The sequence below is a fragment of the Homalodisca vitripennis genome, unplaced genomic scaffold (genome assembly GCF_021130785.1).
Source record: "Homalodisca vitripennis isolate AUS2020 unplaced genomic scaffold, UT_GWSS_2.1 ScUCBcl_46;HRSCAF=776, whole genome shotgun sequence".
In the NCBI taxonomy this organism is placed as follows: domain Eukaryota; kingdom Metazoa; phylum Arthropoda; class Insecta; order Hemiptera; family Cicadellidae; genus Homalodisca; species Homalodisca vitripennis.
In genome coordinates, this window is record NW_025776199.1 from 408,310 (window position 1) to 480,398 (window position 72,089).

A 72,089-nucleotide genomic window follows, 5' to 3' on the forward strand; every position below is an offset into this window, starting at 1 on the left:
TGGATTGCTGTCTACCCAGACGTTCCCCATCGAATGTGAAGACATTTTGACAGACATTTCAAAGGAGCGGCCCAAAACGGGTGAGTAGAAGTCATATTCCAAGTTAAGTTCTTGTAGATAAAAACATAATTTGTGACATACTCTCTGTCCCTGTCCTTGGTATTTAAGGGAAGTAAGATCAAGACATTTTACACATCTTCAAAATTATTATTATCTAAAAAATTATACAAGACATAAACTGTTGTCAAACACAGAGTACAATCATAATACAATCAATCGTCTTATTTTAAATGCAATAGCTAATGATTTTGAATTATTATGCAAATTAACACATAGCATTTTAACTCAGATAAGTAGGTACTAAAACGTTTCAGAATAAGATTAAATACTATTATAAATTAATGGTTCAATATTATGCATAATTTAATTAGCGATTATATTCTATTTTATAACACGTTATGTCTGAGAAGATGTCCAATAACAAGAAATGGGCACTGAAGAGGGAAATTAATTATTTTTTTCTTGCGACTCTCCACATTCTTAGCAGAGTCTTCCTTGCCCCAGACAAACTGTTTATTGTTTTACCAATCCAGGATCACTGTAATAGTTCCACTTCTATCACGTTTCCTTAAGCTTTCTGAACCTGTCTAAACGCTTTTCCATATTTTACTGATTAACCTCGACTGAGTAAAACAATTGCTTTGCATTTATTACAAAAAACTGTTTTATCGGTGGACCTATTTTGTTCCTGTCCCTGGTAATTTAGATTCATAACACGATATTTGTTCGTATCATATGAATTTGTAATTCATATTTTTATGTATCTATATTCCCCAATTATTCCTTATTCTAACTTTAAACTTTACACACACACACGCACACACACACACACACACACACACACACACACACACACACACACACACACACACACACACACACACACACACACACACACACACACACACACACACACACACACACAATGTATATATTATATAGATATATAAAACATAAAAATTAGTAACACAAACGTGCGCGGATGATTTAGTTAAAATTTAAATTTTGCTTCCTTATAATACTCATAATAATCTTGTGTGTTGTTTGTTATCATGTTGGCAACACGTGTTGAAATGTATAATTACTTCCGTCTGTAGGTGGAATTATTTTCGTCAACTAACTGATATCGGTTTTATCTTTCATTTGGGTTCTGTTTTTGATTTTTTTGCTGTGATATACTTATGATTGTAATTTATGTGAATCTAGAACTTATATTTACTGAACATAACTATTTAGATAACTATTCTATAACAGGTCAAATGAGAAAATAGGTACTATGAAAAAAATGTGCTTGTCTTAAATCTATTTTTAAAAGTTTCCACGGCATTGGACAGTTCAGCAATAAAAATTGTTCCGCAAGGTAGAAAATGTGGCCATCGCTGTCCATTCGTGGTTTGCTTTTTACCTCTAAGGTGAACTATGCAGGTCACGAACATTTGTTAAATAATAATTTAAACTACTCATGAAGTCCATCAGGGATCATACCTTGGGCCTTGGGTCTTGGTATACGTCAACAGATTGAATAATGTTACTAAATAGAAAGGCTTTATTGAATTTTCTGACAATACAATATTTTTGTTACAAAAATAGCACAAGAGTTCGAAAGAAAATAATTCTTTCTTTTAGTATTGTACTGATATTACTTTTAAAAGTAACTATTAGAAATTCGATACTATCACTTATAGATGAAGGAAAGTAAAAGTTTCAGTAGCTGTTATAGTTGATGATGTCCCCCCCCCGACATCTCTCTCTCTCTCACTCTCTCTCTCTCTCTCTCTCTCTCTCTCTCTCTCTCTCTCTCTCTCTCTCTCTCTCTCTCTCTCTCTCTCGCCATTTCTTTTTTGTTGTATATTTAGGCCTTGTAATAATCTACTCACTCTCGTAAAAAATCAATTTAACTTTCCGTCAAATATTCTGTTATTAATTGATACAACACTATACGATTTTGTTTGTCTGATAACGTTTCTTTGTTTACATTTATCGAAATACGAACGCAGATAGATTTTGTATTATCAAAAATATTTATAATAATAGGCATATTTTCTATATGATGCAAAAATAATTAGTTTAAATGTTGTACAAGATGTAAATATATAAATACATTTATGATCGTGCGTTTTACATAATATGTACGCAAATTTTACGTACATATATCATTATTAATCAAAATAAATTTACTATTAAAAACCCCAAATTATTAATCTATTTCTACTTTAAAAATTAACCGTGTTACCATGACAAAAACTATGTATAAATCAAAATACTTAAAAATGCTATAAAAATGTTGCAACATGACGGCCACACGAATCATTGCACCTAAATATCTATGAATGAAATATCTTCGTATATGTGACCCTGAGACAACGGTTGAGCCTCTTATTTTGACTGTAAAATGTTTCAAAAGGGTAAGTCAATATATCACATTGTTTATTGAAATTAACTAACGTTCATGTTGTCTGAATGTTTATGTTTAACAGCAGCAATTCCTAAAGTTTAGACTGTATCAACTCATAGGTTAGTCGTATTACCTGTATGAGAGCAGATAAATACTATAACAATTATTGTATCGTATATTTATGTACATGTAATTACTGTATGGACTCCGGCCACTATTTGTAATACTGTATTTCAATTTTTATTTAATCTCAGACTCTTTTGAATAGGAAGTTCTAAAAATCACATTACACCGATTCGGATTCAAGTTCCAAGTAACGTGATTATAAAGTTCTTATTTTCAAATATTTTCAATTTGTTCATGTGAAATCCATAGGACAGATGTTTGCTTCCAACAAAAAACAAAACCGCGTCATACAGACAATTCAACCAAAGAAAACTTGTGACATCATTGGAATGTCAGTGTAGTTATCGAGTTTTGTTGTAGGAAATTATTGACACCACTCATTCGATTATTTAATTTCCTATTAGAATCAAGAATTTTTCCAGCTCACTTCTTGAAATATCGGGTTAGTTTTTTAAAAGAGCATGTGTGGTTAACCGGAAACTATCGTTCCACTTTAATTCTACTTGTGTTTTCAGCAAAATGTTGAAAAGGTATATACGAAATACCATAGGCCTGCTTGAAAACCTTACATTCTTTAAACCACAACAGTGTTTATTTAAGTTACATCTAATTGATACAATTAATAACCTTGTTGATAAAATAATTTGTAATAATGTAAACCTGTTTCAATTATTTATCTAGAAATTTTTAAGGCATTTGACTGTGTGGAGCAATAAAAACTTTTGCACAAGTTGTAAAAAATAAGCTATAGCGTTTAATCACGTGGCTTGATTTTACAACAAAAATGAAGCATGTTTACTAAATAAAACTGTCTAGTTTACAAACTCTCGTTAAATATAAATTAAAAGTACATTAAGAGTCCCTCAGGAATCAATTCTTAGGCCTTTACCATTCAAGGTAAACGACAACTGATTGAATGATGTTGTTTAAACTGAACACTTTATTTAGTATGCCGATAATGCTATACTTTTCTTTTAGTATTAAACTCAAACTCAAATTAACTATTGAAAATCCAATAATATCATATATTGCTTTAAGAGAATTAGAAATTTAAAGCACCTGCTTTATTTTAAGGTGTTCCTCTGCTCATTTATAGGGATGTACCTTGATTGAAGGCTGAGCTGAGACAGGTCATATTGATGATGTTTCCTTAGTGATATAATAGACATGAGTAAACTACATAATCTCTGAAAATTTTCCTCAAAATTAAACTTTAAAATGTCATATTAAGGCGTTAACCATCCAAACATAGCACTCAGATACTAGGAACCTTTGCAAAACACAAAATGGTAAGAGCCAATTTAACCTTAGAGCGTCATAAAAAGATCTTTCAGGGAGATTAGAATGCTGATATTGCGCTGCCATTTTATTCCACACGTATCCTTCGTATTGTGGTGAAACTGACATATTATGATATCGTAGGCACAATTGACCGTTTTATTTATATCTTTTAAATTAATAATACAACATCCGTGTCTCTTTCCTGCCTTTATTCACGAGCTCCTTTTTTCTTAATGGCTTAAATTTGTCCCTTTGACCCCTTCTAATGACCAATTCTTTGTTTTTGTAAATAAGGTCTTCCAATAATCTGCTCTCTCTTTTAACATAGCAAATATGCTATGCATAACTAATATTTTTAACACTAATTGTTACTCCAATATATTCTCATGTATATATGATATAGTTTATTTACTTATTGGAGGAAATAAGACGTTGGTTCGACACATACTTACAAAATCAACACAAAAAGCCAAATTGATTATCTGTCGTGGAAAAGCTCTGCATTAACAGGCATAATTGCTATATCACGAAATAAGAACATTTGTAAATTTTGTACATGATGTAAATATTTTCAGGCATATGTCATAATGTTTTAAAATATGGGTTGAATCCACAATAACAACCCACTACTTACTTCCGCAAGAATTTCACCCGTAATTAAATCGAATCCATGACGTTTTTCAAACTATCATTTTCTTGTTTTGACTAGATGATCCAACAGAAATTTTAAACCACAACAATATTATCTATACTAAGTATTATTTTAATAATTGACTTATTACTTTTTGATTTCTAATTTGAAAATATGTTGCAGCATACTATATTACGTATCCTCAATTCGAGATGACACAGTAACGTAAGTATTTGGGACATTAAAGGTGTAAATTTAATGCTATTCTGAAACTACAGTTTTAGTCGAATATAAAAACTATTACTACCCTCTTTTATAAGGTATTATAAATAAATCAGCCTACTAATTTATGTCATATTTGTGATTCGAGAGTTTTGTTCTAATTATTTTCAGGTGGCTTCGGTCCTGCGTTGGCTTGACGTCCCCTCTTTGACATTATCACGTAACACTACTCCACGTGTGTTGCAAAATACACAAAGTTTGAATGATGATTGAATGGAAAAGAGTGAAAGTATGCGTGCGTGTAGAACTACATTTAACTAGAACAATAATTCCCCACCACATAACATATTAAGGTAACTAAATTTAACTGCTAATATTAGACTCATGTTTACATATTCCATGAATATACCCAATATTACAAATATTTATTTAATTAAGGTATATTTCTGTAATTACATTGGTTTTGGATACTCTATGATTTATTATGACACACTATTACAAGCTGTCTTTTCTGATTGGTACAGGGTGATGCGGCCAATGCGGCAGGAGGTCGCCTCACTCACACTAATACACACACGACACATACACTAGGTAATGTATTGTTCTACTTAAAATATTTAAATCAATTTGCTTAAAACTCTTGTTTCAGAATGGCACACATGTATTAATTTGTTTAGTATATTCATATAATTAAGATTATACTCATGTCGGTAGTAATAAATTGGGTAATTAGATTGTAATATAAATGTGAATCACTACCAAATATGAATCACATTGTCTTCCATACTTCACTTATAAACAAATAACCTGGTTGGTATATACTATTCCCTAATAATTTATTAAAGATGAAGGTATTGTAAAACTGCATTGATTAAATTTGAAGGTTTATCTAATTTCTATCTTACAGTAAAGATATTTACGTAATTTACTTTTCAAGAATTTGAACGGTCGCTATCTTTAAATTTGAAGGGATCACAAAAAATAAATGGGTATATGTTGGAAAATATTGTTATTAGAAATATTGGCAAAAATGAGAATTTCCGCCATTTTAAAATGTTTAATTATTAACTCACTAACACTATGTGATACTGTGTTTTAAACATATTCAATCTGGATCTAATTACAAATACGGTACTTATTAGCTCTCGTTATATTGCATATTCTCATTTAAATTCCATCCAGATGTGGATTTTAATAAATATGTGTATATGGAATCTACATAACTGGTAACACAATTCAAACGTAATAATATTTAAAGCTAAGAAATAGTTTGCCCTGTTTATAAGAGTTCTTCCTGAATATCGAACTTATGGTTGTGACATTTTATTAAAATTAAACATAATAGGACTAAATTAAATTACACGAAAAACATAAAACCAGTATTTAAGACTTTTATTGTATTATGAGGCCTTTCCATAGTGAGGCTATCTTCTTCAGACACATCACAAAAATAATAGGACTAGATACATTAACATTTCTTAGTCACAAAATCGTCCTCCTTACGTATCCTTGAGAAAGTATTTAGGGTCTCAAGTTACCCTTCAAAGTTAGGATGTTAATATGGCATTCTCTCTTAGGCTACATCAAAGTACAGTATGTGGATATAAGATATGCTCAGAGTACATAAAAATACTCGAATAGCAAAATTAGTACATATTAACTTCCAAGGTCTGGACGAGTGGTTAAGGACAATGACGATGTTTATACATGGTGTGTATCTGTAATTATTACATAATATAATAACATTGGTTTTTAAGCGTCATTATTAAGGAAGATAACAAGGTATAACAGATATTTATGATGTAAAAATTGTTGTCTTTAATAGTATTTTGAAATGGCGTACATTTTAGTAGGTTTTTCGCATATTTTTATTTACTAAATTTGTTATGATTTTCATAAATTGCTAGTTTTATTTTCATACAATGTTTGTTCTAATTATTTTATTGTGCTCATAATATTATATTAATTCATAAAAATACGAAGTATTTTATTATTCAGTTGAATCTCATATATTTCATCAAAATATAAAACAAATTAAAGTTCAATGATATAATTCACGATAAAATTAATGCTACAAACAGTTATTATGTGATAAACTTTCATTCTATTTTACATAAAGTTAAAGTTAATTATACCTATTAATTTTTCAAATTTGTTTTTATCGATATATTTCATACCGTACGGTTGACGGTGAGTTTTAAATGGGAAGGCACTCTCACGATTTGTTTATTTTTACAACTAATTTTAAAAACTAGAAATAAAAATTAAATTATAAAATTTTAAATTAGTGAATCATAGGTAAAGCCTTAACCATGTAATTTGTAACCACGAAGTTATTCAGAACACTGTTGGAAACGTTAAATTCTCTAAAATAAATGCATTTTTACTTAAATATTTAAGAACTTATTGATTTTGAGATCATAAGGTCAAGGACGTACGTCTGTCTGTGTTTGTCCGCCCGTAAGCCTGTCTGTAACAAGTATTGTAGATTCCTAGTGCGTAGATTTTTCGTGATCCAAGTAAGGACCTTACTGGTTATTAACATTTAGGTCAAAAGATCAAATAGTCCGTCTATCCGTTTATCTGTCGGTTTACCCGTCTGAATAACGACACAGAAAGTTCATAGAGACTCTAAAATAAAGACACGGGTTACTCTTGTCTTCAGAGAATCAAAAGGGAAAGGGCAGTGCGCGCGCACGAGTGTTAGTTCTGAACACACCGTTATTTGATTTAGTTCGGTTTCATTCTAATTACTTCTAAACTAATACAAATTCACTAAGTATCAGTAACACTTATAAAATACTATTGAAATGATAAATACTTTTAAGACTGAAAATGTTTATATCAGTTGTCATTAGTCATACATAGCTACTGTCCTGAACAAAAATTGTATAAATATATTTACGATAATAAAGACCACAAACCGCCTGTTTGTGTATCCCTGCGTGCCTTAGAGTGACGTCATTCAAGGAACGTTTCTGCCCTACCTAGCAGGAGAGTAACGTTGCGTTGTATCTTGTGGGGTTCTAAACCCTTTCTTGCCCTTGCTGTTGAATATTAACTGTTGGACATTCCACTAAGACCATATAAAGATTGGGGTTATTTTTCACAAAACCCTGGAAAAAATTCAAGGATGAAATTGTAATCAACTATCCAAATCGGTATAAAATATTTTTGATTAGTTATGCCTGATCTATGCTTAACCAGTGAACTGTATTAAAAACTAAAACCAATGTGGCCCAAAACGCTACAGGCGAAACTACCTTCGCCAGAGCACTAGTTTATCGTGTTAATCGTTACTTTCAACTAGAGTAATTTCAACGATTGGCGTCCATATCAGTTCAAAATATCGTGAAAGCTCAACTTTACGAACATAAAAACCTGTTCAAGTTCCCTAACCGGATGGATTAAAAATAGGGATTCCACTATATTATATTTTTAAACTGAAATTAAAACTAACAATCTGTTTAACAGGTAAAAAGTTTAAAACTCCTACAATTGAGTAAAATTGGTTTTATCTGGCTTAAAAGGCGTTTCAAGCTTTGACACATGTAATATCTTCCAATAGATCATTATAAAGGGTAGTCCCAAAGTAGGAGAAAACTTTTCGGCTAGTCTCTAGCCTAACTGTAGGAAAATTCAGTATTCCACGCTGACTAACGCATCGATCAGCAACCTATTCCTGGGAACGAAGTCTCTCACTAAGGTACTGCGGCTCCTTTAGAGACAAGACTTATTATACCATGCAGCACGTCAACATCCTGCAGAAGACTTCCATAGGAAGCAGGACAGCAGCCTCGCGATAGGTGGAACACTCGGTCAAAACGTGAGTAGATGTACCTTACTTCGGTGTTCTGCAACTTTAGAATCCTTCCCGTGGCTACTCTCAAATAGTGCATAGCGGTAATAAAATGACAGACTGCATATGGTGTACTTTGGCGGCTTTCAGTAACAGTTTTCTAAACCTATAGAGTCCCTTAAACCTTCAATAGGATTGATGAATGACGTAGGCAACGTAATCAGAAAATATGAGCTCTTATTTAAACTCTATGCCTAGCGTTTTGACCTTGTCACAAACCACCAAAGCCTTAGCCTTCAGTCATCACCTGCACCTTATGCTGACTGACGCAATGCTTATCTTGTTGTGGAGCTATATGCAATACTAACATTTGCGGATGTACAATTTGAGGTCGTAGCCGACAGACTATGCCATAATCATGTCTAGATCAGAGTTCATATCATCAACCAACAGGAACAATTTTATATCAAATATGAAACTGACAACCGTCTGCATTTAGATGGACTGTGCAATGTTTTACACATATTTATAGATTATATGGGTACCTATTTAAGAGAATATGCCCCAAACAACTGCCCTGAGGCACACCACGCCGCTTACGAAGGGCCATTCATTATGACCTGCTGCACTTCACTCAGCTATGAGTTCAGCAACCTGACAATGTTATATCCAAATCCATAATAACTCATTTTAGCTGTCATAAATTTGTAACTGATCGAGTCAAAATCCTGGGAATTATCAAGCATGGTCAGTGAGCTATATCTTTCCGTTTTTCTTGCGTCATAAAGGTCAGTGCATAAATTTAAAAGTGCAGTGCATGTGTCATAGTTACTCCGAAATCCAGATAGCAACTTCAGCATAGTGTATGTATAATTAAGATAACTTAGAATATAAAAATCTATCTTTTCAACAATCACTATCGTTTTCCTTGGACAAAGATGACATGTGAACCAAGTTACAAACCGTTATAACCTTCCCTTATCGTACAAACGGACGGACGAATGGATAGACGTACTGACAGGCCTACAACTACATGGATGTTATAAAGCTCAATTGGTTTCTTATTAATGTTTATATTTCTGTAGGAAATCTACTATTTTTATTCAAATGTCTTCACTTAAAATCAAGAACATAATATTGCGACAACAAATGATATATTCTCGTAATGCCTTTAAAATAAAAATTATTATTGGAGTCTTCCAATTTGAGCTGTATGGAGCTGAAATACTCTGGGAAAACAAAACGTTGTGAGTGTGCAAATTTAATGAAACCCTTTGTTATGAACTAATGCGGCAAATTACAGCCAGTTTTGTTTGTTCCTGGAACCGGCTCCAGACTTTCCCACGTGTGGCCAGTTACATTTTAATTACTTCTGTACAGGTTTACTGTTCTTACGTGATGTATTTTTATATTTGTCCATTTAGTAAGTTTATGTTTGAGGCTATGTATCCTTTCATTTTAGTACTAGCATTTGTTTTTTTTTTCTTGTTTTTGAAATCTTCAACAAAAGGTATTACCAATTTCAAGCTATTGTATTGAGTTAACTCGGAGTACATAGAGGTGAACGGCCAAACAAACCAAATAACAGTGCTACCATTACTCAAGAATCCCTACGATTACTCTGTGGTTAAACCGTATGTTACCTAACAATACTTATCATCATCTCCATGAAAACCGTGTACAAGATTTTAATATTTAATTGCAGTGGCTTAGTGTAACGTAAATTTGTAATTTGAATAATATCAAAGAGGAGTTAGAGCTTATACAAGTTAAAACAGCCGTTAACCTCAATCTGGATTTCTCAACGCTTCTTTAAATCCGGGACTCACAACTAAGGAACTACAGTTTCAGTCTAAACTATTCAAACTGGGAAATAAAAACTATATACTTATTTCCATGGTCTTAGCGTTTGTTATGTATAGTAGAAATACTGTATAACGTTGAGCTGCAAAGTAGTGAGCGTATTGTTCTGTCTACATTGCAAATGACTTTATCAATCCATATAAAACAAGTACTGTAAATAGTCCACAAGTAAGTACAAATATTAAGTGCTAACAGGTGAATTATGCTGTGATCATCTTATAATTACTTTTTACTTATTTAAATTAATGACTTTCGAATAAAAAAATACGAATTTTAATAATTAACATTTAACATTTTATCTTTCTAGAGTGCGTTAAAAAGCATAGCAAGATAGGTTCATCAGTGTTGGAAATAGTAAAATTCGGTGTATACTATATTAGAAAGTTAGGAAGTCTAAAAGTGTTGACACATGGAATTGATGAATATAACTATTATATAATATTCCCATTAAAGAAAATTACAAATTAAATTTTAAATTAGTCAAGGTACAAGTAGATAGTAATATGGCGGTTCTAGACCACTTTCGGAGCCAACAGAAAATCAAGGGAAAATACTGTTTAAAGGACAATAAACGAATCTGTAACTCACGAATGAAAAATTAACCGAATCTATAGCTGTTTTGCTTCTACTTTCTCAAATCAATCTATCGGAAATGTCTGCTACGACGAAAAATCTTCTACTCTACAAAATTGATAGTAACACAGTCTTTATCTTTAATAGTCTTCTTTCCAGTAACAACCAAGTGTAATTTATCATGTTTATTCAATTCTTTAATCTTTTTTTCATCCAAAACAGTCAAAAATCTGTTCGGTAAGTGTACTTTATAATCTTCCAACTCGGCAATTATTGTAAACCCGAATTTATCTTTCATTTTCTCCAGATTCAAAATTTTGTATTTCTTATTTTCTTCTAATTCCATTAATTTCTTATATTCTTTGATCTTTAAATCACCAACCTCATTTAATTCTTTTAGTAGCTCCATTTATATAAGAAAAAATTTCTTAACTAAGGTTTGTAGGAGGGCAATTTAAAATTCTCTATACTACTTTTTTCAATAATTTTAAGTCTTAGTTTACACATTTTTTAAATAATAAATAGAAGAATCTATCACTGTTTCACCAGAAATTGTGCTGATTTCTGTCAAATTCAAGTAAAAATCATTAATTTTTTTAAATTCTAAAAATTATTGAAAAAATAGTATAGAGAATTTAAATTGCCTCCTACAAACCTGAGTTAAGAAATTTTTCTTATATAAATGGAGGGTGAAAAAGTAACATGTCCGTTTTGCAAAAAAAGAAAATTTTAAGAAAAAACTATGATCGACATTATGGCTCCAAAATCCATGCCAAAAACAAAGAAATTTACGAGAAAGAACTGAATTTTTTAAGACAATGGGCTAAAGAAAATCAAATTGTCGATCATGAAAAGATGTACAATATAGAAAAATTGCGTGAATTAAAGAAAGACTTTAAGGAAGATAAAAAAGATCTCAATCTATTTAATGATGAAAAAAATTCAATCAATCGCTGAAAAATTGTCCATTGAAACAAACGATAAAACTAAGTCTGAAATGATCGAAGAAATTGACAAAACTCTTAACGAAAAACCTTGAAAATATCATAGATGTAGAAGTTTTATCCTCAATACACGGTTCTTTTCAAGCAATACATTTTAACAAATTTAAACGACAATTCCATGTCAATTTACAAATATCTTTCAATTATGCGGTTAGAAATTAAAAGTTTAATCGAGAAATTTCAAGAAAATGTTAAAAATATGAAGGGTTAATCTCTCTTTGGAATGCGAATACGAACGAACTTTAGTAAAACGGTGAACGACAAACTTGCCAATGTACTTTACTATAAAAGCAGACGAAATCTTCGACGTAAACGACTTTATTACTAAGCAATTTAATAAATTAACACATCGAGAACAGACAAATCATCCAAATAGAGGTTCTGGATGGACATTTAAACGCTGCATTACAACTAGTTTTGAGCCTTAACAAACACGAAATGATGAATGCTGGATCCATATATCGATTTACCACAAGAGATAAAGGTAAATAAAGCTTGTATAAATATAAAAAATAAAGATGATTATTGCTTTATTTATTCTATTCGATGTGCTATTGAAAAAACCCGAGACACATGTTGACAGAGCAAAGCAATATGAAAAAATTTGTAAATGACGAGATATTTTCAGGTTTCGAGTATCCAATTTCCTTAAAAGATATACGATCATTTGAAAAACGAAGTTACAATTCTAAGTATAAGTATCCTAAAATGTCTATCAATGTCTACAGTTATGATGAGAAACTCAATATTGTTCCATTACAAATTTCTGAAAATACGACGCTGAGTTAAACATTGACTTATTGTATGTTAAACAAGAAGACAAATCTCATTATGTGTTGATAACAGATTTAAATAGATTAGTGAGTTCTCAGTTATCTAAACACGAACATAAAAAAATTGCTATGTAGAAGATGTTTAAGCCATTTCTACAAATATGGAGATTTAACAGATCATTTAGAAATTTGCAAACAACATTGAAGTTTGTAAGCCAATTATGCCGTTTCCAGGTCAAACAACAACATTTACTAATTATCAAAAGAAATTTTCTCATCCTTACGTTATTTATATGGATTTTGAAAGCATATTAGAGAAAGATTCCCACATGCAAAAACAATCCGCAAAAATCGACTACAACCAAGATTCAAAAGCATATCCTTACGGTTTTACTCTATATTTAGTATCGAATGTAACCAATCGTATGTACAAAGCCGATATGATATCGAGCAAAAAATGAAGAAGATTTGCCAAATGTTCCTGCAAATTTGTTTGAAGAACTCAATAAAATATCAAAATACATAGCTACAAAATATAATTCTAAGAACAAAAAACCTATGAAATTGACTGAAGAAGAAGAAATTTCATACCAAAATGCAAACGTTTGTCATATTTGCGAATGGTCTGCTTATGATGTTGAGTCAATTCAGTATGGTTTTACTCCTGATAGTTGGAAAAGATAAGAGTTATAATAAAGTAAGAGATCATTGTCATTTGACTGGAAAGTTTCGAGGAGCAGCTCATAGAATTTGTAATCTAAATTTGAAATTTCCTCAGAATATTCCCGTTTTCTGCCACAATATGTCAAATTACGATTACTCATTTGTACATAAAAGAATTGGCTAAACAATATGGAAATGTTGATTTGATCGCAAACACCGATGAAAAATATATAAATTATTCTGTAAATTCTGGATATGGCTATGAGTTTGAAGATGATAAACCAAGAAAGTTCATCAAGTTTTTCATTCGTAGACACGTTCAGATTCATGGCATCGTCTATTGAAAAGTTAGCTAAAAACCTCAAAAAAGATGATTTCAAGCATACAAATCATTTTATACAAGATGGAAGAATATTGAATGAAATTATAGAACGACAGCCAAATGATGAAGACGAGATTTTTAAAATTCTATCTGGAAAAGGCATATTTCCTTACGAATTTATCGATAGTATTGAAAAACTTGATTACACAGAAGACCTGAAAATTCAAGATGTTCTATTCACTTTTGACAGACGAGAGCATATCTGAGAAAGATTATCAACACTACTTGAGCGTTTTGGAACAAATTAAAAGAGAAAAATCTTGGAAATTACTCTGATTTGTACAATATCCAAGATGTTTTATTGCTTGCTGATATATTTGAAAATTTCAGAAATATTTGCTTGAATTGTTACAAACTCGATCCAGCACATTATCTAACAGCTCCAAGTCTCGCATGGGACGCTATGTTAAAATTAACGAAAATAGAATTACATTGATTAGTGATCATAATATGTATTTGATGATTGAAAAAGGTATTCGTGGAGGTATTTCTCAATGTATTAAGCGATATGTTAAAGCAAATAACAAATATTTGAAAGATTTTGATAAGACAAAGCCCGAAAACTATCTGTTGTACGTCGATGCAAACAACCTTTATGGTTTACGGGCTTATGCAAAATTTACCATATAACCGAAATCAAGTGGATGAATCCTAAAACATATACAACAGCAGAATGGCAAGAAACAATTTTAGAACTCACTGGCGACGAAGATTTATGGCTATATTCTCGAAGTGATCTAGGATATCCAACAAATTTACATGAACATCACAAGGATTTACCTCTTGCTCCCGAACATTATAAAAACAAACTTTGCACAACTTTACTGGATAAAACTGAATACGTTGTTCATTCAAGAAATTTGAAATTCTATTCTGGAACAAGGTATGATTTTGAAACATGTGAATAGAGTTATTGCATTTGATCAGAAGCCTTTTATGAAAAAGTACATTGATTTTAACACAAACATGAGAACCAAAGCTACAAGTGACTTCGAAAAGGACTTTTATAAGCTGATGAACAACTCAGTTTTTGGAAAAAGTAATGGAAAATGTGCGAAATAGATGTGATATCAAACTAGGAAATGAAGAATTTTCAATTAAACAGGCCAAGAAAACAAACTTCAAATGCTTTAATATCTTTGACGACAACTGTATAGCGAGTCACATGTACAAACAGAAAGTAAAATTTAACAAGCCGATCTACATAGGATTTTCAGTTCTCGACCTCTCAAAACTGCTAATGTACGAGTTTTATTACAACAAATTAAAGAACTATGATCCAGATTTGAATCTGTGTTACATGGATACAGACAGTTATTTCGTAGAATTGAAACGAGATCCTTTTAAAATTATTAAAGAAAATATAGATGACTTTGATACGAGCGATTATCCAAAAGATCACGAATGTTTCACTACTAAAAATAAGAAGGTAATAGGGAAATTCAAAGATGAGTTAAATAGCGAAGTTTTAGAAGAATTTTGTGGATTGAGATCGAAAATGTACTCGTACAAATATCTAGACAAAAATCCAGTAAGATGCAAAGGGATTAAGAGAAGCGTTGTAAATAAAACAATAAATATCCAAAACTTGAAGAAATGTTTGTTCGAAGATAAAGAAGAATTTAGGGAGATGACAGTAATCAAAAAGCTACAAACATGAGTTGTACACCGTCACTATAAACAAGTTAGCACTGAACGCTAAAGATGATAAGAGAATTGTCCTAGAAAATAAGATCGATACAGTACCGTATGGCTATAAAAATGAAGCAAAATCTGATATATTAGATGAGTTAATAAACTTGGAAACTTTGACATGTAAATGGAAGATGATTTGATTCACTGCCACAAATGCAAGAAAAAAACGAAAAATATAGATTCTAAAATCGTTCAAACTCAAAACGGATTGTATAGAATTGCAGCAAAATGTTCAAAATGTAAGACAAATAAGAGTAAATTTATTAAAGAATCCTTATGAAAAACAAGTAAAGAAAGAATCTAAGAATAAGGAAGAAATCGAGATTGAAGCTAGAGAAATTCATGCACCAGTACGAAAAAAGTTTAAAAGAGAAAAAATTATAACTTTAGGAATTGACGATTTATGGGCAGCAGATTTAGTTATAATGTCTAATTATTCAGATCAAAATGATGGATTTAAGTATAATGTTAAATGTTATTGATACTTTCTCAAATATGCTTGGTCAAGAGCTATCAAAAGAAAAAACGGCAAGGATGTTTCAAAAGCTTTCGAAGATATAGTAAAAGATGCCATAAAGGATCAATCACAAACCTCCAAACCTACTTCATACAGATAAGGGTTTAGAGTTTAAAAATAAAGAATTTAATGATGTTTTGAGAAAATACGACATCAAGATTTATCATACTGAAAACGAAGAGAAATCAAGTATTGTAGAGAGATATAACAGAACTCAAAATGAGAGAATGAAAGTTATTTTTGAGATTAATAAAAACTTTAAATGGATCGATATTCTTCAAAAAATAGTCACAAATTACAATGATACGGTTCACAGCACAATCAAAATGAAGCCCAAAGGACGTAGATAAGGATGCAGAAAAGGAGTTTTTAGAGACCGTTTTCAAGTATGTTTCCACCTGAAATTCACACGAAAACTAAAATTTAAAGTCGATGATCATGTAAGAATTGTTAGTATAAAAAACAAACATTTTCGAACAAATATAAGAAACAATTGGGTCAAGAGAAATCTTTGTGATTTAATCAAAATTAATAACACAGATCCTGTAACTTATAGTATAAAAGATTTAAATAATGAAGAAATAACCGGAAAGTTTTATGAATATGAATTGAGAAAGTCAAAGCTTTAATTTTTTCTATATAAATGGAGGCTGAAAAGAAATGTACAAAGTGTCAAGAATTTAAAGATTTATCAAAGTTTTATCCATGATAAGACTAGAAAAGACGGATTATACTGTTATTGTAAGGATTGTAATAAAAAAATATGAAAGAGAATTATACGATAAAATGGAAAAATTAACTTTAGAAGAGAAGAATGTTGTATTTGTAAAGAATATTAAGGATATTTCCAAATTTTGTGATTGGCATTATAGTAAAGATAAAAAGAAGGCTTTTTGTAGAGATTGTGCTAGAAGAATTTTCCGAGAAAGTCAAAATAAACCGACTCATTGCGAATGTGGAAGAAACTCTTCAATGGTTACCTAGTCTTCAAAGACATTTACAAACAAATATCATAATTCAAGAGTTTAACATTTTCATCGTGTAATAATTTTTTCAATAAAAATGGAGTCTCAAAAGAAATGTACACAAAGTGTCAAGAATTTTATAAGGAAGAGAATAGAAAAGACTGTTATTGTAAGGTTCATGATAAAATGGGACAAATTAACTTTAAAAAAGAAAAAAAGTGTTACTTTTGTAAAGAAATTAAAAATATTTCTGAATTTAATAACTGGCAGTATAGTAAAGATAGAAAAGATGCTTTTTTGCAAAGATTGTGCTAAAAAAATTTTCAGCGAAAGTTATAAAAAACGAAAAGCCTTGTGAATATGAAAAAAAATTCTATATTGGTTACCTAGTTATGCTAAACATTTACAAACAAAATATAAATAAGTCAAGAGTTTTTAGTAAAATTTAGTAACATTTTTCATCGTGTAATTTAGATATTCTATAAATCAGTCGAGATTCAGTCATATTTGTAGTAAAATGATTTCCGTTGTATAAAATATTCAAAGATTCTTTTCATTTGGTTATACAGATTGATAGAATTTGGTTCGTCATCAATGAACAAAATCTCTAATTCAGGATAATTTTATTTTTAGATGTTTTAATCGGTTTGGTATTTCTCGTTTTCTGAGCTCTGATAACGTAATAAGGCCATTCCCACATGTGATTCTTCTTAATTAAACACAAAAACATGGTGTTTTTTCTTATCAAAATCTTTACATACCATATCTCTCTTCATTAATTCCATTCGCAATTCTTGATTCTCTATTTTCAATGATTTCATTTCATCTTTAATTTGTAACTGTTTTATTTTATCTTTTAACTGCTTATTTTTCGTTTTCAAGTTTGTACTCGCCATATTTTCTAATACTCGGTAAAACTTCTTTTGTAACCCAAGTTTTGAAGATTTTTGCCTCTTTTTATGTGATCTCAAAATTAAAGAATAAAGTCCAGATTTCATTGATAAAAACAGTGTCAGATATGAAGATTGTTAAGGGGGCCATTCGAATAGCCCCTTGTTTTTTTAAGTAAAAATATTGAATTTTGTCATCATCATCAACATTTAATTTAATTGCGTTTTTTGTTTTTTTTCATAACCTAATATTTCACAAACATCTTTAGCCTTAAACCAGATTACATTGTTTTCGTCTACAATCGTTACAATGTCTTTATTATTGAATGTAAGTTGATTATTGAGTAGGTCTACAAGTGACTCCATTTAGATAGAAACATTTTTAACTAGTAATTTTTATTTCAGTATAAAGTCCAGATTCATTGATGAAAATAGTGTCTGGATGTAATTTTTGTAAGAGTCGCGATTCGATACCCTATTGTCAGAATATCTATGTTTTCAAAGCTTTTTTTTGTATTTTTCTTTAACATGATCTATGATTAGCTTGTCTCGTATTTTTAAATTCCAATATTTCTGCACATCTTTAGCCTTAAACCAAATTTCATTATTTTCGTCAACAATCGTGCAAATGTCTTTATTATTGAAGTAGGTCTACAACTTGACTCCATTTAAACTAGTAATTTTTATTTTGAGTGTAAAGTCCAGATTCATTGATAAAAACGGTGTTTTTTTGAAAGTTTGAAGGTAAGCTATTCAATAGCTCCCCTTGATTCATTATTCTTTCGACAATCTTAAATATATTGTTGTTTTACTCTCATTATTTAATAAATTTCCCTCAGAGTCTTGTATAGTTAGAACGATTTTTTGAATTCTTTTAATATTTTTTCTAATTGGAATATAATCGATTTCATTCGGTTTTTCACTGATTTTTGATCCATAAGCAACATTGGAAAAAAAGTGTACAAAATTTCAGATTCTTTGTGTAAATGTTCGGTATGATTTTCAAAACTAGGTTCAACCGAGATTACAATGTACTTCAATTACAATCAAACGGTCTAAATTTTGGCGTTTTATTTCCTAAATATACCTGATTTGGCTCAATAGTTTTCTTGAAACAAACCCTAATAAATCTACAATAATTGCTGAAAACATTATTGTTACTGGTTGATTTTATTTGAATTTATTAGAGAGATAATTTTTTGCATTTCAACTTGTTTTCGTCAAAGTTTAAAGATTTATCTGATTGTTTTGAATGTTTTCAGATAATTTTTAAGGGAATTTTTTATTTGATCGAAGGTATAATATCCTTTTGGTTTAAAACCATAATATTTTGTTATGTTCTTCTCACTAAATCCTATACAATAAGGAGAACTTTCACTAATATTTATTACAAAATTGTCAGAATAAAAACCGCTTAAACCGATAAAATAATTTGATTCTTCCTCTAAACGAATAGGATGTTCCAAGTTTAAAACTAATTTAGAGCTTTCTGAAGTCAACTTGAACAGCTTACATTTTCGCTATTTAAATGGAGAAATTTTTAAAGCAAAAAGATCAGATAAAACTTCAAACGTTTGAAGAAAATAAGAAAGATCAACCAATCAGATTGTTAATTGTTGGTTCAAGTGGATGTGGAAAAACAACTTTATTATTGAATTTTATCTACAATAGGTTGATGTCCTTATGTTTCCAATTTGTATGTTTTTAGTAAATCTTTAGAACAAGACGCCTATAAAAAATTACAAGAAAGATTTGAAAATATTGAGAAAAACTTAAACAAAAAAAATATCACATTTTTATAATGCTTCTGAGGACATAGTCCCGTTAAGCAAATGTAGTAAACCCAATTCGTTAATCGTTTTTGATGATTGTATTTTGGAAAATCAGGACGTTATTAAGGAATATTTCGTAATGTCTCGTCACAAAAAACATATCTTGTATCTATCTTTCCCAATGCTTTTCAAAGGTTGATAAACAAGTTATTAGAAACAATTTGAATATGTTGTGTGTTTTTAAGCAAGACGATCACTATTCGAGAAAGATTTACAACAATTATGTGGGATCTGATATGAGTTTTAACCACTTTAATGAATTGTGTGATAAAATTTGGAAAGAAGACTATGGATTTTTAACTATTAATCTAACTTTGAAGCCTAAAAATGGTAAATATTTGAATAAATTTTCTAAATATAAATGGCTGCTCAGTGGTCAGGCAAATCTACTTGATAAAATATTTGTTACAATTATTTTTACATTATCTTTACTTTTTATTTACATTATGAAAATAACAGAAAAACGGTAAATCTGTTCACGTTCCACGTTCACGTTCATGTTTCACGTTCGTGTTTACGTTTCACGTTCATGTTTTTACGTTCGTGTTTACGTTTCACGTTCGTGTTTCACGTTCATGTTTTTACGTTTCGTGTTCACGTTTTTACGTTCCACGTTCACGTTTCAAAATTTTTCTAATTAAATGGTGAACGTAACTTCTGAAGAAGCGAAAAAACTTGATCAAATCGAAAAGAAATTAATCAAAGAATTTAAAGAACAGATTCGAATTGATGAAAAAGAACAAGAATTTATTCAAAAAATCAATCAACCTGTAACTTCTGCAATAAAAAACGTTGAGGGCAAAATTGAAAATGTTTTAAGTGATAATCAAAAATTTTGATGAATTTGGTTCCATTGTACGACAATTTGCCAATATTTCAATTCCAGAATCTGAAGAGTTTGAATTGCCAAAATTACCATCTTCAACACCATTTAGAACCTCGAATCATTGAAGACTCTACCATAGTTGAACCAATAAGTCCTAGAACAACGGATATAATAATTTGGTGAAATTGTAAAAAATTTCCTTCCTAGAGCAAAGGATGATAAATTTGGTTTGTATTGGGACAGAAAAAAGAGAAGTTTTTATGATTGAAATTTACCCGTTAATTTTGAACAAAATGATATTCATTATTAATGAAAAAACATATGAAGGAACTCAAGGTTTATGGAGATTATTAACAGACTATGACGCTCCAAAAGATAATTTTATATTCTGAAGAAGATTTGAAAAAGTATACAGAAATTTTATGGGAATCTGACTCAATTTACAAAAATAATGATCCATCTACTAAGAAGCCTAAGTCAAGTAGAGGTAAAAAATATATTAACTTAATTAAACCAATTTGGGAAAAAAAGAATCGAAGGATCAGGTGTGAGAAAATACAGTGATAATAAGATTGAATACAGATATATCGACGATTTGAGAAAACTCGATGGAATTATTAATTATATTTATGCTCAAGAGAAGGCTTGGAAATAACAATTTTTTGAATGAAAAGAAAGCAATTAAAGATTTTATTTCGAACAAACTTGACGAAATGATTGAAAAACCTGATAGAATTTAAATATTTAAAACGAATTTTGCCGGCAATAAGTTCATCTATGATTGAGGGTAGTGGACTTTTGAATGATTTTATCAACAATTTACCTTTTGAATTACACGTACCAACTTAATCAGTATCTGGGGCCTGGCACAAAACTCGAAAAAAAGACTAAAAAGAGGAGATCCCTGGTATAAATAAATTAGATCAAGCTGCTATGGAACACGATATTTTTTATGCAAAACATAGAGACACAAATTCCGACATATAGCAGATAAAGTTTTGCAAGATAAAGCAATGGATAGATTTTTATCAAAAGATGCTAGTTTAGGTGAAAGATTTGTTGCGCTTCCAACAGCTGGAGCAATGTTTTTGAAGAGAAAACTAGGAATGGGAAATCGAAGAGAACTTGAAATTTTAACTATAAAAATGGAGGTGAATGTAAATTTCAGCAAAAATCAGAAAGAAAAAATAAAATCCGCTTTTAAGAAGAAAATACCCGTTAGTATTCAATTTAAAATATATCAACTAAAAAATGGCGACGATAAGATATTTTTAACAAATAGACAATACAATAAACTCGAAAAACATAAGAAAAACAATAAAGGAACCAGAATAGAATTTTCTTATAATCAGTTGAAAGAACTTAAAAAATGGTGGACTTTTGAAAGATTTATTAGATTTTGGAGAAAATATTCCAGTTGTTAAAAAATGTTGTTCCTTATGTTCGTAAAGCTGCTCCAATCGTTAAAAAGGATGTGATTCCTATTGTTCGAAAACATTTTTTAAATTGGTTAGATAAAGAGTTTGGAAGATGTTACAGGATCTGGATTAGATGAAAAAACTTTGAATTACGTGAAATCAAACATTAAAAAAAATTTGAAATCAAACCTTTAACATTCGGGAATTGGAAGAAATCTGAAAAAATATTAAACATTTTTAGAGGAATCTTCATGAGAGATACATTACCTGAAAAAGTTAAGAAATTTGAATGTGGAATTGTGAATTTAGACTCGATTATGGGAAGTGGAACGCATTGGATTTGTTATTATAAAAAATGATAAGAATGCATGTTATTTTGATTCGTATGGAAGAATTGAGGACAAACCACCTATAGAATTGATTAAATATTTGAAAAAATCAAGCCTTCTACTACAATGATTCTCAGATTCAAGACTATAAAGATCCCCAATTTGTGGTCATTTATGTGTTTTTTTGTGTTGAATGAACTGAGTGATGGTAAAGATTTTAAAGAAGTTGTTAACAAATTATTACTTAATAAATATGGATTCACAAAATATTTTTGACGTATTTGGAACACAAATTATTCAAAATGTAGATAATAGTTTGAATTTTGATAGTTTGAGAAATGAGTTTTGATAACAAGTTAGAAAATTTATTACAAAACCTTCCAGATTCAGATATGTTTGCTGTCGAGATTGAAGATTTTAAAGCAGAATATGATAACAAACTTGCAAAATTTCATGAGTTCAAGTGAAGTTGCTGATAAAATAAAAACATTGAAAAAAAGAATTTGAAGATGGTGCAAAAAAAATATTTACCAATTTAATGTCTCATATCGAAAAAGCTGATAAAATTACTGAAGCGATCAAAGTTAAATGAATTATGTTAGTTTTGGCTAATAAAAAAAGAATTGTCGGTGTTCGACCCTGGTATTGACAAACATGATGTTGTTGTTAAAGAACAAATTTAAAACCTCTAAAATTATCAGAAAACACGATATTGTTTGATTTACATGATCCGAATGTTAAAAATGCCTTAGATTTTAAAGGAAAAAGAATTAGCAGTTGTTAGTAAAGGAATTAATCCATTTGATGTTGTTGTAATGATTCAATTAGAAGATCCTATTAAAATGTTTAATGAACTAAAACAAAAATTATGAGAATCATAAACAGCATGTTAAAGATTTTACAACAGAAGTCTATGAAAAACTTATGAAAGAAGTAAAAGATCAGTAGACGATGTTGGTGAAATTAATGAAAAACTTACTAGATTTAAAGAGTCTTTTGATAAGTTTAGTTTAGGTGCTACGAAAACTTTTGAGAATATTGGTCATAAATTTGTTGAAATACAATGATTCTTATGCTGTCAAAATTTCAAAAATTAGAAGAAAAAATTAATAAGTTCGAGGAAGATCTTACTGAAAATAGGTATTCTCGCAGGGTTTTATGCATGATAAAATTTCCTTATATAAATTGCGCTCATATACTGTGTGAGATGTAAAGAAAAAACTGCAACAAATGATATAAAATACTATGCAAACATCAATGGAGTTAAGAGAATATCTGGAAAATGTGCTGAATGTAACGCTAAAAAGAGCCAATTTATAAAAAACTTGAAATTTTTTCTTAATAAATAGAGATGGCGGGACATTACAGTGCTTTCGATCTTTTTATAATGCAACACGAAAGAGATTTGAAAAAAGAACATTGGGATGATATTTCTCAAAAATATGAATTATCCGAAGATATGATGAGATTATACGTAAACAAATTGAATTGGTATACATTGCTAAATATCAAAATCTGTCCCCAGAGTTCATTTCAAGAAAATATACATTATCAATTAAAAGATCATATGTCTGTTCTTTGTCTCTATCAACACTTGAGTATAAAATTTTTTGGATGAAAATAAAGATACAGTTGATTTGGAACAATATTATAGATAGCGGTTTACTATCCTGTGCAAATTTTATTGAAATATGTGACCGAGATCGCAAAATTTAAGGAAGAGAATCCCGAATATGACGAAGTAGATCATTAAAAATGACTGAAATCTGTTTAATTAATTTTACTAAAATTTATATCTTTTCTTATAAAAAACGTACATTAGATCGATGAAAAAAGTGATATCTTTCTTATACATGATGTTTAAAATTTCTAAATTTTCTCTTATTAAATGGCGGACTACAGAAAAATATGCTAGTGATATTGAAAGGGCGGAGTTTAAAAATTTCTATCCAATTAGTAAAACAACATTTGAATGAACGAATAAAAGAACTGAGTTTAATATTGATTTTGGAGATAACTTTTGCTCGTCTAACTTCCAGTTTTATATTTCTGGAACTTTAACAAAACAAGATGGTCAAGCATATCTTGGAACTGATAATGTTAGATTAATCGATAATTTTATACCGTTTTTATTTTCTAAGATTGAAGTAAGAAAACACAATAAATTGATAGAAGAATCGAAAACTGTGGCCAATTAAGCACGATTAAAGGAACTATTTCGTATTCAAAAAGTGATGTTATTTCTCAAACTTCTAATGGCTTTGAATCAGATTTTAAATTTGGTGTTTTTGAAGCAGCTGAAAAATTTATCTCATTTTGGATTAGGATTTTTTGAAAATGTTACTATTCCGATCTATAAAGGAGGATTTTATCTAAGTTTTATAAGAGCAGAAGACGACGATGATGTGATTCTGAAGACTGCAACTGGAAATGTTATGCCTGTTGATGGAAAAATAACAATTACAGATTTTTTTATTAGAGTTCCAATGATTGATTATAAAACCACGAGTAAAATTAGGTTGATTGATGAAATTACAAAAAGTCAAAACATTTAGTTTAATTTTCTAGATTGGCAATGTATTGAACAAAAAGGTATTTCCGAACAACTTATTCGTTCGATATTACAAATATTTATAGAAATATCTTCAATCCCAAGTTCGTTATCATAGGTTTTCAAACAGATAGACAGAATAATCAAGAAAAAAATCCTTCAAAGTTTGATAGTTTGGATGTAAAAAATATCAGAGTAAAATTGAACGGTTCTTATTATCCAGATGAATTACAAAATTTAAACATTTCAGGAGGTCTTTTCAGAATCATGTATCAGATGTATCAAGAATTTAAGAAAGTTTACTGTAATAATAAGGAAATGTATTACAATCCTAAAGAATTTTTAGCGAATAGACCTGTTTATGTCATTGATACAACAAAGAGTTTGACAATATTTTTGGTTCAAAGAACGATATAATTATCAATATGGATTTTCAAAATGCTATTACTAACTCGACATGTTATGTGGTTGTGGGTTTCTGAGAAATTTTTAGCCTATGATGTGATTAAGAACGATATTAGAGAAATTCAGTAAAATTTTTGAAAAAATCGTCTTATTGTCTATATTATTTATTGGATAATTCTACAAACTTTACAGAATTGTTAAAGACATTGATATAAGTATTCATTTTTAATTTCAAAAGAATATCTTAAAAAATGGGGATGATAATTACAAAAAACTATTCCAAGGTCATCTTAAGGGTTGGACCGGAAGTTATGATTTTAAAAAATACTTTAATATTTTACTGAACCTATATACCAAATTTCAGCAAAAAAGCTCGAATAGTTCTCGAGATATAGAGTATTAAAGATAAGGATGATTGGGGTAGATTTTGAAAATTTTGTTATTTTCATGAAATTTTAAAGTTAAACTCGCTTGTTTTTGAAGTTCAGATTTTTCTGATTATTTTTTTATTTTTTTATGAATATTAAGAAATAGGGGATGATTTCACCTTATGGATAAGTTAAGTCGAAAGAGTTAAGTATTTACTATGTGTACCAAATTTCATTAAAATGGGTTGAGTGGTTTTTGAAATATAAAATTATTAATAAATTTGTAAACTAGCACTCCTAATTGAACAACTTATATAGCAGAGATATAGCTTATAACTTTCGAGACTCTCCGTAGCTCAGTTGGTAAGACGCTTGCCTTCAAAGCCTGAGGTTCTGGGTTCAAATCCCAGAGCTTCAGGCGCGCTTTTTATTGAGGAAGACATGGTTGTCGTTCAGTGGTTGGGGACAAGTCTTTACACGAGTGGCCATAGTGTAATGACTATAGAACAAGCCGAGTAATGACAACTGTGGTTGGCGCGCCATTTGCTTCCTCACCTTTCCACTTCATTCCTTAATTCCTTCTCTTCCTTAATTTCGTTCATTACATTCATCATTCACATCGTTTCATTAATACAAACATTACACTTACAAAACACCCGACACAAATTCCCTAATTGTATCTCTCCATCAACTTCTACACAGTAGTTACCAAAGAAAAATTGAGACTTGGGAACAAAAAAATTCCAGAGTCTAAGACCCGAATTACAGCTCCTAGCCATTAACTTGGTTGGACAGTACAGTGCAGGGCCAAGTCTCTAAACAATAGACAACCGTAGAAGTTGAAATGTGATGTGATTCCCTATAGCGCAAACACGCCACACTAACAACACTACACCAAAGACACAATCATTCATTTTGTCTTTTACAATAATTGATGATGTTCATATTTATTCTCTTTCATTCCTTCTAAAACTTCAAAAATATACTCTTTCGTTGATGAAAAATCTCGATTTCTTCCGGAATAATCTTTGTAATCATAGACAAAATATCCTAAATAGTTGTACAATAGAATGAAATTATTTCTATTTATCTCTGTTGTAGAAATGTAAACACAAACATTTGCGCTGAAAAATTTATATCTCGGCAGAGTTAGTTCCATAATCTCCATTTATAAAAAAATCTTTTTGTTTAAATGGAAGAGTATAATGCCAACTGTTACAAGTGTTGTAATAGAGGAGAAATTATTGATAAAAGATATTTAGTTTTTGTAGAGATTGTAATTTAATTTTGTACGAAAGACCTAAACCTAAGAAAATTTCGAAATAAACTAACACATTTGAATAATCTGCATTACAAAATTGCAATATGGAGGTAAAAAACAAACAAAATTTGTTACAGAATTTAGAAAACAGAATAACATTTTTACTTATCTCTTATAACCGTTGAAAAAAATTATTTTCCTTTTCAAAGAATACATTAGGTTTGTAGGTATCGTACACATGTTTATTATGAGAAGATTTTACCTATAATCTTTCACTATTTGGATGTTGAATTTGATTACGATTTTAAGCCTGAAATCTTTGATGATTTTATAGTACATTTGGAGAAATTAAATGAAGAACCTCGTCAAAAGAATGTGGTTTTACTCACATTCTCCCAGACTTCTCGAGTGATTGTTAGCAAATTCCATCATTTCCGTTTATAAGTTTTTGTTTTATTCGTAGCAGACATTTCCGATAGATTGATTTGGACCAGCTCAAGAAAAGTAGGAAGCAAAACAGCTATAGATTCGGTTAATTTTTCATTCGTGAGTTACAGATTCGTTTATTGTCCTCTTTAAACAGTATTTTTCCCTTGATTTTCTGTTGGCTCCGAAAGTGGTCTAGAAACCGCCATATTACTATCTACTGGTACATCTTTACCACAAAATTGTAAATTACGATGACAGGTGATCAACATTCGACAATAATACATCTCATTCTGGATTAACCCAGAACGAGGCTCTTATCCAGCTGTGGGAGGATCTGAACGTATTGTTACTTCAACTCACCCCCATCCATGAGATTTATTTCTTTCATGTGCGACCAAACGTTGACTCGGAAACCACGAAAATTAATGGATGGTATGAACTTAAATACAAAATGTACTAAAAGTACCCATATCAGTTTGATTAAAGGATTAATATACACTAAAACGTAGAATGAGCAGGTGTCTGTGAGCTAAAAAATCTGCACTAATTGTAAATCCTCATTGTTATGATTAAAATCATATGAAATTTTAGATTTTCATGTCGTATTTATGTATTTTTACAGGGTCGTTCATTTGAAAGTCGCCCCACTCACACTAATACACACACGGCACATACACTATATAGTATATGTTTACATGAGTATAGTATATAATCTTAATGTAATTACAATTACTCATGGCAATTATTGGTTCATGAATTGTATTAATTGTATCTTTTCATCTTAATAGTTCATCGCCTTAGATAGATATTACGTTTAATATTTTACTTCTATAACGTAATCTGGTGACTTTGCCACAATACAATATGACGACATGTAACAGAATAATAAAATTACAGTGTACCCAGTTGCAAAGATATGTTATTAAATATACTAAGAAGTGTAGATCTGTAAAACAAACATATAATCTATAACCTTATTTGGACTATTGTCATATATACGTAAAATAAAGGGTCGCTAAACTCATAACTGCGTGAAAGAATACTATATATTTTAAAATTCTGACGCTGACTTGTTGCTTTTGATCAGCACCGTAAAATAATCTATCAAGGTCAGTATTATTTACGGAGATACCTACTAAAGGTCTGACAAAATATATATTGTACTTAAAGATACTAATAATTCGGAGATACTAACTTACTAAAGCTCTGATCAAATATATAATGTGAGTAATTATATTGTTTCACAATTATTTCTTAAAATTGCAGTGTTATAAGCACTGTCTATGGTACTTACAAATCTCTCTCATGATATAGACCAAATAGATGCATATAGAATTGAGGTGCATATCAACCAGAAGAATTTTGCTGAGCGTTATCGTAACTTAAGTTAATGTTATGGGTAACTTAAAAGGTACCCTAATGGCAACGAGAAGTTGAAGAGTAAATAAACATTCCTTAGTTTGGCCACCCAATTTAAATGGTTATAAACGCAGCGTTTCGCCCACTTTCCTGAATCATAGTTCTAAAATGAAACATGGGTTTTTATCGATGTTTGGAGATGCCTAAAAGAAATTTTAAAGATGATTATAAGAAATAAATAGTAATTATATCATAATTTACTCATTTATTATCACTAAATCATAAATTCATAAAATGAGGTTTAATCTGATAAACTATTGTACCGCAAATGTAATATACATCTAATATATAAATGTCTATCACGGTTTTACCATTAGAAGAAACAAACGTCAATGTGACTGTTAAGTAATAATAGTTAAACTTCCAACATGATTTGGTAGCAGTTCAAATATGCATTACAGGGAACCAATCCGAAAGTAATGAATTAATCAACATTTAAGTAGCGGCGTGGCATGGTCAGTAACAAAACTACATAAAAACCCATCTAAATAGTTCCAAAATAATAAATGTTTTGCCCCATTCTAACCTAAAACCTTGCAACGTCCTCTCTTAATAGGTAAATAAATACCTTAACAACAAGTCTATTATACACGCAAGGTTATCACTACAAATGATTTACCAAATATTTAATATTTATGAACGCCTGTATTGAGTTTGCTAATGAACGGAACTAAGAACTCGTAATATAGGATTTGTAAAATTTTTAAATAAGCTAAAGGTTAATTTGTTTTTTTATTTGTCATTTCATGATACTTTTTTAACTCATGCTATTATAATTGCAATAAACAAAATTAAATACACATAACAAGGACTACTTTCGAGGAAGAAAACAATACATTTTGATTTACCATTCGAAGTGGTGCCAAGGACCTTTAGGTTCTTATTTTTTGGAGACTCAGATTTTAACGTTTATTCAGTATTCCAGATTTCTCTTGACGAGTTGGTTGACTTGCAATAACTGTAGTAACCTCTCACTGGGAGACAGCAATGCACACATAAGTCCACATTGTATCAAGCCACTAAGACCACAGGTAGAAAAAATTAAAAATTGGATTTCATGAAGACGACTGTATGACGACGTATGCTTTGTTGAATAAAACAGTGTTTCACTCTAGATAAATCAGACCGATTTATGTCCCCGAAATAGTTTACTGCAAAATATTTATAAATTATTACTTTTTTTAATGGGAATAATAAATTAATACATTAGAAACCAGTTAGCCAGCTAGTGTAAAATGTTTCTATTAAATCTATCTGGCACAGCTGACAAAATATGTAAATAGTATTGAGGAAAGCTTTTATATCCAGCAACGCTTTGTAATTATTACCAACGTCTCCTTAAATACGTTATAATCATACGTTATTAACATAATTGAGCTAGCTTCTTGTTTTCTTAAAATTATAATTTTCTGCAGTTTCATCAGGGTAGAACTTGCTGGTTTATCGATCCATTTTAACGTAAAACTAGTTCACTTTTGTCACCATTTTCATTCCCATTGGTTGTCTTTTTTTGTTGGAAAATGTGAAAAAAATATGCCCTGTCCTTTCAATTTTAAAATAATTAAACATTTAGTACATATTATATTAATCGGAAAAAAACTTACACTTAATTTATATGTATATATATATATATATATATATATATATATATATATATTATATCAGTAGCTTTACAATCGATGTAGACAATTACGGTTACTTGTGATAAGCCCAGAATTGTTGCTTGTGAATTTTCCTAAAATTTCGCAAACTTACGTGTTCCACTTTTGTGTTTTTTTTCATGGACCACATCCATCTCTTCTTATGTTTATACATGCAAGGTACGAGTACGCTGCACCACGTGTTGTGTAATAGACTTCGATGAAGTTGCATGCTAAATATTAATCATATAGCTCATTTCATTATCATCATGCTGTCATACAGATAAATCATACAGAATAGAAAACTTAACACCCTCTCAGTAGGTATAAACGTAATTGTTTCAGCCCACTAAGTGCTTAAATAACGCTGAACCAAATTCTACAGTTAAACATTCACCATCATAGAACTTAATGTTATCTATGTAGAAATGAATTATCCTGAACATTTTAATGGCTGAAGATGATATTTATTGAGATATCATGCTAAATGATACATTCACATTTTTGTTCCTTGAGTTAGGTTGAAAACCTGTGTTTTAATAATTAGTTCTGGCGAGGGTGAGGTAGGCAGTGAACAACAACGAATGATTTCGCTAAAATGATGCGTTGTTAATTTTTATAACACTATTTTTTTCTTTTTACTGCGGGAATCATCTACATATTCTTGTATAATTGTACTCAAATTTCTTACTACTTTAGATATATTTCGTTAAATCAATAAGCTTAGTCATGGAAATTTCGCTTATTAATGTATGGGAGATTGTAATAAAGAATGTTTTTCATATTTGAAGCAATAACGAAGCAGTCAATAAATAACGATAATATACATTTAGTTATGTGCGAAGAAAATTGATGCAGCAAAACGTTTAAATTTTAAAACAAAGTATCTATGTTATAAAAATATTTTGATAAAACTAAGGTCTTCATAAATGATATATTTAGAGAAGTTTCATAAGATATAATGTGACAGAATATTATATTATAAAAATTGGATGATTAATACACAGTAAAAACATTTACCTTATGTTTTATATAAATAATTACAAAAATTGAAACGTCATGTGTTATATTAAAGAACAATATATTAAATTTTTGGTTACACTACATTAAAACAACTCTAAACAATTTATTGTACATGTTAGACATTTTAAATTACAAATTTATTATTATTATTAGAAAAAAAAACAACGGTGTCTTATTGAGGGATAGTGCAGCTCCTGTCTGACTTTTCTTAGTACTCTCTATTTGTCCAGAACAAACCATTTTATTTGATCTGTTTAGTAAAGTTCAAATATCTTTATGGGTCTAGAGTTAGCATAAAAATACGAGGGGTAGAATAAAAATGAAAAGGAAAATTAGTCTGTCTCTACAAAAACGTGATACACAATGCACATTCACTGGCATAGTAGGTTACTTGTACCTGCAGTGTTGCCACTAAAATTATGTCATATCATGTTGACAGATACTTGATCATGAGATGGATGATGTGACATGCTAGCTATGATTGACATCACTAGCTTAATTTTGGTAGTCATCTTATTCTCTAACACTTGTTTTGTTGTAGCTATGATGTATTTGTTTTTTTATAATTATATTACGAGTGTATATAATACATTTTATATTTTACATTTTATGTTTTCAATAATTTGTGTTTTCCATAAGAAACTTTTACACTACTTGTATTTTTAATTAGGCTACGCCCATGTAGAGAGCATTTTCTGTTTTTGTGTAAATGTGTGATCTTTATTTCCATGAGGAAATAAATATTCATTCATTTATTAACTGTCTTAGTGTACAGATCTAGATGTACTCTCTTCCTGAGAATTTGTATAACTGTAACTTAAGCCTTACGATTTGTATATTTCTTAAAACAATTAATAATTGTTACCATGAAAACACAATTTTAAAATCTAATACGTTTGAAAATTTTTTTGTACCGTAGCATCGTGAGTAATTTTGCTTCAAGTTGATGTGGAAAATGTTAGCAGAGTTCGTAATAATTTGACTGGAATATTTCAAATGGATAAGTCAAAATAACACAATTTTCATTGAATACAATTCACGTAGATGTTGTCTTGTATGTATGACTGTATTTTTATTCTGAATATTAGTGTTAAACAGTTAATCCTGGAGATTAGATTGTAGCAACTTATGACTTTGACTTATTTACATGTAGAAAAGTTGAAGTACTACAACCTACTTACTTGACTGTATATTTAGCTATATGTAATTACTGAAAAAACATCAGCCACTACGCCCCATACATGACATGTTTAGTCCTATATTCAACACTGGTATTATCATTGTATATCTGGACACGTGGAATTTTTATAATACCAGATACTAATAGTAATTCAAACGTATCTATAATATAACGGTTCTGTTGATACATCTCTCAAGTCAGCCCATTTTGCATTTGAAAGATTGGGTGGAATTGGACAAGACATTCTCAGTCAAATTTAAGAACATGGACTAAGCTCTATATTTATATTACTGTACTTAACTTTCAAGCGAGAATAGGATACATCTCCTTTTAATATCAACGGTTTTGTTATGTAAAATACTCGTTTTTTGTCTAAATCTGTTCGGACTTCAATAACAATTATTAAAAACTATACAATCCGAAACCATTAAAAACTTTTATCTAGTAATTATACTGTAAGGTGCAAAAACGTCTTAGTGATAATTTACGGAAGTACATTTTTCTCCTGATGAGGAAGTGTATATTGTCTGCGGTAGATTGCAGCACACGTGACGTAACCTACATAATATTATCTCTATTAACCAACTTAATAAGGGAGGGCAGTATTACATGTTAGACGGGCGACGACCTGTCCAAGGACTGGCCCTAGTACCATGTAATGCTCTAACCTGGGTGCGCATAACAGTTTCACTGCAACCATTGCTGTTTGTTCAGTAACAGTGGTGAATGCACAGAAATTGTTTTAAGCACAGTTGGTCCTAATCCCTGCCAAGGTTGGTCATTAGAAATTTTTAAATAACACTGTTATAGATCTATTCTTTTCCTTCGTGACATTTTTCCGTCTGTATATTATTCCATGACTGCAACATTTCTTTGTGACTCTGACGGTTGGTTGCTTTTAATGTTGTGTTTTATGACGTTTGTAGAATTTATTCCGCTTATCTTTCAGGCTTGGACTATTTTTTTCTTTGTTTTAACAGTAATTTACTTAAAACGTGATGTGCAGAAACAATGACAATTTACAAAAGATAAAGGATGCTACCGATTAAAGAAAAATCACAAACAGACAGCAGTTGTTTAAAAAAATATTTTGTATCTACCAAAGCAAAAGCTAAATGTCCTGAAAAAACTACTTAAGTGACTGGGCTTAAATAAAAGTTACGTGTTGGAGATTATGTGTTTGAGTATTTCTTTAAAATCTAACAGATCATTCACAGTTTTGTAATTTTCCCAAATGATTGTTTGGTTGTAATGGGGTAATATATTTTGATTTAATGAAATAAATTTGACATGGATTATATGCTTAATTTTTTTATAAATATATGGTAAGATTCATTTGATTCTTACACGTTATTGGACGCGTTACTTCAGACACGATAAAAAACTATAACACTTTTGCATCGGAATAATATTATAAATAGAAACTTTGATTAAATAGAGGAATTTAAACGAGGCTGTATAAAACGTCTGTGGTAAGTATAACTTTTCTCACATTTTAAATGTATTTTATTACAAATGTGCCAAATCATTAAAACATAACCTCGTTTATTAAATCAAGCTTTTTACTCGATTAAAAATATACAACAACTCAAAAAGTTACTTTTCTAGAATCTTAAAGATGAATGTATTCTAAGGTGGTACTATTTATCTGTAGTATAATACAGTTACCTGGTTGGATTAAATGGTTTCTGGACTTGAACACTAACACTGAATTAAACATGAACTCATTTGGATCTGGGATTTTAATTAACTGAATAATAGCTTTGCCTATCAATCAGGGAGATATATCGATAAAAACAACCTTCTGATTTGAAGTGCGTGTTCTTAACTGGCTTTGAAGCTTTACTTTAAATAAAGCATTTAAATATTAGGAATTGTTTACTTACTTGTTTATTGTATACTTTTAAATTCTGTTTCAGAAGAAACGCCAAGTGCTCAATTATTCATAACCGTTCTAATTTTGCTGTAATTTGATGAACATCTGCTGTAATTTAAGGTTTCCTTGGGAGCCGTCCCTCTAATACTCCTGATATGACATAACACTGAAAGTTAATTCAAAAATTAAATGTATAGGTAAAAATGTACCAAATTTCAATGCGTTAATTGTAATTTTAATACATATTAAGCCGATCAGATTCTTGAGTCTGATAACACCCATCAGGCTACAATGTATGCCTTTCATTACATTACAGTACATTATAGTTTTAAGACAATAATATGATTCTGTATAATATACTTATTTCACGCAGTTTTATCATTCTCCTACATCACATATTTTTATATAACTATAATTCCCTGGATTCCACGAAAAGCTAATGCTTTGCTTTCAATTCCAGTGTATATTTTAATATATGTGTGTTTCAAGTGTAGTTTGTGTTTTTGGTATTACATTTTAACAAGCGCGAAAACATTACCTTCTATTAAATTGCCCACTATTATATGTCAATACATGCACAGCAAAAACAATAACAGTATTACTGTTACTTGGCATATGTGCATTTGTCCTCGAAAAATTCCTAAAGACCTAAATACGGCTAGTGCCACATTAAACGTACTTATCGTTGACTGAAGTCCAGAACGCTCACCTTTATAATAAATTGAGTATAAGGTATAGTATAAAGATAAAACATTTATGATGTGAACCTCTACAAAATAAATTTGTACGGCCTCCTCTGAATTACAAGCAAACTAATATAGGCTTTAGTTTTGGACTATTAGAACGCTGACCATGAATAAGATCTTGAACTTTAGTTGATTTATTTTTATACAGATCACCTCGGTTTTTATTTTGTAAATATGTAGACTTAGTAATTACATTCCTGCACAACAAGACTGACTTTTTCTCATTTTCTACTTCGTGTTTAAGAAAATACATTGGCCCGTTTACTTATTATTTTGTAACTTACCTGAACAATTTTATGCTGCGGTATCTGTAAATATTTATAAATTTCACGAAATTAGCCCAAAAATTCTTCTATCTCATTTCAAAACTTAATAAAACTATCTATAGCTGAACATTAATCGCTATACTTGTTTATAAAACTATTGTTAGAAATACTCACAAGCTCAAATTTAGTCTTGTACTCGTTAGCTTACGTAATTTTTTCTATAAGCTTTCTTCTATACTAATTGATTCCTGCACGTCATTATTTCACAATAAAATGCATTTTCACTCCTCTTAAGAGCCGTGTTTGCAAATATAATTTACATGATTTTTTCATAGCGAAAATTAAAAATGTTACCAACACTTTTAGATCTCATCGAGTCTTCTTTGGACCTTCCGCTCGGTATGACAAAGCTTGGATGGGGCCGATCTCCATAAAATACATACTCATGTCTAACCACCCTATCCAGCTCAATTAAATTTTCAATTAAACATGTTACAATGTGGTATAAAGATATCTTTAAATGCAAACCGTCTTATTTTCCCAACATACTTGTTTGGTAAAAAATATATTTCCCCAAATTTGAGCAAAACGTTATGATGATAAAACCAAATCAAAGTTCTGTTCCAAGTTTAGATAAATGATATTTTATATTTAGAGCACACTTAACGATACGAAATGTCTAGAATATGTTTTATTATTATCTATAAGTATAGTTTTTGACATTTTCCTTTAGATAATCATTGTTTTACTGTGCACGAAGTCTATTTGCATATATAACTATTAATTAGAATAATTATATCTTAACTAACAATTAATTATACCGCGTTACCATGATCACACTAATTTCTAATTCGGATTAATTAAAAAGAAATTTAATACAGCGTCCACATTATTTATTGTGCTAAAGTAGGTATGGACGGAATTATCAGTGTTCGCTCTTCTTCAGATCTGTTACCACGAGACCACGGTAGAGCCTCTGTTGTTTTGACTGAAAATTTTCCAAAATGGATAGACAAAATATCAAATTATTCATTGAAATTTACTCACATAGATTTGTCTCAATGTTTATGTTAAGAAACTGTAAGACCTACAGTTTGGACTGCAGCAACTTATGGATTTGTCGTATTACCTGTAGGAAAACAGATAAATACCATAACTGAATTATAGTATCGTATATTTATGTACATGTAATTACTATAAGGACTCCGGCCACTACGACACACAAGAGCCCGTCTGTTACTAATTCTACCGCTGAGACAAAGGGTAATACTTTTTTTGCTATATTTAAAGTACTTTTTACACATTATTTGTGTTACTGTATATCAATAACAATTTAATTTCTGGTTCTTTGGGAGCAGGAAGTTCTATGTCACACTAAACTAATAAACAGATATCAAACCAAAAAACATTGACGTAACCTACTTATTTATATCATATAAATCGGAACCGAGAATGCAATAAATTTCCTTTTTTTATCAACCTAGTTGTCAGATACAAATATTCTTTCTTGTTTAAATCTACTAGGATTTCAATAACAATTTTTAAAAACAAATTTTGAAATACTTAGTCGCCGTTACATAGTATTTATACTGTAAAATTTAATACGTGTTATTGAGAATTTACGGATGAACATTCTTCTCTTGTCAAGTGAGTGCATATTCTCTACGGTAGATTGCAGCACACGTGACTTAACCTAGATACTTCAACTAACCAATCTAATAAGGCAGGGGAGTATTACATGGTAGGAGGGTGACGACCTGCCGAAGGACTGGCCCTAGCACCATGGAATGCTCTAACCTGGGTGCGCATAACAGTTCCACTGCAGCCAATGATGCTGGTTCTAGTAACAGTGGCGAATGCGCGGCAACTGTTTTAAGCACAAGCAGTCCCAATCCCTGCCGAGGTTGGTAATTAAGTATTTTGAAAATAAAATATTTATAGATCTCATATACATTTGGTGACATATTTTAGTATATATATATATATATATATATATATATATATATATATATATATATATATATATATATATATATATATATTCTAGCAGTTTCCCGCGGCTTCGCACGCAATTTCCCGTTGAAAACAGTACACTATATCCACGTATTCTTTTTCTATCACCTTCTAAACATTGCTGAGTTAATTGACAGTCGTTCCTTCGTGAGCCTCTTGGGCGCATTATGAAGGTATGTATCATATTCCTGCCTCTATCTTTCGTGGTTTTTGCTAGGTGTTGATAAGTTATTCAGAACAGTTACTGTATACGGACGAATCTCGGTAAACTAATTAGGTTATAAAGAATCACATTCGGCCTGTTAAAATTAATTTTCTGTGTAAGATATTTCCAGTATTACTTTAGGAGTGTGCCTTCAAGAAAATGTATCAAAGAAACCAAGTTTCAATCATAAAGTGTCTTCTTTCGGCTCTTTTCATTTACCTTCGATGTAACCGAATTCGATTACCTTATGTGCAAACATTCACGGATTTGTATAATGAGGTTGTTTTCATAATAGCGTTTAATAGTATTTTCTTTGAATTAAAAAGTTTATTGATCATTGATGCAATCTGAATTTAAAAACACTACTGATCAAGCACTTTACAATAAAAATGTTTTAAATTTTAAATGCAAACAAATGTTTCTGCCACTTTGATGAACTTCAGCTGAAAGTATTATCAGCTGTTAAGTATCAGTTCGCTTTGTATTACGTGTCGTAGCGCAGTCTGTCGGATCCAATATAAAACACAACAACAATTTATAATAAAAAAAATAATGAAATAAACAATTAAAATCTCTAAAAGTATGCCTATGTTACTTCCAGGAACGTGTAGAATCACTGTACAAAATTTCACGATGTTTCGTGCATTGGTTTCAGAGTTATAACGGAACATACAAAAAACATTCGCATTTATATATATATATATATATATATATATATATATATATATATATATATTATTGTTGTTGTTATTATTATTATTACCTGACGATGATTTGCCTTTTGTCTAAGTTTGACGATTGGTACTTTTAATGTAAGGTGTTTTATGATGTTCTATACTTTTCTAAAAAAAACGTGTTATGAATTAAAGCGGCTGTGTATTTCTTTCAAATCTTTTAGATTATTTTATTGTTTTATTAATTTTCCCAATTAATTGTTTTGCTTTGTAGGGCTTAGTTTGTTTTGGGGTTATACAATAGTTTTAACATAAATTATATGCTTAGTTATTTTATAAATATTTGTAACCACAAGTTCCAGTGGATTCTTAATACTTTAACTATAATTTCTCACATTTTGTATGTCATTTATTACAAACATACGCACTCGTCAATACATGATCTTGCTAATTAAGTCGTTTGATAATCAGGCATTTTACTTAGTTAAATATAGAAAACAATTTTTTTTATCGTAGAGAACAAAATATTCTTAGAGGAGTCTTTTTTATATATGGTGGAATTAAATAAAAAATAATTTTAATTTACTGAATAATATCTTTGCCTATCAATCAGGGATAAATCTCGAAAACAATTTAAGCTACTGACGAAGTGTGTGTGGTGGTGTAGCTGATGGTCCTGCAGGGAGCTTACACATTAACTCTTCTTTTTCGCCTGTTCTCTCTCAGTCTTGTTCTATACGCTAATCCTTGAGACCGCTCTATTTAATACCGCATGTCTTATATTGTATATGAAATATTATTATTGTTAGTTACTTCTTTCGCAATAAATAGTCAAATAATACGGGATAGTATTAAAAATTAAGCTTTAATACTTCTCAGATTAAAACATTTTTGAACATATTTTCGTAAATTCACCTTTTGCCTTTACTATACCCGATAGTAATTTCTAGTTTAATTTTATTTTTTATTACATTACTATTTTAAAAAGAGCAAAAATTATGTTTGTGTTTGTTAATATATGTCTTCTTGTATGTTAATTAATAATCATGCCAGTCGCTTTCATAAAATAAGTCAGGATAACTACTCAGGGACAGTAAACATTGCTTTTCAAGACAATTTCACTATATTTATCTAAGTTTTTGTGTTATATAAAAGTATTTCCAAGATAATAATCTCAAAATCAAATACCATAACACATTTAGTATTACTAGGCAAAAATGTATAAATCTGTTTTGTTACTATTTACTATTTGTATCTTTAATTAATACCGAGTGCTGAGAGTTATTTATTATAGCAGCGAGAACTGGCGATTTTACATGCTTAGTTATAGCCGTGTTTATATTTGTCAAGCCAGGTACATATATAGATACTAACGTAAATATCATTGCTTGCACCTTTGGGACAACCATCCAAGAATAATTTTTCTCTTTGCACTGACATATTTACAAGACTTTTAGAAGCTCTCGGTATTGAAAACATGGTAGAAACATAAGTTCGATTAAAAATAATATTTTTCGGATCTTTAAATGTATTACTATCTAAAATTTCAGTTTTGTTATTATGCTATTAACTGCTATTGTTTGTGTACCATGTTGTGGCATCTAAGCCATGGAGTGAAGTTTCATTTGGAACTTCTCTCGGTGTAGATTTTTTATTATTCATAAAAATATCTGTTATATTCTTAAATTCGGAGCAATCCTTCATTTTACCAAGTATTTTTGTCTTGTTATGTACATGAAAAAAAGGAATATGAATCGGCTGCAAGAATATTATAAGCTGGGCTGTCATAAATATTGTTCTATGTTGTTTTTCTGAAAATAATCTGAAAGCTTGATACAGGAAGGCCATTTTGATCTGTAATGGTTTCTTACAAATCTGGTCATGATGACGCCGAAGCGATGGTCCATTTATTTAAAATATTGTCAAAAGAAATAATTAGAAACAGTGCCAATAAGGGGGTCAGCTTGAGATGGTTGGAAATGAAATTTCTATTCTCACTAGTTTCTAAGAATTATGTAACACCTTAGGGAAAAAATTGCCTTGAGATGTATTATTCACCTCGATATTAAATATTGCGCTATTTTAATAAACAATGTGAATTGTATTCTTTGAAAATTGCCGAACTGAACAACAACCAATCCGCACGTCTGCGAAACTCTCGATGGAAAGGTATAGAGATTTTAAACTTCTTACACAGGGTCCTCTTTGGTGAAGGAAAATCAGGAATGAGTACAAGGTCAAAGAACAAACCGTCTGCTAAAAGCCTTGACAGAAAGGTCTTACTGTTTATACAAACCAAACGTTATGGTTGGTACATAATATCTAGTTTGAACAAGTTTATTGGTGAGAGGGTTACAAAGTCAAACGAAAGTCCTAAAATGGACTATTAGTTACACTCTGTCGAGTCCCTTGATACTCCGTTGTGTCACTTCACATTTTATATTTATTTGTGTATTTATTCAACTAAGAATACATAGAGTCAAAATCTTTATGCACATGGTTTAGAGTTTTCTAAGAATAAAGTATTAATGCAAAATAATGCAAAAATATAAAAAGCCACATAATGAATATAATCAAATATTAATATATTAGCCCGTTGACATATTTTTGATTATCAAGGTTATGGTAAAGAGATCCTCCAGTTTTACTTAATCATTTTACGTAAATGTTTATTAGTGTTACTGCACTAATTAATTTAATTTAAAAATTAATTTATTATATTACTTAGGTAGATAGGCAGGAGAATTATTTCTATATTCAATTTAAAAACTGTTTATTAATTAGCAGTTCATTAATTTAGACTTAAAATAACAATCGTTGAACTTCCCAGATATTTAAATTTAATGTCCAAACGCTGACACAATTACTTTTGTTACCGAAATTTCTTTAAACTAAGGTTTTCTATCTTTAAATTAAATAAACTAAAATAAATTTAACTTCTTGTTTAAAATATAAAATTACACTACAAATGTAACACTCATAAAAGACGACGAGTGTCATAGCTTTATACACCCTCTTCCAATAAACCTGAAAACTCAAAACCCAGCCTTTGATTGGCCTCTAAGTTAATATATGAAAACTTGATTTATCAAAATCTTTACGAGTTGTAATATTGCTAACAGTTTTTTGTACCAACAGAGAAGAGTAACATAAATTTAATAATTATACTTTATGCATATGTGTACATACACTAATAATTTATTATTAATATATCTAACGACTTTGGATTGTTGAATCTTAATATTCCAGAGTTATTAATATATAAATCATGCAATAATACATCCAATGACATCAATAACAATATTTTTATTAGTAAGATCCTATGAATATTAAGTACAATGTAATACTAAAATTGGTTAACTATTACATATTATCAGGTTTGTCTAAAAATAAAAATCACAGTTCTAAATGAAAACAATGATTATTTTTTTAACTTGCAAATTAATAAGTTCAACGTTATTCAGAATTTATATCACTCTTATTTTCCACAAAGAATTGACAAACCGTTTGGTAAATTTAAAAATGCCTTTGCAAGAAATAAAAATATTAATCAAATTATCAAACTAAAAATCAGAGCTCTCTTCTAAAATAAAATAATAAAGTTTTAAATAAAATGAAATACCACTTAGAAAAAATTAAAATAAAATTTTCACTTCTATGTACACTCAAAATACAAAATAAAATTTCAACTTCTCTTTACACTATTTGAACCGTTAACTTTCAAGTCTCTGCAATTCAGATTACAACTCTCTCTCCTAAACATTTATAAAGTTCAATTAATTTTCCATTAATAATTCACAATAAACAGTTTCCAGTTAAATATTAATAAATTACTACTTTTCAAATCTCAATTACAGTGTTATTTAACAAAGTTCAATTTTTAAATTCGCATTCTCTTGCAAGCATGAACCAATTGTAACTTGGTATGATTCTTATATGCTCTATTTATTGTTCTTCGAGAATAAGTTATTCAGATTGCTCTGTAGTTTCTAGGAATCTTTAAATTTTTTCCTATAAAAAAAGACAACAAAATTAATTTAATAAGAGATCAAGAAAGACTTTTTCATAAAACGTACAATAAATGTGCTTAACCTCAAAATCAAAAACCACCTCGCGGAAAAGAATTTAAGTAAATAACGGCGCACTGCATTAACTTATCACGAAAATAACCAAAAGGAGGGCGAAAATTATGAGCGGGCGCTTAAAATACTTCCCTTTCCAATCACCTTTGCAGGGACATCCGTGAGCTCTCTCATTGGTCCAGCTTGTATCAAACCAGGAGAACAATACTCACAATAAGACAAGTTCTAATCAATTCAAGCAGTCAACCTGCCTTCCTAAACATTTAAAACTACCCGTGCTAACTTGCCAAACGGATTACATGTTCGATTTACCCTGTCATTCACAATCCTAATCTAAAATTAAGTCCCAATATTTCGATCCCAAAATTTTTCTTTAATTTAAGTTTAATTAAAAAAATAAATCAATGTAGCTTTAAAAACGCTACATTACTCTACTCCCCCTCCTTTACTTCTACAATACGGCCCTGAAGTTGATAATAAAAATTTAACACCAATTAGCAATTCATAATTTTTTAAAACGTACATCATTTTATTACCCACCAATGTTTTTAGAACAACAGAACAGTTAAACAAATAGAGAATGACCGTTATAAAAGGAATGTAGGTCAATAACTCGAGATAGCGAAGCCCTATTCCCCCTCACAATTCTAATTTTACTAACTACAACAGTTCAGTCTTTTCCAGTCAGGAATTTTGTCCTTTCCGGTCTCCACCTGTCGACGTCTAGGTATGGACAGCAGTCTCCCTCAGTCAGTGAGTGCCGCGTCTTCACACGGTCGTATGTATCGTCCCTTGATCCGTCGTGTATGGTGTAGGTCACCATCCCCTGTTATTGGGAACGCCGGTGGCCCGCGCGTGTCCGCGAGCGGTGACCCAGTTTAGTGGAGTGTCAGTGCTGTTCCGTTTCACGTCTCCACAGCATTTCACATATAAACAGAACATTCTCTCTTACAATGACATAAGTCCCCCTTTGTCACCATTTATGTCGGATTTCAGAGCTTGAACTCGTTTTCGTTTTCAAAAATTTTAATTTTATCCAACTCAAAGATTGCTCATTCTTTCCCTTCATAAACTTTATTAAATATTTAAACCCTTTTTTTTAAATTACTAACACGTTTATTATTTACATTGGATTACAAGGGGGGGGTTGACCTGAAATTTCTTTCTCTCTTCATCTCACTTTAAACATATACAACATGAAATTGGAACACACAAGAATGAATGTTAGTACACTCAATAATCATAATGGTCTTTATACTAATAGCCAGACAGTATAATGGTTGTAGCCACTATTATCAATACGACATTTCTTAATTTAAAGGTCTGAGGCATGTAAATTATGCCTCTTCAATGTAAACTATTTAATTATATGTCATAAAAATCCCCTTTTCTTTTAATACCTGAAAGAAAACACAAAACCTTGAAACCTTGGCCTATGGTTACCCTCAATTATGACGTGATTTTAATATGGGGATTTTTTTTTTTTTATTTTAAAGCTGAAAGAAAAAAAATGTCCAATTGTTCTATAACTTCCCCAGTGTTTTCCCAATAAATTTCACTTAAGCGGGTCTAAATCTTGTAAATGCACTCTTTTCAAAATTTTTTAAGTCCTTGTGTGCTGTATTAATATAACTGTTCTCTGAGATAATTATCACAATCTTGTAATGGTCCGTCCAAATTTCCTAATCCAATTTTATTTTCTGTTCCAGGGTAATTTTACAAAACACTTCATCGTTAATTTAAACTTTCCGGTGGTTTTCTATATAGGGCTTAACTGCGAATTTTTTAAAAAACAGTTTATTTAAATTTTCCACCGCTTCCGCATATTTTTGACATTTATTTATTTTTTCCTTTTCAAACCCTATGCACTAAATTTTTCAAAAATTTGATTTCAAGATCCACTTTAAATCCACTCATTGTAAGGTTTTAAAATTAAACATTAAAGAATATGCGCTATAACCCAGTACAGTCATTCCAACACACGAGTTAACTGCTTGTTGAATTATTACTTAAATCAGAGTCCCAGATCCTGTTGCAATCGCTACAACAAGCAAGTCAAAATTGAATTAAGTTTCTTAAATATCTTTCCAGATTTGTGTTACCTCCCGCTTGGGGTTGTACGGGATTTGTAGTGATTAATATCACACCCCATTTGAAAAGATTGCCCATAATTCCTCCTGTACATTTTAGTAGCGTTTTCGCTCACATAACTCCGGCAAAACCAAAGTTTTTTTAAAAAATATTAACTCACTAAAGTTAGAACCACCAGACCTGCAATTCACTTTCCTGAGAGCGGCACGACCCAAATGCACCATTGTGAAGTCGTCCTACATGATTAAAATGAAAAAAAAAATTTACCCCCCCCACCCGCCTTGAAGATCTAGGCAGGATGCGATAAAGGTCCAAAACACATCATGTAAGTACTGTAGTGGACGTGCCGAAATGCCTGCTATGCAGCTCACCACGGTCCCGCCAGTTGGTATGTTTACTCAAGTAATTCCTAAGTTATCTACATTGTCAAATAGTAATAATTTATACACCACGGAACCTACAGTTCATAAATTAATTTCGTCCTTACTTAAAAAGTCCACTTTGAAGCCATTTTAGGTTAAGATAAATTGTAACTTAACTATCACAACTTACTAGACAACACCAGTTCTTGCCAAAGTTTTCTAACAAATTTTATAACATTTTGTATAAGTTTATTAAAAAGTTCACTGGATACTTTACAAGCAGATGGCGCGAGTCAATCTAACGACTTGGATTGTTTGATCTTAATATTCCAGATATTAATATATATAAATCAAATCAATAATACATCCAAGACGAGATAAAATATTTTTGATTAGTAAAGATCCCTAGTGAATATTAAGTAACAATGTATTACTAAAATTGTTAACTATTACATATTATTCTGGTTTGTCTAAAATAAAAATCACAGTCTAAATGAAACAATGGATTTATTTTTTAACTTGCAAATTAATAAGTTTCAACTTTCAGAATTTATATCACTCATTTTCCACAAAGAATTGACAAATCCTTTTAGTAAATTTAAAAATTCCTTGGCAAAAATAAAAATATAATAAAATTATCAAACTAAAAATCAGAGCTCTCTTCAAAATAAAAATAAATAAAGTTTTTTAAAATAAAATGGACATACCACTTGGAAAATAATTAAAATAAAAATGTTCACTTCAAAGTTCACTCAAAATACAAAATAAAATTTCAACTTCTCTTTACACTAATTGAACCTAAACTTTCATGTCCCTGCATTTCAGATTACAACTCTCCTCTCTAACAAGTAAAAAGTTCAATTAATTTTCAATTAATAATTCACAATAAACAGTATTTCCAGTTTAATAGAAATAAATTACTACTTTTTCAAATCTCAATTACAGTTATTAAACAAAGTTCATTTTAATTCGCTTCTCTTGCAAGCATGAATCCAAATGTAAACTTGTGGATGATTCTTATATCTCTATTGTTCTTCGAGAATAAGTTATTCCGATTGCTCTGTAGTTTTCTATGAATTTAATTTTTTCCTATAAAAAAAGAAACAAATTAATTTAATATCAGAACAGAAGACTTTATCAAATAAAACGTACAATCAAAGTGGTGCTTACCTCAAAATCACACGCGGAAAAAGATTTTAAGAAATACGGCGCACTGCAATTAACTTTACTCACGAAAATAACCAAAAGGAGGGCGAAAATTAAGACCGGGCGCTTAAATACTTCCCTTTCCCAATCACCTTTGCAGGACATCCGTGAGCTTCCATCATTGGGTCCAGGCTGTATCAAACCAGGAGAACCAGATACTCACAATAATGACAAGTTCTAATCAATTCAAGCAGTCAACCTGCCTTCCTAACAATTTAAAACTACCAGTGGCTAACTTGCCAAAGGATTACATGTTCGATTTTACCCCTGTCATTTCCACATTCTAATCTAAATTAAAGTCCCAATATTTCGATCCAAAAAAAAAAAAACATTATTTTAATTAAGTTTTAATTAAAAAAATAAATCAATGTAGCTTTAAAAACGCTACATTACTCCCCCTCCTTTTACTTCTAAATACGGCCCTGAAGTGATAATAAAAAATTTAACACCAATTAGCAACTTCAAAATTTTTTTAAAACCGTACATCATTTAGTTTTTTCCCACCAATGTTTTTAGAACAGACAGAACAGTTTTAAACAAATAGAGATTGACCGTAATAAAAGGAAAGTAGGTCAAATAACACGAGATAGCGAGCCATTCCCCTCACAATCTAATTTTACTATCTACAACAGTCAGTCTTTTCCAGTCCAAGGATTTTTGTCCTTTCCGGTCTCCTCCTCCGACGTCCTAGGTATGGAAGCAGCTCCCTCATTCCAGTGAGTGCTCGTCTTCAGGTCGTATGTATCGTCCTTGGGATCCGTCGTGTAGTGTAGGTCACCATCCCCGTTATTGGAACCGGCCGGTGGGCCGCGCGCGTGGGTCTCGCAGCGGGTGACCATTGTTTGTGAGTGTCGAGTGCTGTTCCGTTCTCGTCTCCACACACATTTCCCACATATAAACAGAACATTCTCTCTTTACAAAATGACATAAGTCCCCTTTGTCACCATTTATGTCGGAATTTTTCAGAGCTTGTCTCGTTCGTTTTCAAAAAATTTTAATTTTTGACCAACTCAAAGATTGCTCATTCTTTCCTTCATAAACTTTATTAAAATATTTAAGACCCTTTTATAAATTACTAACACGTTATTTACATTGGATACAAAGGGGGGGGGGGTTGACCTGAAATTCTTTCTCTCATTCTTCACTATAAACAAATAACAACATGAAATTGGACACACAAGAAGGACTGTTAGTACATCATAATATACATGTCTTTTACTAATAGCGACAGTATAATGGTTGTAGACACTATTATCAAATACTACATTTCTTAATTATTAAAGGTCTGAGGCCATGTAATTTATCCTCTCATGTAAATATTTATTTATAATGTCATAAAAATCCCCTTTTCTTTTAATAACCAGAAAGGAAAACACAAAACCATACTTGGGCCCTATGTTACTCCAATATGACATTTTAATATGGGATTTTTTTTTTTTATTTTATGCTGGAAAGAAAAAAAATTGTCCAATGTCTTAACTGTCCAATGTTTCAATAAATTTCACTTAAGCGGGTCTCAAAATCTTGTAAAATGGCACTCTTTTCAAAATTATAAAGTCCATGGTGTGCTGTATTATATAACTTTTTCTCTGAGAAGATAATAATCACTAATCTTGTATGGTCCGTCAAAATGGTCCTATCCATTTATTACTGTGTCGCTGGTATTTTTACAAAACACTGTCATCGTTAATTATAAACTTCCGTGGTTTTCTATTATAGGGCCCTTGAACTTCGAATTTTTAAAAAACTGTTTAATTAAAATTTTCCAACGCTTCCGCATATTTTTTGACATTTTTCCCTTTCGCACTAAATTTTCAAAAATTGATTCAAGTTCCAACTTTAAATCCAACTCATTGTAAGGTTTAAAATAAACATTAAAGAATATGCGGCTATAAGCCCAGTACTGTCATTCCACACAACGAGTTAACTGCTTGTTGAATTTTACTTAAATCAGAGTCCCAGTTCCTTTTGCAATCGCTATACAAGCAAAGTCAAAAATTGAATTAAAGTTCTTCTTAAATATCGTTCAGATTTGTGTACTACCCTGGGTGTTGAACGGGATTGTAGTGATTAATTTTCACACGCCCATTTGAAAAGATTGGCCCTTAATTTTTCCTCGCTGTTCAATTTAGTAGCGTTTTCGCTCACAATAACCTTCCGGCCCAAACCAAAGTTTTTTACAAAAATATTACTCTCTAAAGTTAGAACACCATACCACCTGAATTCACTTTCCTGAGAGGCACGACCCAATTGCACCTTGTGAAGTCGTCCACCGGATTAGAATGAATTTCATCCCGCCTTGAAGATCTAGGCAGAGGTCCAAACACATCCATGTAGAGTTACTGTAGTGGACGTGCCGAAATGCCTGCAGGCAGCTCAACCCGTCCCGCCAGTTGGTCTGTTTACTTCAAATACTTTACCTAAGTTTATCTACATAGTCATTAGTATAATTTATACACCACAGGAACCACAGATCATAAATTAATTCGTCCTTACTTAAAAGTCCACTTTGATTGTGAAGCCATTTTAGGTTAAATAAATTTATCTGTAACTATCAGCACAACTTAACTAGACAACCCAATTCTTGCCAAAGTTTTTCTAAACAAATTTTATAACAGTTTGTATAAGTTTATAAAAATTTCACTGATACTTACCATCTAGTGGCGCAGTCAATCTAACGACTTGGATTTGTTGATCTTAATATTCCAGAGTATTAATATATAAATCATACAATAATACATCCAAGACGATATAAAATATTTTTGATTAGTAAAGATCCTAGTGAATATAGTACAATGTATTACTAAAATGTTACTATTACATATGATCTGGTTGTCTAATAAAAATCACAGTTTCAACATGAAAACAATGGATTTATTTTTAACTTGCAAATCTAATAAGTCAACGTTTCAGAATTATATATCACCCGTCTATTTTCCACAGAGAATTGAACAAACCTTTTAGTAAATTTAAAAAAAAAAAAAAAAAAAATTCCCCCTTTCTTTTGGCAAAAAATAAAAATATTATAAAGTAAATCAAACTAAAAATCAAGCTCTCTTCTAAAATAAAATAATAAAGTTTTAAAATAAAAAATGAAAATACCACTTGGAAATAATTAAAATAAAAATTGTTCACTTCTAAGTTCACTCAAAATACAAAATAAAATTTCAACTTCTCTTACACTATTTGAAACCTGTAACTTTCAAGTCCTCTGCAATTCAGATTACAACTCTCTCTCTAACAATTATAAAGTTCAATTAATTTCAATTATAATTCACAATAAACAGTTCCGTTAAATATAACTAAATTACTAATTTTTCAATCTCAACTACGTTATTAACAAAGAGCAATTTTAATTCGCTTCTCTGCTACCCATGAACCAAATGTAACTTGTATGATTCTATTATGCTCTATTGTTCTTCGAGACTAAGTTATTCAGATTGCTCTGTAGTTTCTATGAATTAATTTTTTCCTATAAAAAAAGACAACAAAATTAATTAAATATCAGATCAAGAAAGACTTTTTTCAATAAAACGTACATTAAAGTGTGCTTTCCTCAAAAGTCACCTCGCGAAAACTGAAAATTTAAGAAATACGGCGCACTGCAATTAACTTACTCACGAAAATAACCAAAAGAAGGGCGAAAATTATGAGCGGTGCGCTTAAATACTTCCCTTTCCAATCACCTTTGCGAGGTACCATCCGTGGAGCTCTCTCATTGGTCCAGCCTGTATCAAACCAGTGAGAACAATACACGCTCCCCCAAAAAGACAAGTTCTAATCAATTCAAGCATTCTACCTGCCTACCAAACAATTTTAAAACTACCAGTGCTACTTTGCCAAAAAGATTACATGTTCGATTGTACCCTGTCATTTCACATCAATCTAACTAAAATTAAGTCCCAATATTTCGATCGACCAAATTTTTATTTATTTTAATTTTAAATTAAAAAAATTAAATCAATGTAGCTTTAAAAACGCTACAATATATATATATATATATATTATATATATAATATATATATATATATATATATACATATTGGTTTTGGTACAAAATATTTTGAATATCAAATATACACCTTAAACTCGATTTTAAGAAGATAAAGATGAGTTTATATTAAAATTATATTTAAAATTCGAATTAATAATAATTTAAAGCTCATATTATAGTAACCTGTAAGATGACTTTTAAAACAAATAAAAAAGTTTTAGTCGTCTAACGGTAAATGTTACAAGACGGCATGTAAAGAACTAATAATTGACTTATTCTAGCTGCCAAAGTACAACAAAAACAGTACACTTACCATATTTACATATAATTAACATTCTTCATTTCAAATACGTATATAAACCCCTATAAAAATAAAACAAAATTATTCCAGGAGCCAGCAGCCAATTCGGTATGTGTAACTTTTTTTGTGTAATTATTTTTTCATAGTGTAACTTAAACCTTACGATTAGTTTATCTTTTAACTAACAATAATTATTCCTCGTTACCATGAAAACACAATATAAAAACTAATATTTTTGAGTATTCGTTTTAGAACGTGGCATCCTGAGTCATTTTACTTTAAGTTGATACGGACAAAGTTAGCAGAGTTTACATTAAGTCTTTTTCCGGCCTATGTCCCCAACACCACGGCTGAACTTCTGTGACTAACTGGAATATTCTTCATATAGATAAGTCAAAACATCACATTTTTCATTGAATATAACTCACTTAGATGTTGTCTAGTATAAATAGCTGTAGATGTTGTCTGGATATTTATTTTAAACAATTAAGCCTTGAGTTAGGATTTAGAAATTCGTGATTTTGATTTTTGTTTATAGAACAGCAGACGTATTATAAACTACTTATTTTAATGTATATTTAGCTGTATGTAATTACTGTATGGGCACCAGCCACTACGCCACATGCATGTCCATTATCACTATCGCTGTGGCAGTACAGTTGATTAAATATTTCAATAAATTAAAACACAACTTTTTACTCTTCAATGAAGTTATTCACGCGATTGTTTTGTATTGTTTACAATCAAAATGTGTGTGTAAGTACTCTCAAGAATTAATATTGGCTTTTTAGAATGAACTAAAGTTTGAATATTATCGAAAACACAGACAAAAGGAAAGAAAATAAACGTTGCTAGTTTACAATTGTACAATTGTAATAATAAATTTATTTATTTGTTAATTTGGAGCCACTATTGTTCGTTGCCAGAACCTGTCCTAAACTCTATCCCTTATAATATTTACTTTGCAAAGTATTACTTTTTTATTGTTTTAAGTGATTTACGTTCAGTATTCCTGAGCCAATTGTTATAGTTCAAGTACTTAACCAGTTTCTTGAAATTTTTTGGAAAGTTTATCCAAGATAAAAATTATTTTTGCGAGTTGTGGTTTTGATCAACATAGAAAAGCATAAATAGTGTTGAAAAATATGAAACAATAAATTTTGTAATATGTTAAATTATATTGTACAATCTTTACATACTAAAACTCACCCCAAGACAAGTAATATATTTTAAATTATATTTAGACTTTTTAACTTAGATTTTCTCTCCCTTTTAAGCGTCTGACAAGGAGGAAATGTTACTTAAATGTCCAATATTAAGTGTAAAGACACCGGAAAATTTTTAAGAAAAGATTCCAGTTTGATATTGTCTATTAAATTCAATGCTGTGTCTGTTTAAATCCACTACAAGTAGTGTGGTTGACATCGATTTCTTCCAGGTTAATCAGTAAACTCAGATTGATTGTGTAATTTATAAGCTTTATATGAACACGTGTAGGTCACTCTCCGTTACTGTACTATCTGATTCAACTAGACAATGTTGTAAGAGCTGTACTAGTTGTTTATATTTACAAGCATTATTGTTCGTGCTTTCGTATTTGGATTTAATCTAAATATACAAATCCTAAGAGCTTTAACAGTATCTCATACCACTTGCGAGAAGCGAGGTTGCTCTGTCAACCAAAGAGTGTCATCGGACATCCACTAGTCGAGCATAGTGGAACAGGAGTTTAGAAATAAACAATGGGTTTTAGCTACTTCAGCTATCATTAAGCTCCACATAAAGGGTAGTTTGAGTCGGAACTATATTTTTAACGTCACTAAACAGTAGGAGGAATGCATGTGTTATTCGCTCCCAAACGCTCACAGCTTTTCCTCAACCTTCTCCTCTGTAGTAGAGATTTGGGATAAATGTATACTTGCTCCAGTGTCCCTAAGAAAAGGCCGTTCTTCAATCTATCCTTGATAAAGAAACTGAGGAATTACATGAGTGCGATATCGCTAGCCATTAATAGTGATCCCCGGCTTTTTCCCGAAACATTGATGGCGTACTGACAGGATTTGGAATATTTACCAGTTTTCAAATCTCTTGTGTTGTTAGCACATAAAATTTCGTTTTCTACTGCTGCAACTCAAATAAATATTCAATTACGAGTTGGATCTCGTTCCGTCTCCTGTAACGTCACAAATGAATTGCCTCAGTTTATTTCTTCCATAAAGACCTCCAGGGCGTTGGTAACTGTGGTAACACAGTATCAGTGAGAACAGGAAGGAAATTATTAACGGAGGATATTACTGAGAATATTAAATAAAATTAAAGATTCCAAGAGGTTAATAAAAATAGAATTATTCTAAACAGTTGGGAGATATTTGACCTGAGTGACGATCTCCCCACGCCGACTAATTATTTTATTACAAGAGGATCCAGACGTACTAGAGGCAATTTTGTTTTCATTCCATTAAAACTGTGGTAAACTTAAAACATTGCTCTACTTTGTCGTCGGTTACAGCGATTTCCAAAATGGTTCACTCTTACTATTCCAGCTGAAAAATCTAAATATTTTAAACCATATATAATTAATAATGTCAATAAACCCATTTTAGGATAAAAATAATGATCCAATTAGTTGTTTTAGTAATTGTTCAATAATTTCAAAATCCAAAAATTCATAATTAAATTGTTATACATTGATCTTTTAAAACAAAAGTAAAAATATTTTCTACAACCAGCATCTGGATGATGATTTGTTGGGACAATGACCCTGACACATTCCTTAGTTCGTTATGTATCAATTACAAAAGATATTTTATTATAATAGTTTCTGTGTTGAGATATAAAACTTATGGGAATCCACCCACCCATACGGTATATGTAACCGCCTGACATTCAATTGTTTGACTGTAGAATTTTAAGCACAATTGCGTCTTTAAAAGTAACGCATACGTTTTTATACAGATTGAGTTATAAAAACATTTTACCGGTTAAATATTATAAACAAGGATTTTACACAAAGATATATTTTATTTTTAATACATTACTTCTTTATCAGACATCCGAGGTCGTATATATATGTATCAAGCCAACGATAACATGCCTGATTACGTAAATTGGGGGAATTTAAAATTTAGTCTTTCCAGCCAGCAACTTATCATAAATTTTCCAACAGAGTAAAAACTCCCTCGGTCTTCAAACATTTACATGCGTGATATTTTAGCTTCCTTGAGGCAATTAAGGTTTTGCATCCTCAGGAAGATGGTTGAATAACTTGACTCCAACTTGATTAGGAAGGTGTTAAAATACGATAGATCTTTGTGGCTACCCGATAACTTTCTGGCCATAGTTTTATTCCGCTGGAGATACCTTTCAATGTAGAACTAGATGATAGGATGCTCTCTTTGTCTTGTTATGTGCAAAAATACTATTGTGCTACCAACTGCTATTGTTCGTGCACCACGTTGTGCATCTGTGCTGTGCAGTGGTGTAGATCCCTCATTCACTCATCACTTCACCCCTCATTGTAGATTCCTAGTAAACGGTTTGAAATCATCATCTGTTTGGTTTAACTCAATTCTTTACATCTTACTAAGTATTTGTGCTTCTAATGTACACGAAGAAAGAATCATGAATAAGCTCACACAGAGGGTTAGCTTGAGATTTTTGTAAACGAAAATTCTAAATTCTCGCTAGTTCCTAAAGAGTTGTAATACTTGGAAATGTTTGAAATTTTTATTTGTAGGTTATGATTAAAATAATTAAAACTTTAGTGAACACAGTAGAACAATAATCAGCTAAATATAATAAGTTACCATGAATACGAAGTAACATTTACAAAAGAACGCTTTCATGATAGTGCTGTAATTAATTGAACACATTTGTATTGTACATGAGAAAAGAGTACGATTTTACAAAGTTATGGCTGAAAACATAACTTATGAAGACACCAAATGCAAATATTTGTGTTTAGTCTATGTTATGGATGGCGGGAAGTCCAATAGTATGGTTGTCTGGCGCAGATCAGATTCTCCTTTGAGTTTTGGATTAGCTGTGTATTGAACGTTCTTCATCGAATTTGATGTGAACTTTGACAGGAACTTTGTAAAAGTAGCCTGAAATTGGTAAGTGTAAGTCATATCTTAAGTTAAATTTTTCAAGATAAAGAACTTATTCTGTCTCTGTCGCAAGCAATGAAGAGTAGTCAGGATACGAAATTTTTTACAAATTAATATTTTCATAGAATTATATTACCTAATTGTTCATTTTTTTGAAATGAACAGTTTCTTTAAGTCAAAATATCACATTTAGCCTACGTTGAAATGTACTCACTTAGATGTTGTCTGAATGTTTATGTTAAACAGCAGTAAAGCCTAAGGCTTAGACTGTAGCAACTCATGAATTTGTCGTACTATGTATAGGAGAACAAAGAAATACTATAACTGAATTATTATATCGTATATTTATGTACATGCAATTACTGCATGGACTCTGGCCACTACGACACAAGAGCCCGTCTGTTATTAATGCTACCGCTATGACACAGGGTAGTAATTTTCTTGCTGTAATTGAAATTTTTTGACTGTTTTTAAATTACAATTTAATTTCAGAATCTTTAGAAGCAGGAATTTCTAAAGGTCACAATAAAACCGACTCTGATCAATTTCCAAGTAACAGAATTATAAATTTAATCTTTTAAATTATTTAGTTTCCGTAAAATCCATATTTCTGATACCTGCTTCGAAACAAAAAGAAGCCCGCATCACATAGACAACTGTACCAAATAAAACTTTTGACATCAATGGAATGTCAGCGTGGTTACTCGAATTTTGCAACTATTGACACAACAAAATCGATTAATTAATTTCCTATTAGAATCAGAAATTTTTCCATCTCTCTTCTCGAAATATATAAAGTGTTTTAGAAGGAAACTAAAATATTGTTAACCGGAAACTATCGTTCAATTTTAATGCTATTAGGTTTTTCAGCAAAATGTTAAAAGGGTATATACGAATTACCAGAGGAATTCTTAGGCCCCTTAAATACTTTAAACCACATCGGTATTTATTTATGGATAATCCAATTGTTGAGCTTAATATCCCTGTAGAGTTTTTTTTATATATTTTGTAATGACGTAAACCTGTTACAGTTATTTATCTAGAAATTGCTAAGGCATTAGACTATGTGGAGCAATTAAAATTTTTGCTCAAGTTGGAAAAATTAGGTTATCGGTGACCAATCACGTATTTGGCCTGCTTTTACCTCAAAGGTAAAGCATATTTACTAGATAAAACTGTCTAGTTCACAAACTTTCGTATAATATAAATTAAAATTACATTTAACCCTTGGGTCTTTACCATTCAAGGTAGGCCTATACGTTAACAGATTGAATGATGTTGTGCAAAAGGGACACTTTATTTATTTGCTGTCAACACTGTACTTTATTTCCAAAAGAATCACAGGTGTAGCAAATAAAATATTTTTGTGTTACGAATTCTTTCTTTTAATATTATACTCATACTACTTATTATGTTTTTATTATTAATTTAAAATCATGTTTCAGGAAGCTATATTACTTATCCTCCACGCAAGATGACACGGTGAAGTAAGTATTTGGGACATTTCAGGATAAAATATAGTGCCATTCTGAAACTACAGTTTTACTCAAATCCTAAGACTTTAATAACACTCTTTTATAAGGTATTATAAATAAAGCAGCCTACTGATTAGTATTATATTTATGATTCGAGAGTTTTGTTCTGATTGTTTTCAGGTGGCTTCGGTCCTGCTTTGGATTGACGTCCCCTCCTTGACACTATCACATAAAGATCTCCACGTGTGTTTCAAAACACACAAAGTATGAATGATGATTGAATGTAAAAGTGTGAATGTGTGCGTGCGTGTAGATCTACACATAACTGAAACAATTATTCTCCACAACACAACATATTAAGGTATACTAAATTTCTCTGCTTATATTAAACTTAAGTTTACATGTTTGTTCCATGAATATACATAATATTATAAATATTTATTTAATTAATGTATATATCTGTAATTATATGGGCTTTGGGAACTTTGTGGTTTAAATATACACGTTATTATATGCTGTCTTTCCTGATTGTTACAGGGTGATGTTGGCAATGCGGCAGGAGGCCGCCCCATTCACACAAATACACACATGACACATACACTAGGTACTGTATTGTTCTATTTAATAATACTATAATCAATTTGGCTGCAATTGTTGTTTCAGAATGGCACAATAATTTTTATTAGTGTAATGTTTGTCTATATGAGAACATTTCATAATATTAATATAATTCAAATTACGAATAATGTGAAAAATATTTATAATTTCTATGTATGGAGGTCTATGTCTTGAGGTCCTATTCCCTACCACACTATTAAATTTATTGTCTCCTAGGAATAAACTTGAAAGCATAAAATATAACAAAATAAATCTGATATTTTATTCCTATTTAATAAAATATGAAATGTTTATAATTCTAATAAAGTCCTATAAATTAAGTCAAACTATTAACCATTTCAATTTATGTTTACGATTATATTATTGGGATAATTTCCACTAAATTGGGCGGAACATTCAAGATAACTGAAGATCATTGAATAAGGCAGTGATTCATGGAAAAGAGAATTTTATAACGAAATCTAATCAATTTTTCTCACCGTAATTTAACGTCATTTTTGTGTTGCCGACACAGTTACATTTTTTATGTAGTATAAAAGATATGCAAGAATAAGCGCTATGTATGTTATGTACGATTAATTTTGTCTTTTGATGGGCTGATAATCGTTTAATGTTATTTGAGTTGAGATGCAACCACGTGACCTGCGTTTGGAATTTGTTTGGGGAACGAAGAATTAGGCCACGTGATTACAACAAGTGTCGTTTTTCGAGAACTCATTTGGGTCGTGTGTCCATTTTCTGATAGGCAACTGCTATAGAAACAATATCGACTTATAATTATTCAGGCACTTATACTACATAAATATTGCTACCTATTTAAATCAACAAGTTGTTGACACTGTTTATATATTGCAGTTCATTATTAATTTAATATAATTATTTTACCTTAAGCGTTATTATAAAGAGTTTAATTTGTAATGGGTTTAGTGATTTAAACTTTTTTACCTTACCTTTTTGAAAACATAATTTTATTTTATGTGCTACAAAGCTTACGTTTTTGACTAAAGTAAATTTTGGACCTTAAATACATATTTAAAAAATATGTTACAAAATACTTTTTCAGAAGTCATGAGAAACAGAAGCTATTTATTTCAAATTACTATTTAACAAAACTATCAATTCTTGCATTAGCTATGAATGCGCAAGTTATTTGATAATTGTACTGCATTATAAATAAACCTTCAATGATGTGTGCATACAAAATTCAGCTAGATTTTTTATAGCATTTTCCTATGATTCTGGACTCTGGATAGCTTTAAATAGAAGAACTAAAGATGTTTGCACGGAAATTGTGATATAACCTGAATTCCATCGCAATATTTTACACCACGCTGCATCTCGCTTCTGAAGGGGCTTACATAAACATCACATCGCTAAATTGAATTACAGAAGCCTCATTTCGAACTTTAACAGCTTTTCGGCTGAGAGAATTGGTTGAACCTCTTCTTAAGACCAGCACTGGAGGAGCACCGCAATATAACTCCTACTGATTTATAATATTTGAGACGAGGCTTGATCCAATATTTTCTTGTTTCCCATTTCTGGCAATATCATAATTTTGTAATCACGTAGAGTTGTTAGGCACACGATGAATTCTTACATAGTTTCAGTCTCACATATCGACTGATTTTATAAATTATAATTATAGTTACACGAGATAATAGAGTTATGTGGAACATGATGAGTAACACAGAGCTGGAGGGAGTGCGACCTATTATACCTGCATGAGTGAATGTATGAATGTAACAAAATTAGAGTTTCTGCATACCAGTGTCGTCCAAACCTTGCTTTTCTTTCTCCTGAATGCTTTACTTTACTCCAAATTTAATTATTTTGTTTTATTAATTCCTTCCATACTACTGAAAATGTTTTATAAACTATATACACCTACGATCAACCTTCATCCTTGACCATCCATCTACGGTAAACCCGAAACTAAAAAATTATTATTTTTTGGCGAATGAATAAATGTTTTGAAAATTTAGCTTAAAAAGTATACAAATGTATTTAATTATTATAAATGTTTACTTATAACCAACACATTTCAATTTATTCTGAACAGTTTTACAGTTTTAAAAGTCTCTTTTAAATTTTAAATTATCTCTTTAAATGTTTTTAGAAACATTTATTAACACTAATATAAACAATTGATTACTTAACTAGGTATATTAAGCCAAGCTAAAATTTCATGTACAGTTGGTTTGCAGGGAGAAATCAACTGATTCTCTGTGACATCAATTAATTATAAATTCCTGACCAACTTACTATGGATGCAATAGTTATCAGTATACCACAAAACTACAAAGCACATTACTTGCAATTCGTTTTTTTCCTATAGTAAACTGTGATGATAGAGTTGGTTATTATGAGATCTATGTCATTTACTTGCTTGTAGTGCGCTTTGTCCTATCTATTTGTACATATTCTATCACGTGTTCTAAAAAAAATGTTAATGAATGTCTGACTTGACTACAATAACATAAACGCGTTTTATTCATCACTTATATTAGCCCTGCATGAAATCTATGAATCAGTCTTTCAAACTATAGGGTAATTTTGTAGTAGATTTTGATGGTGAGGCCTTAGTCATGTTAAAGTAAATTACACATATACCCTATTCTAACGCAGAAAAGATTAAATTTTTAACACAACTACAAGAAAATTATTCTAAACGAATCTAAAATAATAAAAGCAGAGCCGCTTCTATCCTGAATCCTTACCTCGTATAACGTAAAAAGTAAATTAATACCCTTTCAACAATTATTCTACATACATACTTATCACTATAGATTAAACACTAAATTTTTAAAATTTATTTACGTATTACGCATGTTATCAGTTTGCTAATGAAACCACTTTGAGAACTTGTGGAATTCTAAATGTTATAAGTATTAGTGTACTTTGTAAATAACTCAATTGCAGTCGTAGTCTGATGATAAATTTTGCCAGAAACTTACAGACGACAAGAATTTAAAATGAAAATGTTTCTTCGGGTAAGATAAATCTATTTATATTTTCTTATTCACCCTATGCAAAATAAAACTTTTTCTTTTAAATGCATATTATAATTTGCCTTTACGTTCAAAATACATTTATTCTAAGTACCTGATTTATAACCAACCTATACAGCTGGATTACACAATCAAAAACATATATCAAAGACAAAAGTCAGATCCCAAAAGGGTGACCGTGCTCTACGAGCTTTTGGATCCCAAAAGGGTCAAAGACCAAACTCTAATTTTCAAATTACGGTACTTTGGCAAGGTAATGTTATTCTTTAGGATGTGGATGGTACAAAATTAAACAATAAAAAAAGCATATATCCAGAATGTGTTTTAATGCAATCCTGCTTTTATACCCTCAAAATATTTATAGGAAAAACAGCGCATATACACGGATTTTGAGCTAAACTTAAAAAAGTATATTTTTGATGGCCAAAACATAAGGAACTGATATTATTTTATTTAAAATCCATAGCATTACGTAAATACACATTAAAAATGTAAAACCCTAGTGCAAAGATCTACACAATCTCTCTTTCTTAGAATTTATACAACTTATTAAGCTGTAAGATTGGTCCATTTTTTAATTAAAAATAATTATTCCTAGTTACCATGACAACACAATTTTAAAATCTAATATTTTTGAAAAATTATTCAGTAGAGTGGAATTCTGATTACTTTTATTTCAAGTTAATACGGACAATGTTAGCAGCGTTAATGTTCGGTCTTCTTCCGTGTGACCCTGACACCACGGCTGAGCCCTTGTGTCTTTGACAGGCAAAATTCGGCAGATGGATAAGTCAAAACATCACATTTTTCATTGAATATAACTTAATTAGATGTAGTGTTGTGTATATGGCTGTATATGTTGTATGAATATTGATGTTGACAATTAGACCTTGAGTTTAGGTTGTAGCATCTCAATAATTTGACTTATTACCTATAGAACAGCAGAAGTACTGTATCTAACTTATTTTACTGTAAATTTAGCTATATGTAATTACTGTATGGGCTAAGACACCCCCTAATTACTGTATGTGGATGGATCCTCTACACCACATACCTTTTAGTTATTATCACAACCTTTGAAGCAGTACAGTTGATTAAATAGATTAATAAATTAAAAATATAACTAATCCCTCTTGACACCAGTCTATGAAGTTATATACGCAATGTCTGTGCGTTGTTTACAAATCAAATTTTAATGCATTTCCTCAGAAGTAATTAATCTTGGTTTTTTTCATAAGATGATTAGAGTTGGGTTGTTATGAGACCAACGTCATTTACTTCCTTGTAGTGTGCTTTTTCTTTCTTTTTATACATATTCTGTTACGTGTTCTAAAGAACAATATTGATGATTGTGGGACTTAAATACAATAACGTTAAGAATATCTTTGTTTAATTTTGCTAAAGAAATGAAACGCGTTTTAATCATCACTCATATTAGCCGTGTATGAAGTTTGTGAATCAGTCTTTCCATCTTTAGGGTAATTTCATATTTGATTTTATATGAAGAGTCCTTACTCTTGTAAAAGTAAATTACACATATACCCTATTCTTACGCAGAGAAGATTTCATTTTTAACACAACTGCATGCAAATTATTCTAAAAGAATCTAAAATAAAAAAGCAGTGCTGCTTCCAACCTGAAATCTTGCCTCGCCCTAACGTAAAAAGTAAATTAATACCCTTATAACAAGTCTACATACATGGTTATCACTTTAGATGAAACACCAAATATTTAAAATTTATGATCGCATATTATCAGTTTGCTAATAAATCCAATTTAGGAACTTGTGGAATTCTAAATGTTATGAGTGTCAAGTGTGCTTTGTATCCGATAAAAATATCGAGTTAATAAATATTTTATAAAAACCAACAATTAAGCTGTTTTATTATTTTGTATACTAATGATATTTTCTGTAACTTATGCTAATTTAATTATAATAAACATAAAATATACATACAAAACAAGGGCTACAATCGAGGAAGCAAATTAAATATTTTGATTTACCATTTGGAGGACTTACCAAGCGGACCTTCAGGTTCTTCTTGCAGAGACTCGGATTTGAAGATTTAGTCAGAATTCCAGATTTAAGTTGACGAGTATGTTAACTTACACTAACTGTTGTAACCTCTCACTGGGAGACAGCAATGCACATAAGACGACGTTATATCTAGCGACTACGGCAACATGTCGAAAATTTATAAATAGGTTTTCATACAAAAGACGCCTGTATGCTTTGTCTCCGAAATAGTTTACTGCAAAATATTTATACATTGTTACTTGTTTTAATTGGAATAGTAAATTAATACATTAGAAACCCGTTATTAATAAGAAGAAAATAAATGTAACCATAAATCATATTTAATAAAGCCAGCTGGTGTAAAATGTTTCTATTAACTCTCTGTGGCACAGATGACATAAAATATGTAAAGCATTGACGAAAAGCTGTATATCCAGATATACTTGGAAATTATTAACACGATTATCTTAAATGCTCTAAAATCCAAAGGAATATTTCTCTTCAACGTAGACATTAATGAGCTTGCTCTGTGTCTCTTAAAATTATAATATACTGCAGTTTTTCATCAGGTCACGATATGTTGGTATTTTATAAATCCATGTTACCGTCAAAATCTATTAGTTTGTTATTATTTTCAGAATACCTTGCCGATGGGTTTTACTGTTTCTTCGTGGAAAATGACGAACATTTGTCCTGTCCTTTCAATTCTAAAATGATTAAACATTCATCACATATATCAATTCAAACATAATTTACATAATTTGTGTATATTCCATCAGTAGAATTACAATCTTTGTTGGCAACTACGGGATAAGTTAGTCCAGCACGGTTGTTTGTGAGTTCTCCTAAAACATTCCTAAACTTACATGTTTCACTATTCACGTGTTTTTCCATGGACCATATCCATTTCTTTTATTCTATGTTTATACATACAAGGTACGAGTACGCTACACCACGTGTTGGTGTAATAGACGTCGCTAAGTTTGCATGCTAAATTTTAAGCATACATCTCATTTTACTATCGTCATGCGGACGTATAGACAGATCATGCAGAAAATTAAACTTAACATCGCCTCAAAAAAGATAAGCGAAATGTTCATACTACTAAATGCTTCAATGGCGCTCAACTAAATTCCACCTTTGAATAGGCACAAATATATAGCTTAATGTTGTTTATGTAGAAAAGAACTATTGTGCAAATTTTAAAGATCATGTGTGGTAATGATAATTAATAAAAATATAATCTGAAAATCCAAAACGCAGTTATATATTATTTATACGATAAAGTTCTATACGTCTCAGTGAGAATTGACGGATCTGCGTTATTCTCATGTTGTGAAGATATTGTCTGCGATAGATTGCAGCACATGTAAATTATATCGAGATATCCCAATCCTCCAACCTAATATTGGAGAAGAGAATTAATTACACGGTAGAAGGGTGACTTCCCAAGGACTGGCCCTAGTACCATGTAATACTAACCTGGGTGCGTATATAAATTTCATTGCATAATTGATGTTTGATCTAGTAACAGTGGTGATGTACGGCAACTAATTTAAGTACAGGCAGTCCCAATACCTGTGTATATTGGTTATTTATTATGTAAAATTATAATAAATATATAAGAAATTTACTTCAAGACATATTTTTCTGGAGATTTTTTAAATATTTGACGAATTAAAAACGAGAATTACATGTCAACCAGTAAAAAAGAAAGTTTTTTATAACAAAATCAAGATTCTTCAGCAAGGATGTTATTCTATTGTTGTTTAGCTTAACGATTACACATTTGTTCGTTATGTTTTACTGTGTTAGGAACATAATATTTTACTATATATAAATTATCTTAGAAATGATAGCCAAAGAAGGTGGATATTGTCAATAGTCCCAGCTTGGACAGGCTGGTATATCGCTTAGCTTGGCTACTACCATTTTGCTAATAACTATTGTTTGTGTTGGGTAAAATTCTAGTCGTTCTGCAAAAACTAAAACAAGCATGTCCTAATTAATGAAACTATTTCATTTTATGATATTCCGTCATACGACTGGTCCTGCATTATCTATTTGTTAAACACAACTTTCTGTAATAGGTTTATATTTTTATTCTTCTGTTAAAATCTATACAAAACTAGCAGTTACCTGTGGCTTTGCACGCAATTTTCTGTTGAAAAACTGGACAATATATCTATGTGTTCTTTTTCTATGACATAATAAACAGTCTAGAGGTAATGATAGTCACTCAAAGCTATTCCAAACTCCTAATCCATTTTAGATTTCAGTTTAAAGAACAGAGGTTTGGGATCCTGAAGTCGTAAATTGAAACAGCTTTTATAAAATTAGTATTCCCTCCCACATTCCATGATAATTTATTGAAGTTCTTCGATGGCTTCAGTAACAATAAGAGTTAGCCTATTTGTCACAATGACGATAGTGTATAGTACAACTAAAAAGTTGCTGCGATCAATATGGGTCTGTTCTGATCGTTTTAAGTCACTTCCAGTATAATCTATTTACGGTTCTACATTATATGTATCCTCGTGCACTGACCAAAACAACTGCCTCATATGTTGGTTTTGGAATCTAACTTAGGTTAAGTTTTGATGATTAAGTGAATTTTATATTTTTACCGATCACTAAATATGTATTAGGGGTATATGCTTCAAGTATTAGGGAATGAGTATGTTATCTCCATTTGCTTTTCAATAACTACAGTAAAAAGGCCATACACAACGTTAAAGGAACTAACCAGATTAGATTACATTACGTGCAAAGATTCACAGCTTTATACAATAAGGTAGTTGTTGTAACAGCTTATAAATCGAATTTATATTGTATTACATGGATTATTGATCATTGACGCAATCTAAATTTAAAATTAAATAACTTCGTACTTGCAATCTGCATTACACCACTGATTAAGGATTTTACAATAATTTAATATTTACTAAAATTTAAATGTAAACCCATGTTTCTGTCTCTTTGATGAATTTCAGCTGAAAGTGTTAACAGCTGTTAAGTATCAGTTCAATTTATATTACGCACAGTCTGCCGGATCAAATGTAAAACACTCCAATATCGACAACAATTTATAAATAAAAATTTAACTAAATAGACTATTTAAATAGGACCAAATTGTTAATCTAAACCATTCTCGAATCCCCTTCAACACACACAAATCAAAATCGGTCCAGTCGTTTAGGAGGAGTTCAGTCACACACACACACACACACACACACACACACACACACACACACACACACACACACACACACACACACACACACACACACACACACACATAAAAAAAACACTTTTTAAAACGGTTGTCAGTGATATGGATATGATACATTATCTTAAATTATCTCTGTATACCTTTGGTGCCAAAAAGGTTATTTTATTACGAAACTTGAATATATTGTATTGTCAATTTTTGATTATAATCTAAATGTTTAAATAAATTAAATCTTTAGGAAATTAAAATGAGCATTACCCATTACGAGATACTCTGCGTTAACGCTTTTTCTTTGAAGTACCTTGTCCCATTTCTAAAAAAACTGCATTCCAAAATGTACTTAAAATATGTTATTATAATTTAGCAGTGTGTTGGCTCTCAAACTAACGTAAATTCCATATTTCTTAAAACACTGGGGCCAATCTACATTTAGTGATGACTATGTCAATTGTTGGATAAAATTTGACAGCCTTCCAATGCTCTGGATAGATTAATTTAGCCATTTGAAGTTTCTGAATCCACCATATTGAATTTGTGACGAATGAATACATTAATAAGTACAATTAAAATAATATGTAGGGCAAGCTTCTTCCAGACGTTATCGGCATATTCTGGAACAAAGTTTTGTTAAAATGTAAACCATATTAACTTTAAGTTAAATCCAGAATATGAAGTCCAGCTGTAACAAAACCTCCAAAGTCTCTATGGATTCCCATAGGCTGTTTAAGATAAAAAGTCAGGGGGCGTCCCTGTAGAACAAAAATAATGTTATAAAAGGTTGCAATTTTCTTATCTTGTAAAATATGTTCTATAGGTGAAGTTACGGAAAAATCCAAATCAAGATGAAGATTGACTTATAATCTGAGAGCAAAAATTCACTGATAAGTACGTGAGTTGATGTTAAATGGTTAGGAGACATGTAAATTTAGTTACGCACTTTTATATCATCGCTATCCCTCCATCACTACAAAATCTTTTAAACGTGTCACGACCATTGTATATTTGATGGTGTTTATTCTTGCGAACCCAATATAAGCCCAGCCCTAGAAACACTTTTCTAATGTATATTTGCTAATAAATATGATAAAAAATGTGATACATCACAACAGACTCGTCTAGCATAATTACTCCTCAGATATCTTATCTCCACCTACGTGACTTCAGTAGAGTGTCATTTAAACATTATTTTCTAGCTATAATGATGTAACTGCTTAGTATAATTATAGACATGTTTGGTATATGTGAGATTTTGCACGTACACAGATATTAAAACAGCAGTATATAATTATCTTTCTAGCACGCACATTGTTAAGGAACTGACAGGAATCGTATTGTAGTCCATCCACCCGTCCTTCTGTCTAAATAAATTCCAATTAAAAGGAGGATTGAAAAGTGAAACAACTTGGTCAAATATTTTAGTGTCAGATAAGTCTGCCCGTCTGAGTGATACATGATGATAGAAGGATCATAGAATCTTGACAATTTGTATTTATTTTCTCTCTTGGTACAAGGCTGAACACCTTGAGATAACTTCAGATTGGTGTTCTGTCGGATCCTTTAATACTCCGTTATATCGGTTTCCCCTATAATACAGTTGTATACTTGTTCAATTAAGAACGTTAAATTTAGTTATGGATTCATCATATTGTTCTATACCAAGAAAAAGATAATTGTTATATTTTCTTTTCTCTCAGAATTTAATAAGATACAGTGAAAAATAATGGTTTTTATTTATTAAAATATCTTGCGTATTGAAATCTGAATAAAAATTAATAAAAGTAAGTCTTATGCAATACCAATTATTAGTAACTTTTTTGTAACTATTAATTATACTTGTGGATTTGGAGTTTACAGTATATCTGAAAATCTAAGTAGGTAGGTATACATTCAAGTCTTAAAATTGGAACTCTGGATAGTTTCCTATAGTCATCCAGCTTCCCTTGTTACTCCACAGCCTAATTGGACTATTGCTCTCAATCGTGTTTAGTGTTGTATTTGTGCTGTGTATTTATTGACTTTTTTTGTTTGTTTCTCTGTAATGTTATGTTAACTTTATGGCGAATCCACCCACCACCACGGCACATACTACAAGTATGACAATGAAAGTACAATAAGCCCTTGAAACATGTCACCATAAATCATACATGTTAACTGAATTGTTTGACAATAGGCCATTTAACGTGAATACTGGTCTTAAAAAATCCCGTACCATCCATAATGTCACTAATTTAAGTGAGACACTCAATGTCACCTATTCTGTCACCATACATGTATGAATATATTAAAAGTATATGAGCATATCAAAGGGGTTTAATATTAATAAAAATTATAGATACAAATTTACAGTACTGATGAATAACGACAGTCAGGAACAATGTTTTGCTCTAAGACCCAGGATCTTATATTCGTGCGGACACTCCCACACTTGAAATATTTGATTAATTAAATGATATCAGATTTTTAACATGATCGCTTGTTTGTAATTAATGTTTTTATCTGTTTAAACCTAATTTTAAAATATTAATATTATCAATCCATTAAATATTTTCCGACATATATGTATATCGCAAGGCGATGTATGTCGTAGGAATAAAAAACCTCAATCAAGTATTTCATCATGTTAAATTTAAACAAATATAGATAATTAACACATATAACATTAATATAGTAGTAATCTAATGTTTGTTATATTTATTATAACTACATAGAATTGAAGCCAGCAGAAACTGTTATGACATCAAAACGCTTTCTTTATCTTAAAAAAAAAATTAGTTATTTGTGAAGTCTACCATGGTCCATAAGGTCTGTTCTATCTCAACCTGTAACTATATGAAAACTTATTTTAACAGTCAACAAATTGTAGTTTCGACAACAAGTTTCCCATAGCATCAGAGAAGAGTAACATAAATGTAATAGCTATTGGAAATAATGTTAGTAAGTTGTTTAAAATTTGTATGATTGTGATTAACAATTTTTTTTTTAATAATAAGTGTATGAGGTGTTTCGGTGAAATCGCTTTTTATATCGTCTGCCCTGATAGTTGCAGTCGTGCTGGGTTCTATTCCAGGGTTGTGATATCGACTTATAGCTATTTCTTTCATCCGGTTCCCTTAGTCGACATATTTTTTTAAGTCCTTGACGTGAGCTTGTAGCACATACTTTTTTCGACCACAGAGGCTATAGATGTTTGTTCCGAACCTTTCTACAATGTTATAAGGCCCTAGCTTCGAAGCGAAAGAGTCAATCGCCGACGAGAGATGGTGTTGTTTCAGCCACACCAACTCCCCAAACCCGGAAGTCTTCCTCTCTCCGCCTTAGGTTGTAATATTTTACTTGAGATCGACTCGCTCTTTCTAAATTCGAATGGCATTGCTTGTACAGTTTTGTGAAAGCTTCTAATCTTTTCCGGTTCGTATCTGTCACATGACACTCGGAGTCATTTTGCTCATTCCGTACCTCTAGAGGGCCATGGATTGCATTCGGTAACCGCAATTCCCGTCCAAAATTTAATAAAGCTGGAGTAAATCCCGTAGAATCATGTACGGCGGTGTTCATGGCGTACCTGAATACGTTCAAGTGTATGTCCCAAAGCCGTTGATCTTCTTTGAGGTACTGCGCGATCATCGTCTTTAGGACTCGATTCGCCCGCTCCACCGGATTCTCTTGAGGCGTGTAGGGTGCTATCAGTTGATGTTCGATTCCCCAACTCTCCAGTAAATTACGCCATAGCTTGGCCGTAAACTGCGATCCATTATCGGTGATGGTGACCTCTGGTGCGCCGTAACGAAAAAGCACCAAATTTTAAAATGCGTTCACCACATTCGCCGCGGTCACTAATTTTAATGAAAACAGTTCTACCCATTTCGTGAAGATATCCTGTACTACTAGGATAAACCTCGCACCTCTTCGTGAACGTGGCAAGGGTCCTACTATATCGGCCGTGACCTTATACCATGGACCAGTTGGCCTCCGAAAGTACATCTTTCCTACTGGTTTCCGTTGTTCAACCTTGTGTGCCTGACAAAACTGACATCTTCTAACGTAATTCTTCACATCTGTGAGCAATCCCGGCCAATAATACCTCTCTTGGACTCGTTTTGCCGTTTTTCTTATTCCAAGATGGCCGGCCGTTTCGCGATCGTGATTTTCGTTCAACACTGCTTCTCGCTTGTATTTTGGCACACACAGTTTCCAATTTAGAGAGTCGTCGAACCTATTCGCCCTTCCTCGGGGCTTATACTTCATAAGGTTTCCTCCGGTAATCCTTAAATTTCGGCACGTGTCGGGTTTTGGAGGTAACTCTAGCGAACATCTTGTGGTACCAATCTCGCTTTAAGTCCGATTCCTTTTCCAAAACTTCTGCGCTAGAGCATAACTGAGCGCTGTTTGCACCTTCTAAGGGGTAGCGAAACAGAGCATCTGCCACTCTGTTTAGAGTACCCTTCCGGTAATGAATCTCAAAATCGTTCTGCTGAAGTTCTAGCACCCACCGAGCTAGTCGTCCCGTCGGCTGCTGAATATTCATCAACCATTTGAGAGCCTGATGATCGGTAACGGTGATAAATTTGTACCCCTCCAGATATGGCCTAAATTTGTTCACCACCCATACTAACGCCAAACATTCCTTTTCGGTAACGGTGAACTTTTTCTCACCGTCAGTCAACAATCGGCTAGCAAATGCTATAACGCGTTCTCTCTTATCGATTTTCTGAGTCAATGCTGCACCCAGTCCATCATTCGAAGCATCTACTTCTAGCCAAAACGTTTGTTAAAAATTGGGACACGCTAGTATTGGTGTATCAGAAAGCTTATCTTTAAGCTCGAGAAACGCACTCTGTTGTTCGTCCGTCCAATCCCATTTTTCACTTTTCTTTAAAAGTTTGGTTAAAGGTCTAGTTTGATTTGGCGAAATTCTCCACAAATCTTCTATACCAAGAAGCGAGTCCTAGGAAGCTTCTCAAAGAGCGAACTGAAGTAGGTGTGGGGAACTCTCGAATGGCTCGTACCTTCTCTGGATCTGTACGAATTCCGTCTTTATTTACAACGTGGCCTAAATACTTTAATTCTCGTTTGCAGAATTGACATTTCCCTGCATTTGGTTTCAGACCAGCGCCTCGTAGCCTATTGAACACATCCTCGAGGAGCGTTAAGTGTTCTTTAAACGTCTTACTGACAATAATTAGGTCATCTAAATAAGCAAGTGCTTTTGGCTCTAGTTCGGGACCTATAATTTGGTCTAATAATCGTTGGAACGTTGCTCCAGCAGAGTGCAATCCAAACGGCATAACCCGAAAATGGTACAGGCCCTTGCCAGGTACGGTGAAAGCAGTGAGAGGTTTGCTTTCGGGCGAAAGGGGTACCTGCCAATATCCTTGTTTCAAATCAATGGTAGAGATGAAGGAGGCTTCTCTCAATTTCTCCAAAATCGAATTTATTTGGGGCAACGGGTACGCGTCTTTCTCGCTGACGCCATTTAATTTTCTAAAATCTATGCAGAAACGATATTTCCCACAGGATTTCTTCACTAGCACTATCGGAGAACTCCACGGGCTCGACGATGGTTCTATAACTCCATCTTGTAACATCTTATCAACTTCCTCGTTAATGATCTGTTGCATCGCCGGATTTCTAGGATAGTATCGTTGTTTTATCGGTTCGTTCTTGCTGAGTTTTATTCGATGCTCCACTAAAGTTGTTTTTTCCCGAGCAGGACTCGAATTTAGGAAGCTCCTCCTGTGAAAATTCGTTCAATATGTGTCTCTCTTCATCATCTAGTGAACTAACCTCCTCTGGTACTCTGTCGCTATTCACACAGCTGATGTCGGTCACACGGCTGTCATTTAGATCCTCGCCGCAGTTAACTGATACCAAATTTAATGGCCGGATCAGGTCCATGCCCTAGGATGATCCGGGCAGTCAGCGACGGCAAATACGCAGTTGCTACGTCCAGCTCATGATCGGCGATTCTGCATTTAAAGCGATATATGCTCGAGACGGACACTTGAGTATTGTCGGCTAGTGAGATTTTGAATTGTTTCCTCGTAGGTAGAACACCTTCTTTCCCCAGGAAATCGGCTACCTCTTCATTAATGAGAGACGCCACTGCACCGGTATCAATCAACGCTTTAAAGTCTCTTCCGTAAATCTCCACGTTCGTGTAATGCCTTGGGTCATCAATATCGATCCGATTGCTCATGCCACAAATATTTTTAATTTTGTCAAGCTATTCATTCCATTCTTTTGGGGTAGTCAGTTTTGACTTCGGTTTGGACTCCGGTGACCCCCTACTCCCGAAGTCCTCGTTTCGTTTCCCGATTGCCTACAATCACATGATGTCGTTTTAACACCTGGCTTTTTACAGTTGAAACATTTCAAAATCCTTGGTTTTCTACAATTTCTATAGAGATGGCCTGGTATTTCGCAGTTCCAACATACTGGCCCTCGTATACTATTAGGTTTTGACGGGTCCTTTTGGTCGTCACAAGTCTTCATGTGTGTGGTAGCTCTCAGATCGGTTGATGGTTCATTAAACGATACTTTCCGGTGCCCGCTGTCAGATGGCCCGGTTTGCGCACTTTCAAGTTTATCTCGAGGAGTTTCCGTTCTGGGATGTGCGGTCCTAGACACGGCATATGCGTGAAAACTTTCTTTTAGTTGCTGAGATCTACTTTTGCTTAGTAATGCTGTTTCCGGAACTAGCGCTTGAGCAGGACTCGGTGGAGGCCGATAATTAAGTTTCTCTCGTAAACAAGTTTCATACTCGTCAGCAACCTTCATTAGTCCAGCTAAGTTCACAAAATCTCTCCTTCGAACATACATTTTATATGTCGGGTGCGTATTATTGTAGATTCGCTCTAACTTCTCAGTCTCCGAAAATCCGCCTCTTCTTCTGATGAGGGTAGACAGAGCAACAACGTATTGTTTAAACAGTTCTCCATCGCCTTGGGTTCGTTTTCGAATTTCATCATCCAGATGAACGATATACCCCGGTGGCAGGTACTGTATCTGAAAGTCTCGAAGAAAATCTACAAAGTTTGCCCAAAAATCTCGATTATTTCTATCAACAAAAGTGCACTCTCTTTTAGCAGTTCGGGTAGTGCTTTAAGCATTCGATCTTGTTGGACTTCATAAGCATCCATCAATTCGTGTAGTCGCTCTAAGAACGATATGGCGTCAGTATCTCTCCTGCCATCAAAACGAAGATTCCATTTGCGCACCATATTACACAATGTAGCTGTGTCTGAAATGCTGCGTGGGTTATTCTCGGACCCAGACAAAATGTTTCCTGACT